The sequence below is a fragment of the Littorina saxatilis genome, linkage group LG12 (assembly GCF_037325665.1).
Source record: "Littorina saxatilis isolate snail1 linkage group LG12, US_GU_Lsax_2.0, whole genome shotgun sequence".
Lineage (NCBI taxonomy): Eukaryota > Metazoa > Mollusca > Gastropoda > Littorinimorpha > Littorinidae > Littorina > Littorina saxatilis.
The window spans coordinates 21,962,051-22,028,990 of NC_090256.1; the positions used below are offsets into that span (position 1 = coordinate 21,962,051).

At 43.5% G+C, this 66,940-nt stretch overlaps 1 protein-coding gene across 2 annotated transcripts; it reads left to right on the plus strand.

Annotated features, from left to right (window-relative positions):
- The first annotated feature begins 34,540 nt into the window (after nucleotides 1-34,540).
- On the plus strand, nucleotides 34,541-59,732 carry LOC138981512 (uncharacterized). Of its 2 annotated transcripts, XM_070354456.1 has the most exons (10): nucleotides 34,541-35,028; nucleotides 37,823-38,083; nucleotides 40,516-40,738; nucleotides 43,341-43,518; nucleotides 43,924-44,217; nucleotides 45,471-45,668; nucleotides 50,372-50,571; nucleotides 52,946-53,224; nucleotides 55,059-55,497; nucleotides 57,856-59,732. In XM_070354456.1, the coding sequence occupies exons 1-10, from the start codon at nucleotides 34,851-34,853 to the stop codon at nucleotides 58,252-58,254; spliced, it is 2,649 nt and encodes an 882-aa protein (XP_070210557.1). In that variant the 5' UTR covers nucleotides 34,541-34,850; the 3' UTR covers nucleotides 58,255-59,732. The 2 variants fall into 2 exon arrangements, with proteins under 2 accessions (XP_070210557.1, XP_070210558.1); XM_070354457.1 differs by lacking the exons at nucleotides 34,541-35,028; nucleotides 37,823-38,083 and adding an exon at nucleotides 39,101-39,173.
- The last annotated feature ends 7,208 nt before the right edge of the window (nucleotides 59,733-66,940 follow it).

Genomic DNA, 66,940 nt, shown 5'->3' on the forward strand with positions numbered 1-66,940 from the left:
ACCAGCCTGCGTATTGCAATTTTTCGCCCGCCATTTTTGGTGGTATTTTCGGAAAATTGTTACAGTTTTCGCAAACAAATCGGCCTTAACCGTGAGTCAAGCCTGATTCTGCCGATTTGTATGCTTGTTTGAGATTGAATGGTATGCAACTACCTTTGATGGTTGATAGAATGCTGTTGTAACACGACCTAAACTGCATGACCCCCTATATAGTGTCACCATTAGCAAAGAATGTGTGATATGCTTTTGCTGCGAGAACCAAACATATTTCCGAGTAGCTACGAACGTAAACAGAAGTTCCGATGTGTTGGGATGCTTATCGATTTGCCGTTCGTGTCTCGCTGACCCAGTACACGGTAGCGCTGGAATGAGTGCAATCCGAGCTACGAACTTTGCCGATTGCAATCTAGAAATGATCGTCTTTTGTTTTGTTTGTTTTGTTTGTTTGCTTAACGCCCAGCCGACCACGAAGGGCCATATCAGGGCGGAGAAATGATCGTCACTGCTGCAGGGTCAATGTGTGAATTAATAGGAAAGAGCAAAAAGAATTGCACTCAGCACTCGCTCAATCCATGCTGAGGCTCATAAACTCCCAGCCTGCAGAACATCATACAGACAGCAGTCTTTCTTTCCTCGCACCATTGGCGAATGGAACGCCCTCCCACCACAGGCAGTATCATCAGCCTCGGTGGAAGCCTTCAAAACCCAGATCTAGACACCATGCACTGCAGCAGAAGACCTCTTGTACACCAGAGTTTCCATTTAATTGCCAGAAACACATTCACAGATACTTCAATATGTTGTTACTGGACTCCGAGTGCCTTTTTAGTTTCTACAAAATAATAGCACTGATGATCTGGGGACACCCCGAAGCGTCCCGGTACCAAAGCGTCCCGGTACCGAAGCGTCCCGGTACCAAAGCGTCCCGGCACCGAAGCGTCCCGGTACCAAAGCGTCCCGGTACCGAAGCGTCCCACTATAACGCGTCACAGGACTTAGACTTTTTTTTTTTAAACCTTGAGTGACCTTGATTTGACCTTGACTTGACTAACCATATTTATTTTTTTAAAATTTAATCTTGACCTTGATTTGACCTTGACTTCACTGATTTTTTTAATTTTGCACAGACCTTGATTTGCTTTCGGTAAAAAAAAATCACTTTTTGTCCAACTTTTCCCAAACTTTACTTTAGATCTGTACTCACAACACACCAATTTGGAAATACTGTACCCGTGTGGACAAGTTCGGGGGAAAAGTCCGTAGGCTTCTGTTCACAAGAGGGATATGTCTGTTATCACACACGCTTTCTGGCTTCACTAAGCGTGAGCGTCGGAAAAAGTCTTTTCAGTTCTGCCTCCGACTTTTAAATTGTATCATTTGGGTTAATTTGGGTTTGTTTGGGTTCATTTGGGTAATAAAAAACGCTCGCGCTGGACCCGAGTACTCTTCAGACTGGCTCGCTCCCCCAGTATGAAAGTTTTTGTCTTGTGCACGTTTAAGACCAAGTGATTGCTCTGTGTGAATTACAGGCATTCCCTTTGCTATATAAATACATTGGCATGCGAGCCGAGGATGTGCGTGGTGACTGGTACCGGGACGCTTCGGCACCGGGACGCTTCGGTACCGGGACGCTTCGTGCCCTACTGCGCGGGAGCGTCCCGAAGCGTCCCGGTACCAAAGCGTCCCGGTACCCCTGTGACGCGTTATAGTGGGACGCTTCGGTACCGGGACGCTTCGGCACCGGGACGCTTCGGTACCGGGACGCTTCGGTACCGGGACGCTTCGTGATGTACCCGATGATCTAACGAGTAACGTGATCATGTTCAGTTAGATCTAAGTTGTAACAGTGTACAGTCAGAATCACCAGCATCAGCGTGTGCCAGTATGCATGCGGTTTGTGGCTCCCATACGCGTGCATACTTTTTAATTAGAGGGTGTATTTTAGTTTTACGACAAGAAAAAGAAGTTCTTTCCTTCAAAACATCCAAAATATCCGTATTAGATGTCGTTGAACACATGTTGCACACAGCAAACATTTTGAAATCTCCGAAGCTGCTTGCAAAGATGACGCAGAGATCTGTACAGAGATATCTGTACAGTATCTCTGGATGACGCAAGGATAGTGTTCGACTCGGCTCTTCGAGTTTGACTTGGTAAACATCGGAACTTCCGATTACGTTCGTAGTTACTCGGAACCAGCCTTCGGGATTGAAAGCCCGCAACTGATGTGTGAAAATTGTTTCGCTGACCGATCTCTCTCTCTCTCTCTCTCTCTCTCTCTCTCTCTCTCTCTCTCTCTCTCTCTCTCTCTCTCTCTCTCTCTCTCTCTCTCTCTCTCTCTCTCTCTCTCTCTCTCTTACACACACACACACACACACACACACACACACACACTCACTCTCTCTCTCTCTCTCTCTCTCTCTCTCTCTCTCTCTCTCTCTCTCTCTCTCTCTCTCTCATCTCATGTAAGCCTATCTATTCACGCAATCGCTCTCTCACTAGAAAACGAAAAAACAAAGCAAACAAAAACCTCAACAACAAAGTCATAATCCACATCCGCCTTTGCTGTAACTACGCCCCCGTTTTAACGACACGTAGGGGAAGGGCCCCTAATATGGACCACTTTTTGACTCACATGCGAAGCAAAAGTGAGTCTATGTACTCACCCGAGTCGTTCGTCCGTCCGTCCGTCCGTCCGGAAAACTTTAACGTTGGATATTTCTTGGACACTATTCAGTCTATCAGTACCAAATTTGGCAAGATGGTGTATGATGACAAGGCCCCAAAAAACATACATAGCATCTTGACCTTGCTTCAAGGTCAAGGTCGCAGGGGCCATAAATGTTGCCTAAAAAACAGCTATTTTTCACATTTTTCACATTTTCTCTGAAGTTTTTGAGATTCAATACCTCACCTATATATGATATATAGGGCAAAGTAAGCCCCATCTTTTGATACCAGTTTGGTTTACCTTGCTTCAAGGTCAAGGTCACAGGAGCTCTTCAAAGTTGGATTGTATACATATTTTGAAGTGACTTTGACCCTGAACTATGGAAGATAACTGTTTCAAACTTAAAAATTATGTGGGGCACATGTTATGCTTTCATCATGAGACACATTTGGTCACATATGATCAAGGTCAAGGTCACTTTGACCCTTATGAAATGTGACCAAAATAAGGTAGTGAACCACTAAAAGTGACCATATCTCATGGTAGAAAGAGCCAAAAAGCACCATTGTACTTCCTATGTCTTGAATTAACAGCTTTGTGTTGCATGACCTTGGATGACCTTGACCTTGAGTCAAGGTCACATGTATTTTGGTAGGAAAAATGTGTAAAGCATGTGAGTCGTATGGGCTTTGCCCTTCTTGTTGTTTATTGCTGATAACTAGCTTGTTTTCTTGCGAAGAAGTTTCATTTTGTGGTTGGTAGTCCTTCTCTCTTAGTTGAACAGTTAAGCCTAATTAGAATGAAATAGCTTTGATAGACCTTCAGCAAAAATTAAATACAGAAAAAAAATCACAAATGGTCCATATTAGGAGCCTGGGCGCCCAATATGGACCAGTGAAGTGGCCTACACTAATCACTGTAAAAAGCCCCCTATACTTCAAAATAACATGATACAACTTAGTGTGCAAGTCAGACTAATTCAAATATGCTTTAGATTTATCTGTTTCGGGTTGATGAGAGCATTATTTGAAGCACACCAGGAAACTGAAGAAGCTTATCAAAAACAGAGTGAAAATAAGTGAAATTATCAACTTCCACACAAAAAATGACTATTTGTCATATTTGTTTTAAATCTCGAGGGCTAGTTATAGGTTATTTATGAATTAATTAAAATTGCCGTTAGTTTTTATTTTCTTCGATTTGTTGAAGGTGGTCCATATTAGGGGACTCACACATACTTTGAGGTTTTGCTTATATTTTTTGTTTGCAGTAGAAACTCGGGGTACACACTGTTAAAATGTAACAAATACTGCCTTAGCTGTCATATATAGCCATTTTTGTGTTATGAAAGCTTTGGCTGTGGACAGAAACGAGTCCGTTTTAGGCGGCACATTTAGAGTGAACGCTGCCAAAAGTGAAAAAAAGCGAAAAAGCCTAACGGTTTTGAGGTTTGTGTTTCTGCAACTGTTTTGACATGTGCAACTCATCCAGAGAGGGTGAATAAAGCGAATGAAATTGTTTTGAGCGCTCTAGCGCCGTTAGTTTGTCAGAACAGGAGGTGGTCCATATTAGGAGCCGGTCCATATTAGGAGCCTTTCCCCTACATTCCATTCCTCAACCTTGCAGGCAGCCAAAACCTTCTCGAGGTCGCTCACCCGGCGCTCAAAGAAAAATCTCAACCTTGAGTGGCAAACCAGTCCGAACCACCGCCATTTCCAAGCCCAAGAGCGACAGACCCCGGGCGCTGTCCTACACGCCAGAGCCCATGTGGTTCTACAAATGCGTCCAATCCTACCAATACCCGAGGGCAAAAGTGGTCGCCAAGGAGTTTCACAGCTTGGCGTTGTGTCTGGACGAAGAGCCAGCTAGCAACAAGGAGAAGATCCTTAAGATGGTCAACATGTCCATCCTGTCTATGTCCAAGCGGTCCTTCTCGTCCCCGATGCGTCACTACAAGGATCTGATGATGCGGGCGGCGCTGTCTCGGCTTTTCGATGACATCAGCTCTGCCGAGCGCAAGCTGCGCTATGACCTCGGCCTTCTCGAGGACCAACGCTTTAAGCAGGTGTGTGTGTGTGTGTGTGTGCGTGTGTGCATGTGTGTTTGTGTGTGTGTGTGTGTGTTTGTGTGTGTGTGTGTGTGTGTGTGTTTGTGTGTGTGTGTGTGTGTTGGTGTTTATGGTGGCCGGAGGTGTATGTGGGGGATGAAGAGGGGGGGGGGGGGGAGAGAGGATGGTTGAATTATTGTTTTGAAGGGTGGTGGGTGGGGTTTTTGGGTGCGTTGATGAAGTGTGTGTATTGGGGGGGGGGGGGGGGAGGCGGGGGTCTTTGACTGTGTGTGCTTATACGCGCTCGAGTGTGTAGTGAAGTGTAAAACGATAATGCATGCCATCAGATGGCGTCGATCGCATGACGTAAATTGATGTGTGAATTTCTCCCGGACAACGTGAGTCAATTCCAAACACTGCTTTTGGGATGGAATGAACATTTAATTGCTTTCCATTGATCACACAAAAAGAAAGAAAAAAAACATACGTGAAGAAAGTAGCAGGAGCAGAGTGATAGGAATGTAAATATTTACGGAAACGCATTTTTGGGGACTTGACCCTTGCAGGTAAGTGAACTGAAAGGAGTATGTGAACAACACGCTATAATTTCTGCCTTGTTGCAATTACATGGAAGCAAGAACAAGTTCTGTGACAGACAGAATTACAATATCATTGACAGGCTTCCATTTGAAAATGCTCGGTGATGATCGTGGATTGAAGACCTCCCAAATCCTAACTGAAGCACCCCGTCGCGCCTCAATATGGCTTTGGTCGGGCGTCAATCCACGATTATCACCTTACAGTTTCAAGTTGTGTGTAAGTGAACAGCGTGGCTGCATGGTTGCGAGTATTGCAATTGGAGTTAAATTCCAGGTCTGCCAAACCCGGCAAATGCAGTAGGCAGCTAAGAGATCCCTAAGTACCTCTCCCAAAGATAGTATACTGTTCAAAAAAAGAAACGCATAGCTTGTAATATTTGGTTAATTTAGTTATATGGCTACAAGGATATCCACCAAACTGCAGAAAATGTTTATCTGGTCGTCGACCTTTCGTCCATTGCCACAAGTGAGCTCTGCACGTGACGCATGCGTTATCAGTGGCTACAATGTCAAAATTGCTCATTTGGCATGACCACTCGTCATGCTTCAGTGTAATCTCGTAAAACTCGGGGAATATTGAGCTCTCACCATGTCTTCCAAAACCCATAAAAGCGGATTGTTCGCCACAAAGAAATCAGACGACAATTCAGCGACGAAAGATGGCCCGATTGAGCAGAGAAGACAGCCAAATTGCATTGGGTCGTTTACAAGCAGGCCAAAGTCAAAGTGCAATCGCCAGGCACTTTCACGTGTCCCAGAGCACCATCAGTAGACTGTGGGTCAGGTTTTAAGCCACTGGCTCCGTTGCTGACTTGCCACGAGCGGGAAGACCAAGGGCGACAACTGCTGCTCACGACCGCTTCATACGGCTCCGCCACCTCCGGAATCGTTTCCTGTCAACCTCATCTTCTGTCCAGGCTCTCCCCGGGCCACACCGATTATCGGACCAGACCGTGCGGAACCGCCTGCATGAAGCTGGTTTGAGAGCTCGCAGACCTCACAGAGGAGCTGTCCTCACCCGCCGCCATCGCCGGAACCGAGTGCAGTGGGGCAACCAGCACCTTCGCTGGACCGTCCGGAATCACTGGAGACACGTGTGGTTCAGCGACGAGTCCTACTTCCTGCTCCAGCGACATGATGGTCGGAGGAGGGTCTACCGGAGAGTAAACGAACGTTACGCGCCCAACTGTGTGGATGAGGCACCCGTTCATGGTGGTGGAGGCGTCATGGTGTGGGGGGCGATCAATACCGCTGGAAGGAGCACCCTGGTGCACGTCCAAGGGCGCATAACTGCCCAGCGATACGTGGAGGAAATTCTGCGCCCACACGCCCTTCCTCTTCTGGCTGACCAGGATGCCATATTCCAGCAGGACAACGCTCGCCCGCACACAGCACGACTCACCACCCAGTTCCTCACCGACCACCATGTCCAGGTGCTTCCCTGGCCATCCATGTCGCCAGACATGAACCCGATAGAACACCTCTGGGATGAATTGGACAGACGTGTGCGCAGGCGAGAAGAAACGCCGGCAAATCACCGCGATCTATTGCAGGCACTTCAGGAGGAGTGGGACACCATCCCACAGCAAGATATCCGGCATCTGATCCAGTCCATGCCCAGAAGGTGCCGGGCAGTTGTTGCTGCTCAAGGCAGTCACACCCCCTACTGACTTGACAGCCTCGGCACCCAATCGTATTGATTGACTGATTGATTTGAAGATGCAAATGAACTGTGTGTGCATTCAACTGTGTCCATACCAAATTTCAAACAAATAATCTAAATATTGGATTTTCTGTTAATTTTTTCGAAAAATAAAACAAATTTGGCAAGTAGCAACTATGCGTTTCTTTTTTTGAACAGTATTGTGAATGCCCCTGCTAAGGAGCCTTCTGTGTATTTAGATTCTTTTTGTTTTGCTTGTGTTTTTTAGTCATGCTTTTAGCTTGACTCGCATGCGACTTTCCGTGGTGGTGGCTTCCCCTTTTTATATTTAGTCAAGTTTTGACTAAATATTTTAACATCGAGGGGGAATCGAAACGAGGGTCGTGGTGTATGTGCGTATGTGTGTGTGTGCGTGCGTGTGTGTGTGTGTGTGTGTGTGTGTAGAGCGATTCAGACTAAACTACAGGACCGATCTTTATGAAATTTGACATGAGAGTTCCTGGGTATGAAATCTCGGAACGTTTTTTTCATTTTTTTGATAAATGTCTTTGATGACGTCATATCCGGCTTTTCGTGAAAGTTGAGGCGGCACTGTCACGCCCTCATTTTTCAACCAAATTGATTGAGATTTTGGTCAAGTACTCTTCGACGAAGCCCGGGGTTCGGTATTGCATTTCAGCTTGGTGGCTTAAAAATTAATTAATGACTTTGGTCATTAAAAATCTGAAAATTGTAAAAAAAAATAAAAATTTATAAAACGATCCAAATTTACGTTTATCTTATTCTCCATCATTTGCTGATTCCAAAAACATATAAATATGTTATATTCGGATTAAAAACAAGCTCTGAAAATTAAATATATAAAAATTATTATCAAATTTTTTTTTTCGAAATCAATTTAAAAACACTTTCATCTTATTCCTTGTCGGTTCCTGATTCCAAAAATATATAGATATGATATGTTTGGATTAAAAACACGCTCAGAAAGTTAAAACGAAGAGAGGTACAGAAAAGCGTGCTATGCAGCATAGCGTAACCACTACCCCGCTCTTCTTGTCAATTTCACTGCCTATGCCGTGAGCGGTGGACCACGAGTATACGGTCTTGCTGCGTTGCATTGCGTTCAGTTTCATTCTGTGAGTTCGACAGCTACTTGACTAAATATTGTATTTTCGCCTTACGCGACTTGTTGTTCTTTCACTTTTATTATCTTATTTCACTTTTGTCCCTATTTGTTCCCATTTTGCAGCCACCTCTGTAGGTTCGCGTGCGGGTCTAGCTCGCTCTTTATCCTCTAGTTTTCTTTATTAAGTATGAGCGTCCTGGTACGAACTTTGTTTTGTTTTAATGACGTTAAATATTGTAACGAACTAATTTATAAACAAGGTAGTGTGGCCGGCGTTTTTCTGATTTTAATTTCATGTGCCTGTATGGCTCACGCTGGACAGCCTATGGAGTTTTTCCCCGGAGAGCACGGGACACATGTTTTGCAACAGTAATATCGTAGTAACGCGCAGTAATTTTTAGTTCACCTCTGTGGTGGATAGCCTGTATTCGTCGTCACTTACTGGGAAGCCGTTCACGGAACAAGATGTTTTAGGATAGATAGATTTTTTTTGCTCTGTTCCGGGGCCCAGTGTTTTCTGCCAGCCTCCAGTTTTGTTTTAAGTTATTTTGTAGTTCAGGTTCAGTTGCTCGCCTTGAGTCTGTTTTAGATTATTGATGCTGTCAAAGGCGAGTATCCATTTCTGACTATGTTTCTTTTATTTACCGAATTCGTGTAATTTTCGTTTCGAATCTTTGTTTGTTATGACTTTCTGTCCGTTTCTTTGTCTTCTTTCCGTCTCTGTGTCTTCTGTCCGTTTCTTTGTCTTCTTTCCGTTTCTGTGTCCTACGTTTATTCTATGTAGGGTTTTTCTAACATATTTTTGTCTTGATGATTTTTTATTGATTTGCCGCCATCTTGTTTCGGCCGCCATTTTGTCGTCCATCTTTGATGTTTATGTTTTTAGGACACCTTTGATGTTTAGTTTGATGTTTCGAATTCTAAGTTTAGTTTTTTCTTTCTATCAGTTTCCACCGCTCCGCGCTTCTCGCTCCGCGCTTCTCGCACCACGCTCCGCGCTTCTCGCTCCGCGCTTCTCGCACCACGCTCCGCGCTTCTCGCTCCATGCTCCACGCTTCACACTCTACTGTTCTGCACTCTCACTCAAGCTAGTCTTTTCTACTTCACATTTTAGCTTTAATTCACTTTCTAAACTTAGATTAGTTTTTCCGCCACGCTCCGATATAGGTTACTTAGCCTCTCCATAGATTTATGTTTAGCCTTTTATATATTGATATTATGAGCTGATTCCGAATTACCATGACATCGACAAGTATTCAATAAACTTTAATTAATTTTCCAATTCTAGTGTTCGTTTTGTTTTGTGAGCGCGTCGGTTCTTTATAGCACCAAAATTACATCCTCCAGAATTTATATAAGCCATCACAGAATCTTACAGCTACTCAAGGGCAAGCACAAGTATACTTTTCGGCTAGATTTACAGTTTCAAGCTGTTATAGATTTATTTGTTCATGTAACTTTTAATTCAAGTACAGTCAAGCAATACGTTTCTGTACATTAGTTGTATTGCGTGGACAACACCGAGTCTTCCGCCTTATGTTTTATTTGATGTAATTGGACGATAAGGAATCTCGCTTATGTCGTGTTCGTGTTGTGTGGACAATTAGCAAATCCTATGTCTTATGTCGTGTTTGTATTGTGTGAACAATTAGCAAATCCTAAGTCTTATGTCGTGTTCGTGTTGTGTGAACAATTAGAAAATCCTATGTCTTATGTCGTGTTTGTATTGTGTGAACAATTAGCAAATCCCAAGTCTTATGTCGTGTTTGTACTGTGTGTAAATAATCTTATGTCTTCTCTGAATTGTAAATTCAGCAGTGGATTGCATGGATAATAAATACTCTTTTGTATTCTTTCGATTGCATGGACAGTAAATAATTATATGTCTTCTTTGAATTGCACGGATGGTAAATAAACTTATGTCTTCTTTGGATTACATGAACGTAAATAATCTTATTTCTTTTTTGGATTACACAGATAATGCGTGGGCAGTAAATACTCTTATAGCTACTGGATTACATGGGCAGTAAATAATCTTATGTGTTTGGATTGCATGGACAGTAAATAATCTTATGTCGTCTTTGGATTGCATAGACAGTAATAACCATATGTCTTCTTTCGATTGCACGGATAATAAATAAACGTATGTCCTCTTTGGATTGCGTGGATAGAGCATGTCTTCTTTGGATTGTATGGAAAGTAAATTGTCTCATGTCTTCTTTGCATTGCATGAACAGTAAATAATCTTATGCCTTCTTTTGATTGCAATGACAGAAAATGTCTTGTTTGGATGGCACAGACAGTAAATTGTCTTATGTCTTCAGTGCATTTCATGAACAATAAAACAAATATCATGTCTTCTTTTGATTGCATGGACAGGAACTGTCTTGTGCATAGACAGTAAATAGTCTGCTTCTTCTTCTTCTTGTCGATCACTCAGATGGAAACGCCGGTTCTCCGCGCAAATGTTGCCGTGCGCTAGTAAATAGTCTTATGTCTTGGTTGTATTGCATAGAACATAAAGCATCTTCCATCTTATGTCTCATGAAGCTGGCCACCTTCGGCAACGAGTCTTCCCAGACGCCCTCCAGCGCTGGCTCGGAGCGAGTCACCAAGGGCGGTGGCACGACCCGATCCACCCCAGGACCAGGCGTAGGCTTCAACATACCCTCCAAGCCCGCCAGCACCAGTAGCTTAGGCAGCTTCACTAACGGCAAAAAGTCCGCCAACGGCTCCAAGGTCCACTTGGAGCCTCTGCTGATTGCAGCGACAGGGGGTGGGGAAGAAGGAGGGAAGGGAGGGGAGGGGGAGCCTGTTGCCCCCATCGACTGGACGGCCACTGCCCCGCGCCAGTGGAAGGAGAAGCTGACCACTCTCGTCTACAGTCACCTCGTGGGCTTGTTGGACTCTGTTCAGCCCGTCCTCAACCACGATGGCTTCTGGCTAAACCCGCTCAAGCCCAGACCAGAAAAATAGCTGCTTCAACTACGATGGTTATGGCCATAACCGCTCAGAACGGCTGTAAGGAGCTCTGGACATAACCTTCTTGACTCACATGCGAAGCAAAAGTGAGTCTATGTACTCACCCGAGTCGTCCGTCCGTCCGTCCCGGCGTCCGTCCGTCCGTCCGGAAAACTTTAACGTTGGATATTTCTTGGACACTATTAAGTCTATCAACACCTGATGTGGCCTGATGGTGTATGGTTACAAGATCTCAAAAAACATGTGCAGCAACTTGACCTCACTTCAAGTTCAAGGTCACAGGGGCCGTAATTGTTGTCTTAAAAACGACCTTTTTCACATTTTCGCATTTTTTTCTGAAGTTATCGAGAATGGCAACCTTAGCTATGTATGCTATACATGGCAATGTAAGCCTTATCTTTGGACACCAGTTTGGTTGACCTTGCTTCAAGGTCTAGGTCGCAAGGGTCCTTTAAAGTTGGATTGTATACATATTTTGAAGTGACCTTGACCCTGAACTATGGAAGATAGGTTGTGGCTATATCCACGGGTCCGTGTCTCTAGTCCCCAGCTAGGCTATATCCACGTCACTGACGTCATCGTCGCACGGGAAGCCTCGCGTTGGCACTCTTATCAAGCGCCATTTTGCTTTTACCACAACACAATCAACTCTTTTGACAGCCTGCAAACTAAACTGGAAGCCTTTACAGGAGTGCACTCATGTGCAACTTTCGTAAAGTTCGTCGAGATCGATAGCAGTCATCAGGAAGTATCGCACAAAATATAGATTCCTATTTTTCCATTAACGGCCATGTTGGCTCCGTAGCTCAGACGGTAGTGAATAGTCAAACAGTCCATGAGACCTCCAGTTCGAGCCTGGCCCCAGTCTTCTTTTTATTTTTGTTAAAATAAATTTTTAGACTTATTTTTTCCCCCTCTTAACTTTCCTTTCTTTTACGTTGCTCTTCTCTTCTTTTCTCCAAAACATTTCGTTGATGATAAGAGCTGAGATAGCAATAAAAATGCACTCCTGCAATTTTCACCGGCAGGACGGCAGCTGGCTTTGTTTACATTGTATCACATAAACTCCCCTCTCCTACCATTCAAAGTGCTGCTGATCGAACTTTGGACCCTGTATTCCACTCATAGAGTCTAACTCGTTATTTAAGAATAAAAGAGAGTTTTTACTTTTAAAATTTGACAGCTGAAGTCAGTGAACTGAAGTGCCCAACCGAAAGCAGCAAAATATAAGGCGAGAGTAGCGTCCCTTGAGTACGATGACGTCAGTGACGTGGATATAGCATCGAGTCTAGAGACACGGACCCGTGGATATAGCCACAGCCTGGAAGATAACTGTTTCAAACTTAAAAATTATGTGGGGCACATGTTATGCTTTCATCATGAGACACATTTGGTCACATATGATCAAGGTCAAGGTCACTTTGACCCTTATGAAATGTGACCAAAATAAGGTAGTGAACCACTAAAAGTGACCATATCTCATGGTAGAAAGAGCCAATAAGTACCATAGGGGGGGGGGGGGGGGGGGCAAGTACTTACATTTCACAACATAGGCATGTTATTATTCATATTGTTATTGTTAGTATTGTTACTCCTCACTGAAACCAAGTAAAGCAGGCTGTTCACCCTCAATAATGCTTTTACTGCATTAGTACTGTCACAGTATGTTTGCATGCATACATGCAAATATTAGTTAGCTTCCATGAAATATTGAATAAATCCCCATTTCACAGCACTAGGATGGAATGTATGTCACTTTGAATCACTAACAGTAGCACTGCCTCTTCAATACCCATCTCCTTTTTGAAACTGAAGAGTATACGTGTGGACCAGTGGCAGTGAATGGTTAATGATCATATGGGTTGCTCTGATTTCATTCATAATCAGGTACATTTGGTTTTTTTTAACCACACAAACACTTAGACAACAATTATTAGAGTATGAGTTTTTCCGCGTTTTGATTTTCATTTAAATCCAAGTCACAGTTTCTGTTTTATGATGAGTGATGTAGTTTGAAACACTTGGACAACAATTATCAGAGTATGAGTTTTTCCGCGTTTTGATTTTCATTTATAAATCCAAGTCACAGCTTCTGTTTTATGATGAGTGATGTAGTTTGAAACACTTGGACAACAATTATCAGAGTATGAGTTTTTCCGCGTTTTGATTTTCATTTAAATCCAAGTCACAGCTTTTGTTCAAGTTATGATGAGTGATGTAGTTTGAAACACTTGGACAGCAATTATCAGAGAATGAGTTTTTCCACTTTTTGATTTTCATTTAAATCCACTCTGGAGTCACAGTTTCTGTTTTATGATGAGTGATGTAGTTTGAAGTGTTGGTATTAAATTTTCACTGACAATCATTCTGTGCTGGTATTCCCATTTTCACCTGCAGGGTTATGAAATATATGTGGAGAAACTTGGTCAGTAAAATCATCTTCACGCGTGAACTGAAAATTGTCTCTGTTTAAAATTACAATGTATTTCGTGAACAGAACACACCTGGAGAATGCCCTTGCATGATTTAAAACTGCCTGCTGTGAATACTGTTGTCATACTATGAATTTTCTTTTGAGAAAAACAAAAGAATGAAAAGCTTTTAACTAGCTTGTGAATGAGCCTCTTACTTCTATGTGGGGCTAGGTGCTTTGAACTATTTTTAATGCCTGAAAAGGATAGTGATGGAAATCACTAGTTTAATGTCAGGTGTGACATATACTATTGATTGAATTATTTTTTTTATTAATCTGCAATTTTGTTACAACCTACTTTGTTTATTTGGTGACAAGCTAGTGGGAGGCACTTTTTAGTGCTTGAATAGTACTGTGATGCACATTATTTATCATTTCAGTCTTGTCATACTCATGATTACAACCAATAGTTCTTGTGAGCTTGTACAGTTATGTGATGTCTCTCAAGTCTTTTTCCTTGAGGCAAACCATTTTTCCTTTGAACGACACATAGTTCAGTTTGACAATTTTTTTTTCATTTTTGTGTTCTTGTTGTATGCAACTGCAAGCACCGAGCTCATGCTTTTTGTCTGATTTCAGACTATATTCTTTGGGCCATTTGTATGCTGAAGTAGTTTTGTTTTTCTGCCACTTCTGTCAGATTGTGTTTTTGCAGTGAGATTCATGTTCAAAATTTTAGACAGGATTAAAAGAATGATCCTGTTTCTTAAATGCCTTTGTGTTCATTGGTTTGTAGACTATGTGTCACTTGCTGTCTAGTTTTTCAATGAAATTGTTTGGCTAATTGGCTGCAGTATCACACTTTGGTTTATGGGGATATGAAAAAGCTACATTAAAACCATTTCTTCCTCTCTCAGCACATAAAGTCAAAGCATGGTACAATCTTGTTTTGTTCCATTTATACTTATGAAGAAAAGCAGCATGTCATTTTCAAGTGCCCCCCGACGAAGTGTTTTGTGCAAATGTAGGTGTCTTTGTTGACTTTTTCGATGTTGAACCTCTCGATCGTTCTTCCACATAGTTTAATCCATTTTCGGCACTTTTCTAAATCTCTAGAGGGTTTGGAAAACGGTACCCATCCAACACCGACCATGTGTGATCTCTCACGGTGTCTTAAATCACTTCCACACACGCCATAACAGCAATGTTTATGCACCATCGTACAGCTCCACCATTCAAACAACGCGCAAAAGTGGCTGACGTTGCCCGAGGCACAGCGGGCCAAGGTCAAGGTCGCCTAGAATAGCCTTGGTGTAAAAGGCCCTATTGTACTTCCTTTGTCTTGAATTAACAGCTTTGTGTTGCATGACCTTGGATGACCTTGGCCTTGGGTCAAGGTCACATGTATTTTGGTAGGAATAATGTGTAAAGCAGTTCTTAGTGTATGATGTCATTGTTAGGTTTAGTTATTTGACCTTGACCCTGAAGGTCAAGGTCATGTAAAGGTCAAGGTCAAGCATTTGAGTCGTATGGGCTTTGCCCTTCTTGTTTTTTTGGTTTTTTTGTTTGCTTGACAGCAAAGTTGATTTTGATAATAAAGATTGTAGGAAACAAAATATAAAGGTGATAAGATAACTTGAAAGATGCGCTTATTCCATATAAAAGCCTGGATTAGTCCGTGGTTCTTTGCTTAATCGTTCACACAAGAAGGCAAGGGACTTTAAGAAGTAATGAAGCAAAACACACACATTGGAGATAATCTGATTGAACAGCAAGTCGCGTAAGGCGAAATTACTACATTTAGTAAAGCTGTGGAACTCACAGAATGAAACTGAACGCACTGCATTTTTCACAATGACCGTAGTCCGCCGCTTGTGCATAACGGAATGAAACTGACGAGCCTGTTCAGCGCGGTAGTGGTTTCTCTGTGCTGCATAGCACGCTTTTCTGTACCTCTCTTCGTTTTAACTTTCTGAGCGTGTTTTTAATCCAAACATATCATATCTATATGTTTTTGGAATCAGGAACCGACAAGAAATAAGATGAAATTGTTTTTAAATCGATTTCGGAAATTTAATTTTGATCATAATTTTTATATTTTTAATTTTCAGAGCTTGTTTTTAATCCAAATAGAACATATTTATATGTTTTTGGAATCAGGAAATGATGTAGAATAAGATAAACGTAAATTTGGATTGTTTTATATAAAAAAAATTTCAATTTTCAGATTTTTAATGACCAAAGTCATTAATTAATTTTTAAGACACCAAGCTGACATGCAATACCGAAGCCCGGCCTTCGTCGAAGATTGCTTTACAAAAATGTCAATCAATTTGATTGAAAAATGAGGGTGTGAAAGTGCCGCCTCAACTTTTACAAAAAGCCGGATATGACGTCATCAAAAGTATTTATCGAAAAAAAGAAAAAAACATCCGAGGATATCATTCCCATGAACTCTCATGTAAAATTTCATAAAGATCGGTTCAGTAGTTTGGTCTGAATCGCTCTACACACACACACGCACAGACACACACACACATACACCACGACCCCTCGTCTCGATTCCCCCTCTATGTTAAAACATTTATAATAACAATAACAATTATTCAAAACTTGACTAAATGTAACAAGTCGCGTAAGGCGAAATTACTACATTTAGTCAATGTGGAACTCACAGAATGAAACTGAACGCACTGCATTTTTTCACAATGACCGTAGACCGCCGCTAGTGCAAAAGGCAGTGAAAGTGACGAGCCTGTTCAGCGCGGTAGCGGTTGCGCTGTGCTGCATAGCACACTTTACTGCACCTCTTTTCGTTTTAACTTTCTGAGCGTGTTTTTAAACCAAACATATCTATACGACTTGTGTTTGTGTGTGTGTGTGTGTGTGTCTGTGTGTTCGCGATGCACGCCCAAGGTTCTCGATGGATCTGTTTCAAATTTGGTGGCCATATTCAGGTACACCCCGGACACAACCTGGTCGATGAGATATTTCAACACGTGCTCTCAGCGCGCAGCGCTGAACCGATTTTGGTTTTTCTGTTCATCTTCCCAGATCCATTCCCACTAACTCTTCCTTATCTTCTCCAGTGTTTAGCGTTTATCTCCCTTCCTTGGTGTAGCGTCAATCCATATTCCCGTTTCTATTTTTAGAAGGTCACTGTCGACAACGCTCAATCCATAATCCCGTTATACTATTTTTAGAAGGTCACTGTCCCGGCGAAGCCGGGTATTACTCTTCCTTATCTTCTCCAGTGTTTTGCGCGTTTATCTCCCTTCCTTCGTGCGGTGCGCCGGCAAAGCACAACGGAGTGAAACTGACGAGCCTGTTCAGCGCGGTAGTGGTTTCTCTGTGCTGCATAGCACGCTTTTCTGTACCTCTCTTCGTTTTAACTTTCTGAGCGTGTTTTTAATCCAAACATATCATATCTATATGTTTTTGGAATCAGGAACCGACAGGGAATAAGATGAAAGTGTTTTTAAATCGATTTCGGAAATTTAATTTTGATCAATTTTTATATTTTTAATTTTAAGAGCTTGTTTTTAAAACATATTTATATGTTTTTGGAATCAGGAAATGATGAAGAATAAGATGAACGTAAATTTGGATCGTTTAAAAAAAAAATTGTTTACAATTAAGATTTTTAATGACCAAAGTCATCAATTAATTTTTAAGCCACCATGCTGAAATGCAATACCGAAGTCCGGTCTTCGTCGAAGATTGCTTGGCCAAAATTTCAATCAATTTGATTGAAAAATGAGGGTGTGACAGTGCCGCCTCAACTTTTACAAAAAGCCGGATATGACGTCATCAAAGACATTTATCGAAAAAAGAAAAACACATCCGGGGATATCATTCCCAGGAACTCTCATGTAAAATTTCATAAAGATAGGTCCAGTAGTTTAGTCTGAATCGCTCTACACACACACGCACAGACAGGCACAGACACACACACACACACACACACACACACACACACACACACGTACACCACGACCCTCGTCTCGATTCCCCCTCTATCAGTGTTAAAACATTTAGTCAAAACTTGACTAAATGTAAAAATGAAGTTACAATGTCGACCATACGATTTGTTTCCTTTCGTCAAAACATACCATCTCGCATCGTAGGTTTAACACGTAGATTTCTTGTATGAAAGTTCAAGAGGTTTGTTTGTGTGCTTGATAGTGAGTGGGGCATTTCATGTTTTATATAGTTTTACCTGGGACCAACATCGTTTGGGCCATAATGTCATATTCCGGGTTTTCACTGAAATTATGAAAAAAGTATTATCTGTTAGGTTGAACTTTTGCAATATGTGTCAAATAAAATTTAAATAAAATAAAAACAAAACAGTGTTCTATTCTCATTCATGCTTTACAAACCCGTATAATCAAAATTTAGTACACAGCAAAGAAGCACAACAAGTTAAACTTATAGATGTGCTCTTAGAGACAACATAGTAAAAATAAAAGAAATACGTTTGGAGCTTTGTTGACAGAGGCCTTTCGTGCACAAGTGTAGGCTACTTCGGTTAAACGCAGCACCCAGTGTTCATAAGATTCGAGCAAAAGATATACATACCAACTGAATTCAGATCAGATGAAGACACTTTTCACAAACAGGTTGCCATTCTGGCTGCAGTCAATGGAACGTCTTTGGTAGGAGTTTACTCTCATTTGGAAAGAGAAGACGGAACGTCTAGAATGTGACAGAATAACTGTTTTCATAAAATCCGCTGTATCTTTCTTTTTTTTGTGTGCAAAACCGCTATGCGTAGTTTGTCGCCTGACCTATATATATATATATATATATATATATCAGTACCACCTGACCACTGATGAGACACATTAGTGTCGAAACACGTGTCTGGTCTAGGTACAAATACAATGGTCCTCCTCAGGACTAGATTACCTTGCGATACCTCCCCCACAAAGGGACTTTGCTCTGTAAATCTCGGTCCCCCTTGAGGAGGGTCTGATGCTCCCAATAGGCTGTCTGTGAAGGGATACTTATTTCTCTCTCTATCTCTGCTAAGAGATTATAACAAATCTCGGAAGAAAGTCTCTGCTGACTTTCAATTGTTTCTTTCACAATTTCTGATGTTTTATAATGTGGTCACCGTGAAAGTTGCATCGCCTTTAAAGCGATCCAATTGAATAAAGCAGAAAACTTCTTCTTTACCAAGTCCTGTGTTGAACAGCAGTGAAAAGTTGACCGCTTTTCCTGTTTAACCTTTTCAAAATTAGATCTAACTTGTTCGAGTATCCATTTCTGGATCTACAGAGTTACCTCCCTTTAGGCTTTTTCAAATTTCCCTTGTTTTAACCTAATTTCTTGGTAAAAACTTGTCTAAATTTCTAAATTCTTTCTTAATAAATATCAATTCTACACTTTGGCCTTAAATCAAAGTGTTTCCCTTCACAGATATCCTCTTGGGGTTGTCAGATGAGGGTAGTCTCCCATGCCAACAGAAGCTACCATTCAGAGAATGGTTTGCTTCTTAGTTGGATACCATGGGTTGACAACTCTCGCCATCAGTACCACCTGACCACTGATGAGACACAATAGTGTCGAAACACGTGTCTGGTCTAGGTACAAATACAATGGTCCTCCTCAGGACTAGATTACCTTGCGATACGTCCCCCACAAAGGGACTTTGCTCTGTAAATCTCGGTCCCCCTTGAGGAGGGTCTGATGCTCCCAGTAGGCTGTCTGTGAAGGGATATTTATTTCTCTCTCTATCTCTGCTAAGAGATTTAAACAAATCTCGGAAGAAAGTCTCTGCTGACTTTCAATTGTTTCTTTCACAATTTCTGATGTTTTATAATATATATATATATATACTGAAAGGCATAAATTCTGCAAATAGTGCATTGAACGATGCTAGGATTCCATTCTTACGGCTGCGCTGCGGCTCCGGCAACGGCATCCGGCTCTGGCGAGAAAAACGCATCGTCGTGAACCGTATATAACGGCGACGTCGTCCGGATATGTTCTCTTCCCGCCAATGCCGCCATGGCTCCACATTGGTCTCGTCTCATGCAAACTGTCATTCATAATGAAGAACAAGTTATGTTAATATTATTAGCGTACCGCCAAATGAAAAAACGCCAAAAGAGACGACATCGCTGGTGGGTGCATGCCATTTTGGAGAAAAGACGGCAGTATGGAACCTATCACCATCTTGTTCAAGAACTGCAACTCGATGGCGAAAGGTTTCAGCAGTATTTTCGTCTCTTTGTGCTCGGAAAGGCTCTGAGAAAAACGCGGGAAAAGAGACACGCCCACAAAATACCAGACGGCGTCCGGCGACGGCAGTCCAGAAAGCCACATGGAGCTTTCTTGAAAAAACGCACGCACGCCGGGCCGTCGCCGTCGCCGTCGCCGTACCGCACCCGTGTGAATGGGGTCATCCCTTCTTTCATCAATGTTTTTCAAATTGCCGTCGCCGCTGCCGTCGCCGGAGCCGCACCGCAGCCGTAAAGCTAGGATTCCATTCTTACGGCTGCGGTGCGGCTCCGGCTCCGGCGACGGCAACGGCATCCGGCTCTGGCGAGAAAAACGCATCGTCGTGAACCGTATATAACGGCGACGTCGTCCGGATATGTTCTCTTCCCGCCAATGCCGCCATGGCTCCACATTGGTCTCGTCTCATGCAAACTGTCATTCATAATGAAGAACAAGTTATGTTAATATTATTAGCGTACCGCCAAATGAAAAAACGCCAAAAGAGACGACATCGCTGGTGGGTGCATGCCATTTTGGAGAAAAGACGGCAGTATGGAACCTATCACCATCTTGTTCAAGAACTGCAACTCGATGGCGAAAGGTTTCAGCAGTATTTTCGTCTCTTTGTGCTCGGAAAGGCTCTGAGAAAAACGCGGGAAAAGAGACACGCCCACAAAATACCAGACGGCGTCCGGCGACGGCAGTCCAGAAAGCCACATGGAGCTTTCTTGAAAAAACGCACGCACGCCGGGCCGTCGCCGTCGCCGTCGCCGTACCGCACCCGTGTGAATGGGGTCATCCCTTCTTTCATCAATGTTTTTCAAATTGCCGTCGCCGCTGCCGTCGCCGGAGCCGCACCGCAGCCGTAAGAATGGAATCCTAGCTTAAGAATGGAATCCTAGCTTTATGCTCTCAAACGAAAATCAGATTGAACCTGTAATTTGTAGTTGACATCTTGAGTGTCGGAGCAAATGTTTGACGCTGTCAGCGTGTGCTTTGCAGTATTGCTGATCCAGCCACAGCTCACTGTGCTAATAAAGACAATGGGCTGAACGGGAGACAATGACGTAAAACAGATAGTGTATGGCCCTATACAATGCAACTGGCTGTTTGACTGTATCAGATATCGCAATCATGCCACGACTTGATGAAGGAGAGAGACAGCAAGCGATTGGGATGCTTAGAGCTGGCCAAAGCATTGACCGTGATGAACACTGAACGTTTTCCGAAATCATTGCGCTTGGACTCAGTCACTTTTTTTGAAAAATTGTCATTTCATGATGTTCTATTCAAAATCAATAAAGCGAAGGTTTATAAACACTAAAATGGCCAATAAATAAAATATTCAAACATTGAAAACATTCACCACTGAGTTGATTTTTTGTGATTTTTTAAAGTTCAGTTTGCGGAATTTATGCCTCTCGGTATATATATATGTGTGTGTGTCGCGTGCATGCATGCTTGCATGTTTAGTTTTCAATTAAAACTTTGGCCACACTCCACAGCACACACACAAAACACTGATGTAAAATAATGAAAATATTTAATAAGTCCCACTTAGGGTGCAAGATGGGGGTGACGATGGATGGAGTAATGGATGGTTAGTATGAATACATGACGATGGACATGATGAGCATGAGAAACCAATCACAACAGACCAATATTGTCAACACAAGAAACTAAGTCCATCGCACGATGAACACGAGCCGAAATCATATGCACTCGACTTATGAAATAGAAAGAAATCAAATACGACGAAGAGAAGAAAAAGTTTGAAAGTACCATTGAACTTCCATGTCGGTGTGGCTGAGCTTAAAATAGGAATGTTGTTGCAATCTGTTTTTGTTGAAAATTGTGGTAGTTGTTATGGATTATTTTAAGAGCAAAGGAATGATGGGAAAGAAGAAAAAAAAACACAAAACAGGAATAAATGTGAAAATAATGTTATTTCGAAATGTCTCTTACAACAAAGTCATAAAGGACAAACAGTATTGTGGAAAAAAATGTACGCATTAAATGTACAAGAAAAAACTTCTACACAAATAATGTAGCACCCGTGCACACCGTTGTATTGAGATCAATGGTTAAAATAGTAAACGAAGTAATTGCTGTCGAGGAATAACAAAAAGATATTTAACAAAAGATTGATTGTTCAGTCATATAATTAATGACACACTTTTTGGGTAACCATCTTGGCTTAACCACTTGCACCAGAGAAAGTGAAATGTCACACAATGTCTTGAAAAGTTCAATATGAAGTGAACACAATGTGTTATATATCTATTGATAATAAAAACAATTGCATTTAATAAGTGGAAAATAGTGCAAAACATGACATGACAACTATACATTTTAATATGAAAAAAACATCATAATGCAACATGTACATGAAGAACCAAACTGGTATACAGTGAAAAATCATCAAGATGAGAATGTGAATGGACACCAACAATATGAAGTCTTGAATGGGTTCCAAGTTATTTTGAAACTAAAAAAGTATTACCACAATGACAAAAAGATAACTTTATAACATACTGCATAGATTCATGGCAAGAAAGGCAATGCAAAAAAGAAATGAAATCATTTTGTGACATTACAAGTAAACATAATCAAGATGTGAAATCCAACAATCAAAATAAAGTGAAGGTAGTCAAAAACATGCAGCAAATACTTTGTATAAGGTCAACATAATGGCCATTTCCTGTGTACGTTTCTCAATGTGATCCTGACAATCCATAATGAAAACTCCATGGACATAGCATTGACAATTGCCTGAGGAGTTCATAAAAGATATGAAGTCAAACGCCTTACATGTTTTCTTCCAAATAAAGGACATTGTGATAACACAGAGACAATTAACAAAATGCTGATGCTAAAGTACAGGCACTTAAAAGTATGTAACAGATTGTGTAAGATTAACATGAATACTGGGGTCTTCTGTAGTGTTCCAAAATAATCCTTGCAATCACTTTAACACCATGGAGAAAAAAAACCACTGTTGACTGCAACACAATTTAGATGTGTGATTTTTCATGGACACCAACAATATGAAGTCTTCAATGTTCTTTCTTTCTTTATTTGGTGTTTAACGTCGTTTTCAACCACGAAGGTTATATCGCGACGAGGGAAAGGGGGAGATGGAATAGGGGAAAGGGGGGAGATGGGATAGAGCCACTTGTTAAGTGTTTCTTGTTCACAAAAGCACTGATCAAAAAATTGCTCCAGGGGCTTGCAACGTAGTACAATATATGACCTTACTGGGAGAATGCAAGTTTCCAGTACAAAGGACTAAACATTTCTTACATACTGCTTGACTAAAATCTTTACAAACATTGAAGTCTTCAATGTGCTCCAAGTTATTTTAAAATAAAAAAAAGTATTACCACAACAACAAAAAGATAACTTTATAACATACTGCATACATTGATGGCAACGAAGGCAATGCAAAAAAGAAATGAAATTATTTTGTGACATTACAAGTAAACATAAACAAGATGTGAAATCCAACAATCAAAATAAAGTGAAGGTAGTCAAAAACATGCAGCAAATACTTTGTATAAGGTCAACATAATGGCCATTCCCTGTGTACGTTTCTCAATGTGATCGCATGCGCAGGTATTCATCGTCTGCTGTTCGAGTCAAAAGTTGAAAGCAAAATAATTCCTGTAAGCCTGCCACTTATTTATAAAAAGAAACGTTTGATACTTTTACCAAACAGTTAGTATACTGCACGTTCTACCTGTATTCGTCTTTAAATTCTGCAAGACTGAAGCGAAAGAGGTCTGTCTCAGTTTTGTGGTCAGTTTGTTGTGTACATTTACACACGCACAACGAACAACACATGCACAGGCCCGGGGGAAGCTCTCCTTTCTTATGTCCGACCATAGACGTATACATGTAGTTTACATGTTTATTAGTCATCTATGTGATTGATTACGTGTATGATATGACGGAGAGTCGCATCGGTTTGATGCCGTGAACCCAACCGTGGCTGTGGCTGTCGTTTGAAGTAGCCTACTTCTTTATAAAGATTCATTTACATTCTACTTCTGACCAAGGCATGTTTGGTACCTACTGAATCCTTGTTGCGTGTAGTTTTACGTGGCACGTTGCCCAGAGTTGTATTCTTGAGGAGCATTAAATAAAACGTGTTACAAAGTTATCTCAAAACTCTGCAGTGACTGTGGAGACTTACTTTTTGCACACAATTAAAGAAAGATCTTTCATGGTTTCAGAAATGTACTTTGTATTTGTCAAAAGGCTTGTTGTGTTTGTGTGGTATGCTATTGAAAATGTCAATAAATAGCCTGCTGACAACCAAAATTGGGAAATTTTGAAAAAAATATTGTATTTTGAAAAAAATATTGTAAAAAAACTAGTACATGTGGAGACTTACTTTTTGCACACAATTAAAGAAAGATCTTTCATTGTTTCAGAAATGTACTTTGTATTTGTCAAAAGGCTTGTTGTGTTTGTGTGGTATGCTATTGAAAATGTCAACAATTTAAATTAAAAAAAGTCCAGAGGCACCACATAAATACTACAGACATGTTTGAAAATATGCACAAAATGTTGCTAGTGAATACTCAAAAAAGAATTTACTAACCTGAATGAGACAATGAGATGACTGGGTGATGACTATGATGAATATATCCATGTAGAAGAAAAGAAACACTTGCTGTCACAGTATTTACAGTGCCACACTTGGAAGCACAGCTCAACGCAAAACGCCTCACCACATTCCAGGCACCAGAACTGAAGCCGGAGGTTGACGTCGGTCTCATGGTTGACTGATCTCACGCAGACCAGGACCACTTCCGCAGCTGGTGTAGGGTACCAGAATGGCGGAGAATTCAGGGGGGGGGGGGGGTTGTGCGCCTCAGGCTGACACCGCGTCTCTTTCGCTGGGGTGAGAGATACTGAGATGCAAAGGGGATAGAGTGCCGTCACGCTGTGTAGCTGCCAGTGGATGCTGCAGCGACGACGACGATCAGGAGTTGCTGCTCAGTCAACAGCAGGGTGAAGTTGATGTCCGCACACCAGGTCAGTTCCGTCCTTGACAGAAGACCATGGAGGCCTACAAGGCCAAGGTCAGTAATCACACAAAACCCCAAGACACGTGACTTCCTCCTCCAATAGAAATCATCTTATGGATGAGGAGGAAGCACAATGACACTAACCTTGGTTCCCTTCTACAATAATCAACCAAATGATTAAACTCACAATAATTCACAACTGTTACTTTTCACTACAACACAACTATGATAATGAAACTTTAAACAGGATGATGAACTATTTACAGAAACACAAAGACGAGACAAAACAGTACAACTAGTAGCTATTGTAGGTTCCCTGCCCCCTGCCACCGGCCGCCAACTCACCTTCAGCAAACTGACAAAAGTCTTTATCCAAATTTAGAACAAGAAATATGGCTTACCTCACACAGGCCTATGAATAACATCGCGTACATACCTTATATACGCATCCGACTTTCACAAAGTCACCCAGTAGAATTACGTTACTACTGGGAAATAAAACTCGAACACAAGCGACAATTCATAACGCGAATTTCGAAGCTGTTCGACACATCTTATCTCGGCCGAGACAGAATAAAGTCTGCCTATGAATTTTAGCTGTCAGCTACAAGGTCCCGGGTGAACTCCACAATAGCGCGCAGCCTACCGTAACGTCCCGTGCAATGCGTGCATCCCGTGCAATGCGTGGGATAACTCAGCTACGCTCAACTACGGGTCTTCTAACATTGACAAAGGTACCTGATACAAACACTCAACTGTCCACGACAATGCCCCCCAAGTTAAGCATAGACATCGGTCTACACAGCAAAAGATCCCTCCTCGACGCATGCCCGGCTGAGGTAGTCGGCTCCCACGTTACGACTACCGGGAATCACACAAACGGTGAAACTGTAGGCTTGCAACAACAAACTCCAGCGCATGAGCCTGCTGTTCACCACCTTCGCTGTCTGCAGGTAGCGCAGTGGTTGGTGATCGGTCTCCAGCACAAACGTCTGTCCGTACAGAAATGGCTGGAACTTCTGGGTAGCCCACACAAAATAAAAGCGAACTTTTTCATCTTTCTTGCGAACGAGCACAACAGGGGCGTTGTAGGGAGAAGCGGCTGGTTCGATGACACCCAACTTCTTCATGGCCTGCACCTCTTCCTTGACGGTCTCGACCTTGGCATAAGTTAAAGGGTACTGCTTAACCCGAACTGGTTTCGCTGATTCTACTGTCATGTCGAAAACGGCCAAGGGTGTCTGAAGGGGAACATCAGTAAGAACTTTCTCGTGCTTCTCCGCAATCGCCAACACCTGAAGTCATTGCTCTACAGTCATTGTAGAAGCAAGGTTAATGTCCTCAACAGTTTCTTCGCCTTCCAAGCAGGGCAGGGGCAGCTCACGATCAGGGGAAACCATCTCCTCAGTTTCCTCAACCAAGGCAACCGCTACGGTGGGTATCACATCTACGGCGTCCGTTGCGTTTTGTCTGTCTCTGTACAGCTTGAGAAGATTGGCGTGGTACAGCTTCTCACGCCCGTAGATCCGAATCCTGTAGTCTGACTTGACCTTCTTCTCCAGACCGTCGAACGGTCCCTGCCAACACAACTGCAGCTTGTTATTCTTCTGCGGCAGTAGCAACAAGACCTTGTCTCCAGGCTGGAGCTGTCTTCGAACTGTCTTCCGGTTGAACACCTCCGCGTGTTTCTGTGCAGCAGCTGACAAATTCTGACGCGCCAATTTGCAGGTTTCCTCAATCCGGTTCCTCAAATCAACCACATACTCAGAAGTCGTGCGAACTTGCTCATCAGCTCGCTCTTCCGTCCAGAGGTTGCGAAGAACAGACATGGGTCCTCGCACTGTCCTGCCGTAGAGAAGCTCAAAGAGAGAGAATCCAAGACTCTCCTGTGGAACTTCACGATAAGCGAAGAGGAGTGCAGGAATGTAGCAATCCTACTGCTTCGGTTTCTCTTGAGCAAGCTTGCGTAGCATGGTCTTGAGAGTTCCGTTGTATCGCTCCACCAATCCGTTCCCTTGCGCATGATACGGAGTAGTCACTAAACCCTTGATAGCCAGCAAACGCTCCACCTCTTGCATCACCTCAGACATGAACTGAGTACCACGGTCTGTCAAAATCTCTAAGGGGATTCCTACCCGGGTCCAGACTGCCCACATCGCTTCAGCAACCTTCACAGCCTCGATCGACTTCAATGGAATGGCCTCCGGGTACCGAGTAGCGTAATCCACAAACACCAAGATGTACCGGTTACCAGACTCAAAAGCAGGGATGATGGGACCCACCAGATCGATCGCCACACGCTCAAACGGCGTATCGATGAGAGGCATCTTACCCAACGGCACCTTCTGCGGCTTACGAGAAACCTTCTGACACTGATCACAAGACAACACAAAGCGGCGTATGTCTGCGCACATACCTGGCCAAAAGAACTGCTGCCAAACTCGATCACGTGTCCTCTGAACACCCATGTGACCCCCCATCCCCATAGGCGGTTCATGGGCCAACTTGATAAACACCTAGCCTCAACTGCTGGGGAACAACAACCTGAGTATAGACGCTACCACCACCACGATACTCACGGTACAGAATCTTCTTCTTCCAGACAAACCCAACTTCACCGGAGTGACCAGACGTTCTGACGTCCTGGCGATCTGCTGCCTCACGACAACTCTTCAAAGTCGGATCATCCCGCTGAAGGTCATGCAACTGCACGGGGGTGACTGCTTCTAGACCTGGAGCAGCAACATGCAACAAAGTCGACTTCTTCCCTTCAGCGGCAGCCTGAGCACGAGTGACAACTGAAACAACATTGGAAACAGCGTACACTGGTAGAACATTCGAATCACCCAGGCGGGCGTAATTACTCACGATGAAGTCAGCAACAGGTGCATCCATGACGATAGCCTCAACCTCACCAGTGTAGAAAGGGCAATCAACCTGAACCTCGATCACTGGATATCGCCTCTTGATGTCTTTCTCAGCCATAGAAACCACAAGATTCTGTCCTGTGAACTGAGACCTTGAAACTAGTGAACTCTTCACGACACAAACCTAAGATCCAGTATCACGCAAACCCTCCACTGCAACACCATCTACTACAACCAGGCATCTCGGGTCGTAGTCTTGCTGGCTACAGGGAGTACACAAAGTAGGCACACTGACGGGCGGTAAGGACTTCTCAGGACCACTATTCACCGCTACAGTCGACTTGCTCTTCTTGGGACAATCTCTAGCCAAGTGTTTGGGGGATTCACAAATGTAACACTTCCTACCGAATGTACCAGATGAGTTATCTCCACATTTCTTCTTTTCACCAGCATCAGCCTTTCCGCCCTGATCACGATCATGCTGAAGAAACTTCTTGCTATCACGGTGTGCTTCAAAGTGAATTTCAGCAGACCTAACTGCTTCGGCTAGCGTCTGAGGTTTTCTCTCCTTAATGTATGCGGCCATGTCCGCGCTCAGGGTCTGTAAGAACTGCTCAAGCAAAAACAACTGTTTCAGTTCGGTGATTTCGGAAAGCTCATGCCACTTAGTCAAATTCTCTTCAATGCGAGCACCGAACTGTCTGAACGTTTCATTTTCCTTTCTCTTGCTGGTCCTGAGACGACGGCAGTAAGTTTCTGCTGTGAGCTGATAGCGGCCTAACAACGCGACCTTCAAACCATCATAGTCGTCTGCGCTATCATCGTCAAGAGTGTTGTACACTTCTGCAGCCCTACCCGACAACCTAGTCGAGACCCTAGTTGCCCATGTATCTTTCTTCCACTTGTACAAGGTAGCGACCCTCTCAAACCTTTTCAACCAAGTAACTATGTCTTCTTTGTTCTCATCAAACTTCGGTATGGAAGGACGAAAACCACGAAGGTCACCAGACTCTTCTTCACCTGAGGAATCTCCATCATTATCAGCCCTATCCCTACCTTCTTTCTTCACCTTCTTACTTTCAGACTCTTTCTGCAGGAGTTGCATACGAAGGTCATGCTCTTCTCTTTCTTGATTTTGCTTACGGTCATGGTCCTCTTTCTCCTGCCTTTGTTTTTCTTCAAACATCTGAGTACGTTCAAGTGCGGCTTTCTCATCAGTCTCTCGCTGAGCTTGAACATACTTAATTCTCTCATCAGTCTCTCGACGCGCTACTTCTAGCTTGTCCTGATAAGCTTTCCTTTCCAGTTCTAGTTTCTTTCTTTTTTTCTTTCTTTCTTTATTTATTTGGTGTTTAACGTCGTTTTCAACCATTCAAGGTTATATCGCGACGGTTCTAGTTTCTCCTGTTTCTCATCTTCACGGGTCATCCGCTCGGCAATAAACTCAGGAATACTGGTAGATTTAACACCTAGCTCCTCAGCAAGTGAACGACACCTAGCAATCCTATCCGAACTACTTTCCATCCTTGATGCCATGATAGCACTATCGTCCAGAAACCGACCCGAACGAAGTTCCATAAACAAGAACAGAACTAACAAAACATGAAAAATCAAAACAAGGCACGGCTGACTGGCAACAAGGACAGGAAACCCACAAGGCCTAATGATAACCCTCGGGCCCCTCCAACCACCCACAGCTACCAGACAACAACAAAAAGCTAACTAAAGTACATCAGTGCCCAAGGTATGGGAAGTGTGGCCAACGACAAAAAATGAAGTGAATTCCTTGAATTCAAGAAGATTGATCCTGGCAAGCTCGCCATTGTCGCGTGCATGCGTGCTTGCATGTTTAGTTTTCAATTAAAACTTTGGCCACACTCCACAACACACAAAAAACACTGATGTAAATTAATGAAAATATGTAATAAGTCCCACTTAGGGTGCAAGATGGGGGTGACGATGGATGGGGTAATGGATGATTAGTATGAATACATGACGATGGACACGATGAGCATGAGAAATCAATCACAACAGACAAATAATGTCAACAAAGGCTCACTAGAAAGTCAAGGTCAAAGACCCGCGCCGCTACTCTAGGCGCAAAAAGGGCCCATCTCAAAAGATGTCAAAACAAATATCATACACGGGACGATAAGGGGTCGTCTCAAAAGTCAATATGAAGAATGTACTTTCACTGATGATAGGGGATCATCTCAAGAGTCTATTTCCTCCCCATACCATACATGCCTTCTATTATAGAGAAAGTACTTAGCTATGTTGTCGCTGAATTGCCGCCATGACAGCCACGCCGACGGAACCGCTGAAGCCGGAGGTTGACGTCGGTCTCATGGTTGCCTGATCTCACGCAGACCAGGACCACTTCCGCTGCTGGTGTAGGGTAGGCCTACCAGCAAGGCGGAGAATTCAGGGGGGGAGGGGGGGGGGGGTTGGTGCGCCCTCATGCCGACACCGCGTTTCTTTCGCTGGGGTGAGAGATACTGAGATGCAAAGGGGATAGAGTGCCGTCACGCTGTGTAGCTGCCAGTGGATGCTGCAGCGACGACGACGATCAGGAGTTGCTGCTCAGTCAACAGCAGGGTGAAGTTGATGTCCGCACATCAGGTCAGTTCCGTCCTTGACAGAAGACAATGGAGGCCTAGAAGGCCAAGGTCAGTAATCACACCAAAAACCCAAGACACGTGACGTCCTCCTCCAATAGAAATCATCTTATGGATGAGGAGGAAGCACGGCAATGACACTAACCTTGGTTCCCTTCTACAATAAACAACCAAATGATTAAACTCACAATAATTCACAACTGTTACTTTTCACTACAACACAATTTACTATGCTAATGAAACTTTAAACAGGATGATGAACTATTTACAAAAACACAAAGACGAGACAAAACAGTACAACCGGTAACCATTGTAGGTTCCCTGTCCCCTGCCACCGGCCGCCAACTCACCTTCAGCAAACGGACAAGTCTTTATCCAAATTTAGAACAAGAAATATGGCTTACCTCACACAGGCCTATGAATAACATCGCGTACATACTTTATATACGCAACCGACTTTCACAAAGTCACCCAATAGTATTACGTTAGGGGAAGGGCCCCTAATATGGACCACTTTTTGTTTATTGCTGATAACTAGCTTGTTTTCTTGCGAAGAAGTTTCATTTTGTGGTTGGTAGTCCTTCTCTCTTAGTTTAACAGTTAGGCCTAATTAGAGTGAAATAGCTTTGATAGACCTTCAGCAAAAATTAAATACAGAAAAAATCACAAGTGGTCCATATTAGGAGCCTGGGCGCCCAATATGGACCAGTGAAGCGACCTTCACGAATCACTGTAAAAAGCCCCCTATAATTCAAAATAACATGATACAACTTAGTATGCAAGTCAGACTTATTCAAATATGCTTTAGATTTAGCTGTTTCGAGTTGATGAGAGCATTATTTGAAGCACACCAAGAAACTGAAGAAGCTTATCAAAAACAGAGTGAAAATAAGTGAAATTATCAACTTCCACAAAAAAAAGACTATTTGTTATATTTTTTTGAAATCTCGAGGACTAGTTATAGGTTAATTTCAGCAAGCTTCTTAATGAATTAATTAAAATTGCCTTTAGTTTTTATTTTTTTCGATTTGTTGAAGGTGGTCCATATTAGGGGACTCGCACATACTTTGAGATTTTGCTATTATTATTTTTTTGCAGTAGAAACTCGGGGTACTCACTGTTAAAACGTAACAAATACTGTCTTAGCTGTCAGATATATAGCTACTACTGGGAAACAAAACTCGAACACAAGCGACAATTCATAACGCGAATTTCGAAGCTTTGAACTTCGGATAAGGCGCTATATAAATAAAGAGAATACATGTTCGACACATCTTATCTCGGCCGAGACAGAATAAAGTCTGCTTATGAATTTTAGCTGTCAGCTACAAGGTCCCGGCGGGTGAACTCCACAATAGCGGGCAGCCTACCGTAACGTCCCGTGCAATGCGTGCATCCCGTGCAATGCGTGGGATAACTCAGCCTACGCTCAACTACGGGTCTTCTAACATTGACAAAGGTACCTGATACAAACACTCAACTGTCCGTGACAGTGTGTGTGTGTGTGTGTGTGTGTGTGTGTGTGTGTGTGTGTGTGTGTGTGTGCGTGCGTGCGTGCGTGCTCCATGCACCACATCAGAAGTGCATATTTGTTTCCAATTATTGTCAGCAGTTGATATATTTATTTGAGAGAGAGAGAGAGAGAGAGATCCACTCACGTACACACACACAAACACACATACACACACACACACACACATACCCACACACACACTCACACACACACACACACCACACACACACTCACACACACACACGCACACACAAACACACACACCCACACACACACTCACTCACACACACACTCACTCACACACACACACACACATACACACACACTGACACACTCACACACACACACACACACAAACACACACACCCTCACACACACTCTCACACACACACAAACACACACAGGCAGGCATACAGAGAAAGAGTTGGGTGCGTGCTTGCCTGTGCGTGTGTTATTTCTTTAAAGTATTAAACACGATAATGTCTATATGAAATAAAAAGAATCTCTCTTCCGGCAACAATCAAACATGTTCAACATGATGCTGACAGCACAGAATGCTAGAGTTTTTCAACCGGATCGCGAGCCATTTCCACTTCTTTGAACCAGTGAAGGACAAAAGGGAGACAACCTGGTAGTATCGACTGTACTTCAATTGAAATCCGATCTTCTCCCTTCTCGTCACAATGCCGGGGGGGGGGGGGGGGGGGGGGGGGGGGGGGGGTAGCTGAGGTGGTAGAGAACTGGACTTGTGATCGTAACCTGGTCGCGGGCTCTAATCCGGGCCGGGACGGACACTGGTCAACTTTATGTGCAGACCCAGATTCGACGAAGCCCGGACTATGGGTTTTTGCATTTCTGCTTGGAAGCTTAAAAGTTAATTATTAAAGTTTGGTCAATACAAGTCCATATCAAATTTCAGTAATTAATCCCACGATGAGTACATCTTATTCTTTATGATTTTCTGAATCCAAAAATATAATAGATAAGCCACGTTTACTCTCACATTATTAACACTATATATATGTACTGCTGTTGTTTGTAAAATATGTTTTCACGTTTACTCTCACATTATTAACACTATATATATGTACTGCTGTTGTTTGTAAAATATGTTTTAAACGCTTACTTAATTCTTTTTATGTATTTAAATATTTGTTGAATTTATTGTGTGTGTGTGTGTGTGTGTGTGCGTGTGTGTGCGTGTGTGTGTGTGTGTGTGTGTGTGTGTGTAAATGTGTATGTGTGCTTGTGTGAGGTTGCGTGTGTGTCAAAATGTGTTGTGCAATATGGCATGAAAATATTTTTAGATTTGTTGTTAAAAATTACAGCTTTGTATTCCATGTTTATTATCTTTTTCGAAGTAATTATAGTTAAATAGTCTTTTCTGTTTTTTATTTGTTCGACCTTCTTAGGATTCGGGAGTTTTATGCACTGCCTTTTATAGTAAACTAAATTTTTGTATTTGAAATAGTCCATTGTAGTCGGTGTAGGCCTTAAGCTTATTTTGATCGTTTGTCCAATATTTAATTTAATTCTCTATTTGTGTATGAACTCAAATGTTTAGTGTTCTTAGTACTGTCTTGTTAGCCTAAGTTCTATTTAATCAGAGTATGTTTGCGTGTGCTTATACCTAGTGATATTGTAAAGCGCATAGTGCTTTTAGTTATGCGCTATAGAAATCTCCTAATAAATAAATAAATAAATAAAATTGTACTCATAATTAAAGAAAATAGGTTAATTAGGCATTACGTTCGCGTACTTCGCGGAGACGAGCTTGACCCGTCTCAGTCTTTGGGTCTAGGCTAGCGAAGCCTTAATTAGTAGCCTATCTGTAGTCTAGGTGCTGTCTGCGTTTGGTTATTTTTTTTAGTGTTACTCTATTAGTTTAAGGCCGACCGATTGACAAAATATTTTAATATCGCTTCACGCGACTTGTTCCTTATTACTGTAGAATATTAATGATTGAGTAGAATCCTTCGAACGACCCGCGCTTTGATACAAGCTCCTGTGGCAATGACCTTGCACTACATACATGTTTCAACTGACACGAACGGCAACACAGTAATAAACACGACAAAAGCACAACGGTCAACCAGTCAACCAACCACACCAATCAAGCCACCAACCATCCAAACCACTTAAACTAACTAGTATCCTTGGCATTCGATGTCATTTATCCAACAAATAAGCCCCCCAAAAAGTGAGGCACATTTCGCGTTTGTGGGGCACAAAAATAAACCCACAAAAAGTGGGATTAATGACATCAAATGCCAAGGATAAACTAGCCACTAACTAACTAACCAAACAACACACCAACCAACACAGTCATGTAGGTTTTTGTTGTTGTTGTTGTTGTTGTTGTTGTTGTTGTTTTTGCACAAAAGTTGAAGTGGTCAAAGTCAGCATACTTCAAACTGTAAAAAAAAAAAAAAAAAAAGAAGCAGAATCAGGAATAGCAAAGAGCTGAAAAATGCTTGAGCCGATTTTCATTCTGGTTTGAAAAAGTGACTTGCAAACGGTCGTACAAGCCTTGTATTCGCTTCATAACATGGACCGCACGCTGTCACTAACTCATGACACATCGACGATCGTAGGCACAGGCACTCGTCACGAGCGGGTCGGGATCAAAGTGGGCGGGGCCTGTGCGCTCTCAAGACTACTACTCTGTTGTCCATAAGTATGTTCCATGTGTTCTGGACTGAAACCTCGAGTGTGACGACATTTCAACCAAACGTCATAGCTAAGAAGAAATATGACGTGCAATGTGTAAATGATACAGGAACAATGGCTGACAGACTCACATTAGCGACGAAACGTGACGCATCCTCTTTCTCGCAAAGCAAAGTGCCTTCAAAGACGATATCATCTGTAACTTCACTTTCTGACTCCGCTTCTTCGTTTGGCAAAAAGGAGGACTAACACTATTTTTTTCTCTCCATCTTCCAAAAAACCCAAATTACTTTCTGTTTCTCTTTTCCGAGAAAATCCTGTGAAGTCGATCTGCCACACAACAGTATAGGCAACAGTCCGTACCTTACTTTTTATTGACGCGGAAAACGTTCTCGCACGTTTAGTTTGAAAAGCAGAATGCCAATGAAGATGAGGGAGAAAACCTTATCCAAACAGAGCCTGGAAAGCAAGAAAGCGGAGGCGAAAAAGAAGAAAAAGAGAGGCTCCATGGCCCATTTCATGAATCCGCACAATCAAGAATCTTTCGACGAGCTCCATGACGAACTCAGTTTGGAGGAAGTCGACGTCTACAGCGGTGAGCACACCCCCTTCAGTCGACTGAACGCCCTCAACCCACAAACTGCCCACGCCCCCTCTGCCAGTGCCTTCTCCTCCAGGGTATTGTTGCCCGTTTGCCTTACGCCTGAGACCAGGTTTTTCGAAAATATCTCGCCAGCTACAAACATTTTTATAAATGAAGAAGAAGAAAATATGTTCCCATAAAGTATACATAACAGGAGTTTACGTTTGTAGACTATGGGCACATTGGTGTTAATTAAGTCTTCATAATTTCCTGTACCAGATGATAAAAAAAATTAAAATGTGGATCAGTTTTGCAAAATAGAGGTCAAACTCGTGCATTTCATGGCGTAATGTTTGTGTCATCCAGGTAGGACTGTGTCGGGGTTTGCCTGCATCGAACAATTGTTGTCAAAGGCGTTGTCTGATACAACGAATAATGTAACAAAAACGAATAATGTAACAATTGTTACATTATTCGGGGGCGGCCCACGAATAATGTAACAATTGTTACATTATTCGGGGGCAGCCCTTTTTTCAACTTAGAAAAAGTTAGACTTAGAGTTAGAGTTAGAAAAATTGTAAAATAGCTCATAATACAGTCTCGGGTTAGGGTTAGCATCCACTCACAAAAATTACACGTCACTCACATGGCATGCACGCCTTTTGCAGAATCAGTGACGCCACTTGCACACATTCACAAACAGACAGACACACGCCGTTATACTCTGATTCTCCCGATAAGAAAAACCTCGAATATAAGAAAACAAAAATAGTTTCTCTTGGACTTTCTTATAAGCCATTTGTTCTTGTCCTCACTGGGTGAAGGGTCATTCGCATCATCACGCACGAATTTGTGTGCATCACAATAATTATCAGTCTAGTGTTTGGTAGTAAATTATAATATTTATCGAGAAAATCTCGAAAGCTACATCCGCCACGAATAATGTAACGATTGTCACATTATTCGGGGGCAGCCCACGAATAAGGCAACAATGTGGGCCGGGCAGCCCCCGAATAATGTAACAATTGTGACATTATTCGTTTTTGTTACATTATTCGTTGTATCAGTTGTCTGAAATGCTGAAAGCTTTCCTGCCTCATAAATACTGTGTTCTATCTATGTTGCTCCAGCGTGTGTGAGAAAGAAAGAGAGAGAGAGAGAGAAAGAGAGAGAGAGAGAGAGAGAGAGAGAGAGAGAGAGAGAGAGGGAGAGAGAGAAAGAGAAAGAGAGAGATTGTGTGTGTATGTGTGTGTGTGTGGTTCTTGTGGTGGTGGTGTATGTGTGTGTGTGTGTGTGTGTGTGTGTGTGTGTGTGTGTGTGTGTACATCTACATGTATGCGTTCAGAAGTACATGCAAATAGACGCAGAAAGTCAAATACATATACTGGCTGACTGTTATCAAAACTGAGAACACCCACACACACACACACACCCACACACAAAACACAAACCGAGTCAACCCGCATGGATGTTTTACTGGCCCCTCGATGCTCCTTGTTCGACGGCAATTATTCATTACTTTTCTTGTCAACGGCCAGTGCTCTGAATAATGTGCAAACCCTTAGAAAGCTTTGGTGTTAGTGTGACATGTATCATGTCAGCACGAGATACACGAGTATGCAAATACGTACGGCACAGATAAAAAAAAAATGACCTGCATGTTTGTAGAGGCCTGGTAAGGGGGAAGTCATTTTATGAAGTAGTCTTTATGAAGAAATAATTAACCAGAGGAAAGTAATGATTGAAGTAAATGTAAATAAAATTAGGTATACTTTTGACGTACTTATCATGTTCTTATCCACATTGCAAAGTATGTGTAGATCGCGAGATATTTTCGAAAAACCTGGTCTCATGCGTAAGGCAATAGCACACAACCCTCCACCGTAAACTTCTCCCTCTCACACGCACACGCATAAACACACATACACACACACACACACACACACACACACACACACACACACTCTCTCTCTCTCTCTCTCTCTAGCTCTTTCTCTCTCTCTCTCTCTCTCTCTCTCTCTCTCTCTCTCTCTCTCTCTCTCTCTCTCTCTCTCTCTCTCTCTCTCTAACTTGTTTGTTAGTCATGTGTGCGTGTTTTTTGGGGGTGTATTTTTCGTGTTGTTTTCTTCTTTCTTGTGGTCTTTCTAACTTTCTCCGCATTAATTTTGTTTCCGGAATTCCATTTAATATTCTGGTTGCATTTAGCACTTTTCATTTATCAATTCGTTTCATTTGTATGCTTTTTGTGTGTGTGAATATGATATGTTTAGTATTTGTCTAAGGACAGGTTGTTAGACAAGGCAATGTGCCTTAAACCTTTATCCAAGTTGTAAAATAAAGTTCGTTCGTTCGTTAAACGCTGTTGAGGTTCCCCGTGCTGTCAATTTACCCCTGACGGCGAGGTATCACCTCCAGTTTAGCTTCCAGCGAGAACTTAGTCTTCAAATTAAAAGAAACCCATTTCGCGTTATTTTGGGGGTTCAAACAAAAGTTTCATTTCATTGCAAGATCGCGAGTCAAGCACACATGCTTTACTTGGATCCGTTCTCGGGGATATGCTTATACAGTGGAACCCTCTTTTTACCCCCCCACCCCCCACCCCGACTCCCCATCCCCCCCCCAAAAAAAAAAAATAAGACCTTGATTTATCACATTTTCTATTCATAACCTCGATAAATGTACCTCTAGTTTTAGACTCCCTCCTTTTTTAAAGACCCGATTTTCCTACATGTTTTTTAAGTCTTAAAAGGGAGGGGTGGGGGGGGGGTCCTCTGTATACCTGATCCATACTTCTTTCCCACTCCAGATCTACGCTACACTCCAATCACACGACACCACCAAGAAGAGCTCCTGCTGTGGCCAATGGGCGAGGTGAGCGTGAAAAGGCCGCGGCCGTTGCCTGTGGTGAGGAAAGTGCGCACTCCTAGCCCACCACGCAGGCGCTTCCTCTTGCCTCTGGGAGAGGTCGAAGGCATGGAGGTGTTCAGCCGTGAGACCAGCATGATGGAGAGACGCTGCAAGGCATTGGAGATGAAGACAGATATGATGATCAACAAGTGTGTGACGGGTAAGAGTTATATGTTGATTCTTCAGACCTGAGACCAGCATGATGGAGAGACGCTGCAAGGCATTGGAGATGGAGACAGATATGATGATCAACAACAAGTGTGTGACGGGTAAGAGTTCTATGTTGATTCTTCAGACCTGAGACCAGCATGATGGAGAGACGCTGCAAGGCATTGGAGATGGAGACAGATATGATGATCAACAACAAGTGTGTGACGGGTAACAGTTCTATGTTGATTCTTCAGACCTGAGACCAGCATGATGGAGAGACGCTGCAAGGCATTGGAGATGGAGACAGATATGATGATCAACAACAAGTGTGTGACGGGTAAGAGTTCTATGTTGATTCTTCAGACCTGAGACCAGCATGATGGAGAGACGCTGCAAGGCATTGGAGATGGAGACAGATATGATGATCAACAACAAGTGTGTGACGGGTAACAGTTCTATGTTGATTCTTCAGACCTGAGACCAGCATGATGGAGAGACGCTGCAAGGCATTGGAGATGGAGACAGATATGATGATCAACAACAAGTGTGTGACGGGTAACAGTTCTATGTTGATTCTTCAGACCTGAGACCAGCATGATGGAGAGACGCTGCAAGGCATTGGAGATGGAGACAGATATGATGATCAACAACAAGTGTGTGACGGGTAATAGTTCTATGTTGATTCTTCAGACCTGAGACCAGCATGATGGAGAGACGCTGCAAGGCATTGGAGATGGAGACAGATATGATGATCAACAACAAGTGTGTGACGGGTAAGAGTTCTATGTTGATTCTTCAGACCTGAGACCAGCATGATGGAGAGACGCTGCAAGGCATTGGAGATGGAGACAGATATGATGATCAACAACAAGTGTGTGACGGGTAACAGTTCTATGTTCATTCTTCAGACCTGAGACCAGCATGATGGAGAGACGCTGCAAGGCATTGGAGATGGAGACAGATATGATGATCAACAACAAGTGTGTGACGGGTAACAGTTCTATGTTCATTCTTCAGACCTGAGACCAGCATGATGGAGAGACGCTGCAAGGCATTGGAGATGGAGACAGATATGATGATCAGCAACAAGTGTGTGACGGGTAAGATTTCTAGTTTGATTCTTCAGTCCTGAAACAAGCGCGCTGACGAAATTGGAGTCCTGAGATAAATAAGCATGATGGAGATTGAGACGCTGCAAAGCATTGGAGAAAGATATGATGAGGACTTAGAAATGTACTATGCTGCAGATACGCTGCATAACCTTGAAGAAAGATGTTACCAGCTACAAGTGATTAAGGGGGGGGGGGGTGTTTGTTTGTCGCTAAGAAAAAAAGAGAGGGGGGGGGGGATCATTAGACGACGTTCGGAAATAACTCTGTCGTGGGTTACACTTTCACATGTATCTAGCCTCAGTGTTTCTATGGAAAAGAAAGGAAAAATAAAGGAAAGCATATCTTAGTGGAACATATTTTGATAAAAGAGGCTCGGGGTTCAGGGCTTTATTTATGCTGCGAGGTCGTGTAGCCATGTGGCAAGCCTTCCTAGATCCTGTAAGGTATGTCACTCAGATGGGAAGGTGTGCAACAGATACTCTCCTTAGACCAACATATATTCTACTTAGACAAACATATACTCTGCTTAGACCAACAGATATTCTGCTTAAACCAACAGATATTCTGCTAAGACCAACAGATATTTTGCTCAGACCAACAGATATTCTCCTTAGACCAAAAGATACTCTCCTTAAAGCCTGTCATTAATTGGGCGAAGACGACTACGCGAAGTATGCTTCGCGAAGCTGGCCGCGCGAAGTCGACTTCGGGCTGAATTTAGGACCGCCTTTAACCAACAGATACTCTCCTTAGACCAACAGATACTCTCCTTAGACCAACAGATACTCTCCTTGGACCAACAGATACTCTCCTTAGACCAACAGATACTCTCCTTAGACCAACAGATACTCTCCTTAGACCAACAGATACTCTCCTTAGACCAACAGATACTCTCCTTAGACCAACAGATACTCTCCTTAGACGAATACTTCATCAGTTCCAGATTCTCAAACGTTAAAGTTGCGGGGTCAGTTACTGAGACAATTAATCATGCTTGATAGACGATGCCAGGACTTGCAGAGGGCTCGATCCTAAAAGCAGTCATGAAGCCTTTGGGGCATGTTCAATGGGCCAGCAACACAGTAACACATTCGGTCGACTGTCGTTGGACAAGTGAAATGCATTATTCCGACGAAATCGGGCTTTATGGAAAAGATTTTAGTCGGCCGACGGCTCTGCCTCTTCGCACTGGGAGTTGCTCGATTATAGTGTTGCCCTTCCCCTAGCACCGCGTTCGGACAACCGCAGTCGGGTGACGAAACGGTGGTCCGACTGTCAGTGCACTGTGCCCACCGCCAGTCCATGAAACCGGCTCCTGGTGGTGTTTCAGACCTGAGGATGAAGACCCTGAAGACCCAAGAACGCACGCTGCGGAACTGGGAGACGGAGTGTCAGCAGAGGAACGCTCTGTGCAGGACCATGGCCTGCAAGTCCGGCGTTGCCCCAGAGAACCTGGTCTCCACCCGACTCTGCACCCTCCCGCCCTTGCAGAACCACAGTGGGCCATCTTACGGACCCGAGTCCGACTTCCCCCAGCGGACCCAGAGTGCGAGGTTTGTTACCTCATTCCCTTCCCCCCCCCCCCCCCCCCTCCCGCTTTGTTTTACTACATCGCTTCGCAGAAGTAGTTTTTGCTTTGACTAATAGGCAAAAAGTGTACGCGTCTCGTTACATTTGACGTCGTCGACTGTACGATTTGGTTGCTGTTAGTCAAATCGTAGTAGAATAGTAGAATGTGTGCGATGCGTAAAGGGTACATACTTCAGACCTTTGTTGACTCAAAAGTTTTAGGTTTTTAGAAACTGAACAATACTTTCCCAAAGAAGATGAAGAATAGAAGATGAAGAATGAACGATGCCAACATGTTACCTAGTGTACAAACACTTCCGTAGTTGGGAGCACAGGTATATGATCTTAAAAGTTCCTATTACCCTTCATTGGCTCTGTCGACGTCCGTTTTTAAAGACTTGCTTCACTTTATATAATAAACCAACCCTAGAGCGTCATCGTCTTGAACGAAATCTGCAAAATCTCCAAATTTGAACTCTGGGTGGAGAAATCCTTTTGTGAAATGACGTCAGCACCTTTTGGCTGTTGGTCAATGCATTTCGGAGCTGGGGTGCCAACATAATGTCTGACACACTTGAAAACTAATGCTACTTTGTTTTGTTTTGGAAACTGATACGAAATGAACGAGATCATTAGGCATTAGTTCATTAGTTATAATCTAAACTTACCTCAAAAAGTGAGATCGAAAGAACGAACAGTACACAAATACGAACGGAGCGACTCGGAAGCCGACGAGCTGATACTGAACTCAATGTTCGAGAACTCACGTGTACTACTCGAAGTTAAAAATTCGCTTTTTACCCCTAGGCCCTGAAGATAGTGAGCTCGGTTGGCTGGTCTCGGGTTCGAATTTCTAAACAGGCAAAATTAAGAGTAATTTTCAAAACAAATTCATTTTTTCTAATTTTCCTTTATTTTCTAACCTCTTACGCCTTTTGTTCTGTTCCTTTTTACATTTAGTCAAGTTTTGACTAAATGTTTTAACATAGAGGGGGAATCCAGACGAGGGTCGTGGTGTATGTGTGTATGTGTGTGTGTGTGTGAGTGTGTGTGTGTGTGTGTGTGTGTGTGTGTGTGTGTCTGTCTGTGCGTGTGTGTGTGTAGAGCGATTCAGACTAAACTACTGGACCGATCTTTATGAAATTTGACATGAGAGTTCCTGGGTATGATATCCCCAGACGTTTTTTTCATTTTTTCGAAAAATGTCTCTGATGACGTCATATTCGGCATTTTGTAAAAGTTGAGGCGGCACTGTCACACCCTCATTTTTCAATCAAATTGATTGAAATTTTGGCCAAGCAATCTTCGACAAAAGCCGGACTTTGGTATTGCATTTCAGCTTGGAGGCTTAAAAATTAATTAATGACTTTGGTCATTAAAAATCTGAAAATTGTAATTAAAATTATTTTTTTATAAAACGATGCAATATTACGTTTATCTTATTTTTCATCATTTTCTGATTCCAAAAACATATAAATATGTTATATTCAGATTAAAAACAAGCTCTGAAAATTAAAAATATAAAAATTATGATTAAAATCAAATTTCCGAAATCGATTTAAAAACAATTTCACCTTATTCCTTGTCCCTTCCTGATTCCAAAAACATATAGATATGATATGTCTGGATTAAAAACACGTTCAGAAAGTTAAAAAGAATAGAGATATAGAAAAGCGTGCTATCCTCCTCAGCGCAACCGCTACCGCGCTTTTCTGGATTGTTAATTTCACTGCCTTTGCCACGAGCGGTGGACAGACGATGCTACGAGTGTACGGTCTTGCGCAAAAAAATGCAATGCGTTCAGTTTTATTCTGTGAGTTCGACTGAGCTTGACCAAATGTATTTTCGCCTTACGCGACTTGTTTTCATTCTCAAGGTTTTGAGTGATGAATTGAAGATCGAATCAATCAAAGTGCTGCGTAATTATTGAGTACTTCCAGTGAACGATTTCCCAGAACTACTCATCCTATTTTTAGTAATATGTGACCCTCCACCACGAAATGAGTCGCATGTCACCTTGCGCGGTTCTGCGCTAGGCTTAATATAAGTCTGGGGAGTGTCTAGTATACAGTGTGAGGGTCACCTTAGTCACAGGCTTATAACTCAAACAGTGTTCGCTCTTTTCTAAAACGGTTTTCACCACTGGATAGAGCATAAAAACTCTTTCGGAAAATGTAAAAATATGAAAATCATGCAAAGGTGACATGCGACTCATTCCGTGGTGGAGGGTCACATATCGGCTTTTGGGAAATGCCCAATAGGCGATTGTATCACGCTCGTCGACTCAGTGTAGGCTTAGATAATGGTCGTTAACCGCTTCTCTCCTTCTTCTTCTGCTTTCCCGTTAACTACTTCTAATCAATGTACTTCTGGTTGGGAGGCATATTAGTTAAAGCAAGGGGAACTACGCCAATAAAACTAAGTGTCCTTAAAAAGCACATGTTTTAAAGTCTTTTGTTTCATCATCTACCTATTCCAAACATGAAAAAAATACCCCTATCCTTGTGCTCCCAAAGGAAAGTTCGAGATTGATTGTACATGCATACATTCTCTCCTTCCACCACACAACGGGTCTATTTACAACAGGTACTACCCTGGCACCGCTTTCTTCCTGCTGCCCGAGTACATAGGCCCTGAGGATGACTGCCTCATGGTCTGTCTCAAGTGGTCGGAGAGACAGTTCTACAAGCCCCCGATCAGCATCGTCAAGCCGGATCTGGACGAGGAGATTCTCTTCAACGACTACCGTGGAAATCGCCCTGAGGTCAGACTAGTGTTATGCCTTCATTGACGAATAAGAAGTTAAATAAAATATAAAATAAAAAAGGTTTATTGGTGAAACCTTTAATACAATACGATACGATACGGCACTACTACCAGACAATTCGTAACATGGACGAGTACCTCAAAATGTTTTTGTCAACGAACTCTTGTTTCATTGGAGAAAATTTCTTCTTCTTCTTCTTCTTCTTCTTCTTCTTCTTCTTCTTCTTCTTCTTCTTCTTCTTCTTCTTCTTCATCATTAGTTTTTGATATTATTTTTGAGGGGCAGAAAGGGGTGGGGGTAGGGGTGATCTCCTTCCACAACTGAGGGCATAACTAAGGAACTTGGTTCGGAGAGGGAGGGAGAGGATTTACCCACCTGAGGAATTGTATTTTTTCAATCCAGACAACAAGCGAGCAAGACACATTGAAGCAACTGTGTATTCGAGGCGTGGGCCTCCTCCCCGAGCCCGTGTCCGAGTCAGCCCGCAACACATCCCTGACAGCGGAAACGTCGTGGTCGAGCGAGTTGAGAGACTTCTGCTTCAGGAGAACCTCTTCACAGAGTCAGCGCAGCCTCAGCAGGTTTGAACCCTACCCTTGTGGCCCGCGTTTGGAGTCGCCCTACTTCGTCAGAAACATCGTTCCGGCCTTCAAGTTGGATAGGTTCACGTTCATGTGGGGTCAATATTGGTTCCATGTAAGTATATACATGTCCTGTACAGTCTGTACTGGACGCACAGTCAACTCATGGCAGTATGATTGCAAGAAGCATTCAATATCTTGATCCAGTATGCGTTTTAGTTCCCATCCCCTCATAATGTGATGACTAGCCTCTCATGAATTCGTTTCCTGAAGTCCCATGAGACTTGGTAAGGCCTTCTCATAACCACAGCTAATTATACTAAAGCAATCTGTACATTTGTATAACCATAAACAAATATTAAGAATGAATATGTGTTCGTTTGCCAGACTGAGCACCAGACCTAAACATAATCAATATGTTTTATGCAAGGCAGTAGCAAAGGTTGCAACAACAACAAACAAATCTACATTTAGTCAATCTTCCGAACTCACAGAATAAAACTCAACGCACTGGAATTTTTCACCAAGATAATGGCTTTGCCGATACCACGCGACCAAGAAAGCGCTTACACATTCACAGGAAAAGCGTACTGGCCCACTAATTGCTTGAAGTGACAAACCAGTATAGCGCAGTATAGCGCTTCACAGGAAAGCACGCTTTTCTTTATTCTTTTTAATTTTCTGAGCTCTTTTGAAAATCCAAACATAACATAAAATTATTATTTATGTTTTTTGATTCAGGAAATGATACAGAATAAGATGCAATCATTTATATATCAATAACTGACAATTTAATTTTAATAATTATTTTGAAATTTTCAATGACCAAACTCATTATTAAATTTTCAAGCTTCCAAGCTGAAATGCAATCCCATAGTCGGGGCTTCGTCGAAGATTACTTGACCAAAATTTCAATCACTTTGATTGAAAGATGAGGGCTCAACTTTCACTAAAAGCCGGATATGACGTCATCAAAGACATTTATCCAAAAAAGACAAACTTGTCGATGGATACCATCAGGCAGAATTTGAATGTACAATTTCGTGAAGATCAGTCCAGTAGTTTTCTCGGAATCGTTCAAAACGCACACATACAGAGCACAATCCTCGTTTCTATTCCCAGTCTAAGTCAAAACATTTAGTCAAAACTTTACTAAATGTAAGCACAGTCACTAGTTCATATTTAGGGCAAGATAATCAATATTTCTTATGCGAGGCAGCAGCAAAAGATGCAACAGCATAAAAATGAAGAGCCACGGATTCATCTTCTGGGTAGACTTTAGAGAATTTAGTCCGGGATAAGCTGCATGTAGGGTACAGTTAATCCCGGACTAAAGTCTCTAACCTCGACTCTTGCATACCGACCCAGGGCATAGTGGAGATCGGCATCGTAAGCAACGCTGGGGAGAAAGGCTCGACCCAAATCCTGCTGGCCAACCCAGGGTGCTGTGTCATGCGCTACTCGTGGAGACGGGTGCCACGTGTAGATCATTTCAACACAGGCCGCTACAGAACGTCGCCCTTCATCTTCGACTTTTCCGACGGAATCATTCTGCCTGAACAAAAGGTGAGGAAATATAAGAGCAGATCGACTGTTGCAGTGCAAATCTTGCTTGACTTTTTTGTTTTAAAGTGTTCTATTAATGCTCCATATAAGTGCACCTGTGCGGGAAAATAGCTCAGTCGGTAGCGGCGCTTGCTTCAAAACCAGTTGTTGGTATCGGCGTGGGTTCGATCCCCACTTTCGCCTGTCAAAATGGTTGTGTGATGTGTCTAGTGTGTTGGCGAAGTGTTTTGTGCTTGTCACCTCTCGCTTTCAGCCCTCACCGCTGGCTAGCACCGTCCTTTTCAGGACAACGCGAAAAGAGAGCAGCTTGCGTCAGTCTCTCCTGCCAGTACATAACCTCTCCACAGCAAGCCCTTTGTAGTGCCTCCATCGTGGCGACAGGCGTGAACTGGGTACTGAAAGGCCCCAGGCTGAACTACAAGGACTCGGAGGAGGTTGGCCCCTAGACTTGTGGCATGCAGGCCCACCGGCGTGTGGATACGCCCTGGTGCCCACGAACCAACCCCCAACTATGGGTTAAATAGCCGGGCAGGACAGGCTCGTCAACCCTGGAAGGCAGCTGTCCTAGGAGAAGATCACTCCAAAATTAAAACGAGGGCAGAGGAGGCTCACTATCCCTGCAAGGAAACTCCTCTAGGAGAAGGACCACTCCAAATTTAAACCCACGTAGTCCCCCGAAGACGGAAGACATCGGCCATTAGGCGGGGAGCAGACCGGATGTCTACGCTTACTACGACAAATGATTGTGTCTAGGTCGAATGTTCGTGATCCCCACTTTCGGCGAGGGATTTATTTCCCAGAGTCAACTTAGTGCAGACTCTCCTCGGTGGCCGAACACCCCCGTGTGCACGCATGCGCACGATAAAGAACCCAAGCTCACAGCGAAAGTCTCACGGCTTGGAAGCATGAATACACGCATGCAGGAAAAAATGGGGAGCGCCGCATACTGTATGGCAGCTCGCTTTCTCTAGGGAAAAAGCACCCTAAATGTCCATGAGGGTAACCTCACAGGACTATATGAAATCTTATCCTTATCTTATCATTATCTTATCCGTATCTTATCCTCTTCCTGTGTCTTTGGGGCGCGCTCTTTGCTGCGACCAGTCGTGTGGAAATGTCTCTCAGTGTTTAAGCGTTTTTCGTCAGTTTTCGTGTATTTTTTGTGCTGAAAGTTCGCAGAGAGGTGTGTAAGACTGTGTAGAAGCAGAATGTGAACTTATTTGTACGATTGTGGTACGGTTTGAGAGCTATTGAAGTGTTTAGCAAGAAACTGTTGTGATTTTTTCGGGTAGCCATCTTGGCCGGTTCGTAGCGTCAGTAGGTCAACCCCTCAGCGTGGGTCCACTGTCTAGTGTGTATTTTAGGGTAGCGTGAGCGTGACTCAGTGTGTCCGAGTGTTTTCGAGACTGTACCCCATCCTGTGTGATTCTGGTGTATGTGTGCGTATAGAACGATTCCGAGAAAACTACTGGACTGATCTTTATGAAATTTTACATTCAAATTCTGCCTGATGGTATTCATACCAAGGCAGATGCGAAGGTGGCCTGCTCCAAGGTGGCGGAGGTTGTGCACAGGTTGGCTTCGCAGTCTCCCGACGCCCCTTGCCTTGTGTTCGGGGACTTCAACCACTGCAAGCTGAACCGAGCGCTCCCCCACTTCAAGCAGTATGTCACGTGTCTGACTCACAAGACCAAGACCATCGACCTGTGCTACGGCAACATCCGCGGCGCCTACAGCTCCAAGCCACTCCCTGGCCTCGGCAGGAGCTCCCACAACATGGTGCAGCTGGTGCCTACGTACCGACAGCGTCTGAAGCGGGAGAAGCCCATCGTGAGAGAGGTGAAGAAGTGGACCAGTGACTCGTCAGAGGCTCTTAGCGGCTGCTTTGAGTCTACAGACTGGAGCATCTTCTCTGATCCCAGCCTTGATGCGACAGCCGACGCCACCTCGGCGTACATCGCCTTCTGCGCAGACACTGTTCTTGAGACCAAGTCCTGCACAGTCTACCCCAACACCAAGCCTTGGGTAACACCGGGTTTGAAGAGGCTGCTCTACAGGAAGGGGGAGGCGTTCAAGAGCGGTGACCGCGACGAGGTGAAGGCTGTCCAGCGGCAACTTACCAGGCAGATTAGAGAGGACAAACGTCGTTTCGCGACCAAGCTGGAGAATAACTTTAGAGAGGGCAACTTCAGGCAGTACTGGCAGGACGTCCAGACCATCACCGGCTACAAGCCGAAGAAAGTCCCACTCAAGACGACGGATGAGGCGAAGCTGGCAGGAGAGCTGAACACTTTCTACGCCCGGTTCGATCAGCGTGACTTCAGCGAAGAACAATGGAAAGTCATGGAGGAGGTGCTCAGCCGCCCGTCCACGCCCATCACCATCACCACCGACGAAGTCCGGTCGACCTTCAAGAAGGTAAAAGCACGCAGTGCTGCAGGCCCAGACAACATCACTGGCAGGCTTCTACGGGAATGCGGAGACTCCCTCGCCCCTGTCTACCGCGAGCTCTTCCAGAGGTCCCTCAACGAACATTCCATCCCTGCAATCTGGAAGAGCTCCATCATTGTTCCTGTGCCCAAGAAGCCCAATCGACACTGAACGACTACAGGCCCGTAGCGCTCACCTCCATCCCCTTCAAGTGCGCTGAGAAGTTGGTCCTTCGGAGGCTGAGGTTGGAGACAGAGGACCATCAGGGTCCTCTTCAGTTTGCATACACCCGCAACCGGAGTACTGAAGATGCGATCCTGACCCTCGTCCACAACGTCTCCGCCCACCTGGAGAAATCCTCCTCTTACGCCAGGGTCCTGTTCATCGACTTCAGCAGCCCCTTCAACACCATCCAGCCTCATCTCATGATGAGGAAGCTGCGGGAGTTCGACGTCAATCCAGTGCTGATCAGTTGGATCTTCAGCTTCCTTACGAAACGAACCCAGCGGGTCCGTATTGGACAAGTCTTGTCCGAGGCTGTCGCCACCAATACAGGCGCCCCTCAAGGCTGCGTGCTGTCTCCCACGCTCTTCACGCTGTACACCGCCGACTGTCGCCTCAGGGATCTTGTCAACCTGCTGCTGAAGTTTGCAGACGACACATCCCTGTCAGGTCTCATCCTGAAGAACGACGAATCGGCGTACAGACACGCCGTGGAGGAGCTGGTGCAGTGGTGCGACGACAACTTCCTGGAGCTCAACGTGAGCAAGACGAAGGAACTCATCATGGACTTCCGACGAACCAAGTCCGCCGTCGACCCTATCATCATCAAGGGCGAACCAGTCGAGATGGTGGATACCAACAAGTATCTGGGCACCATCATCGACAACCAGCTCGACTGGTCGCCAAACGTGGACGCCGTGTGCAAGCGGGCGAACCAGAGGCTCTTCTTCCTGAGGAAGCTGCGGCAGTTCCACGTCGACCCACAGATCCTCCACCTCTTCTACCAGGCGACTATTCAGAGTGTCGTCTCCTTCAACCAGCTCTGCTACCACAGCAGTGCAAAGAAGGGCGACATGGAAAGGTTGGAGAAGATCGTGAAGAGAGCAGGCTCCATCATTGGCTCTGAGCTTCAGCCTCTCAGCACTCGATTTCCGAGTGTGGCGCTGAAGAAGCTGAGCATGATCCGCTCTGACGACCGCCACCCTCTGCACCAGGCGCTCGCATCGTGCGAGCCCACGCGTGAGTCATCACGCCGTTTGAGGTGCTGGCGGGCCAGGACAAACCGGATGAGGGACTCGTTCCTCCCGATGGCTGTACGACTCTACAACCAGTCCCTGTGAATGTGATAGCATACTAGATAGACTTGAGTGCTGTGAAATTTGACTGTGAGGACTATGGGTGATGTGAACTGTGCTGTGAGGACTATGGGTGATGCGAACTGTGACTGCGGAAGGACAATGAGTGCTGTGAACTGTGGTACGTAATAGGGGGGTGGGGTATGATGTAATGTAATTTGTGATAATGTATGGGGGTTATGATGTAATGTATATATGTATAATGATGTATTCTGTGCCGATTGTGAATGTATGGTGGGGGGGGGGGGGTGGGGTGGGGGGGGGTATGATGTAATTTAATGTACGATGATGTACTTGGTGTTTGATAGTGTATGATTGTTGTTAGTTGTAGATTATAGTACGATGTTTGATGTTGTAATGTTTGTGCGTGTGTTATAATGCAATATGTTATGATGTAATGTATGATGATGTATTCTGGTGCATGATAGTGGATGTATGCTTGTTAGTTGTAGATCTAGTACGATGTTTGAGGTTGTAATGTTTGTGCGGGTGTTATTAATGCAATATGTAGCCGTATGAGGGTTCCAGTGTGTGAGTTGTACATGACCGGGTGCTAGAGTGCTGCATGAATGAGTAAGTGCATGTGGAGCTGTATGGCTGGGTGAATTGTGGGTTGCGTACGTCCGAGGGGCACATGTAGCCTGTGTGTCTGAAGTAGTGGGTATGTTGCGTAAGGGTGTGCTGATATTGAACTTCAGTTGTGTTTTGTAAATGTCTATGTATCAGTGTTTATGTCTTGCCACACACATGCCACATTTCCTTGTATTGATGAGGACAATAAAACTTCTTGTATCTTGTATCTTGGTATTGTTGCATCTTCCGTTCCATTGCTTATCAATGATGCTTCAATACGGAATGGTTGTATCTTCTGTCTAAGTCGCGATGCTTATTGCTGATTTTCTTTGTCAATGACAGGTGTCCCTCCGCGTTGAGTTTTTCTCGAAGATTCCAGGTCGCTGGACAGAGCGATGGTACGTGAAGACGACGCCGTCGGTGGGCGTCCGGAAAACTGGGGAGATCCCTGTCAACGTGTGGGGTCAGGCCATGGACATTGACGCCAACGCCAAGAAAAGGAACCTCATGGACGATGAGCTGGAGATGAGTGCTGTGCAGAGGTACGGGGGCGGGGTCAGGGAGGGGGGGGGGGGTCGGGGGGTGTTAGTCGGGGCTCGGGAGCGTTTGTCTTCAACTTCTTCCCCCAACAGATAAGAAATGCAACTTCAGTGAAATTTGTCAAGAGACAGTCACGTTCACACATCATTCGTGAATGAAATGTCTTGTTCGATTGTTATTTTTGAGAACATTTTGGATTATTATTAACGAATGTGTAGCTGATCTGAGCAACTTTATTCCCAAATGAAAAGTATAACGTGACTGTGTCAATGTAATTTTGTAGGTTTTGAGTTACTCCTTATATAATCCCTTAAATGCACATTGTGTAGCATTCCATACAATGTATTTCTGTATTTTATATGATTGATGGGTTTTTTATGTGCGTCTGTCTTTATGTGCTGTATAAAGGACAAGTTGGAAGAATAGGCTTTGCCTAAAACCTTTATCCTTTTGTAATAAAGTTCTGAGTCTGAGTCTTGTATCTCTATATATACTGCTCAAAATAATCTAAGGGCCACTCTTAATTTTTGCGTTTATTCTTCAAACGTTCAGAGTTTAGTGAAACCCAAACACAGGCTTCAATTTACTAACAAGACTTGTTGCTTTAGACATTTCTTTACCTTTTTTTAATGGTTTGAAGTTCCCAGGCAGAATTGAAAGCGTACACTTCAAGTCAAAAGAAACGCAAAATTCACGCAGTTTTCTAAAAAGTTTATGCTTGGTGTGCTGACCAGGCAAGTAAGGGGGACACTTCAAACATAGTGCACGTGCAAGGCGTGACTGTTGTGAGCACTGCTCACCTGCAGTTTTACTTGCTTGGCTATTTAAAGGACAGTTACACGGGCATGAGTAACCATGCCCCGACGACGAAGAATGAGTGGGGTAAACAGAGGAAGGGCCCTGGCATGGATCCATGACGGCGTATCCATGCGAGAAGTGACCAGAAGACTTGCTGTAAGCCATTCCGTCATCCACAGGCTGAGAGATCGCTTCGAGACCACTAAACGGGGTGAAGAACGACCACGACCTTGACGTCCACGAATCACATCCAGACAAGACGATAGATTCGTCTGTTTGGCTGCCCTGCGTAACCGAAGACTCACCTCAAATGACCTGAGAGGACAACTGAGGATGGCAGCGAATGTCAGAGTCAGTGACCAGACGATAAGGAACCGTCTGCATGAAGCTTGTCTCCACTCCAGGCGCCCAGCAGTGAGAAATCCTCTGACACAAGCTCATCGCCGGGCCCGAGTGGAGTGGTGTCGACGCCATCTTCGCTGGACCAGGCAGCAGTGGTCCAGAGTTCTCTTCACGGATGAGTCCTGCTTCACTGTATCCCATCCGGATGGACGAGTTCGTGTGTGGAGGCGTCAGGGGGAGCGATTCATCGACGGCACTGTTCAAGAGCGGAACCGTTATGGTGGAGGCTCTGTGATGGTGTGGGGCGGTTTCCACCTCCAAGGCAGGACCCCATCCCACCTCGCACACGGCATTTTGACCGGGGTCCGCTACTGTGACGAAATCCTTCAGCCCATTGCCATCCCCGCGCTTCGAGCCGTGGGTGAAGGATCCACATTGCAGGATGACAATGCAACCCCGCATCGAGCTTGCATCGTCAACAACTTCCTTGGACAGCATTGCGTTCAGCGCATGCAGTGGCCAGCCAACGCCCCTGATCTGGCACCAATAGAACATCTCTGGGACGTCCTGGGCCGACGCGTGAGAGAAAACCACCCCTTTCCCGGAAACGTGGCTCAGCTTGGTGAGCGACTCCTGCAGGAATGGGAAATAATCCTTCAGAGGACCCTGGGGACTTTGGCGACGATGCATGGAGAGCCTTGCCTCAAACGGAGGTCACACGCGGTACTGAACATGTTGTGATTCCAAATGATTGAGCTGCCTCCCTTTGCCAGCAGATTTCATGTACACAAAGACGTCTGTGTGAATTCGAATATTTCGAACGTTTGGGGGAAAGATTGAAATAAAATCTTTAAAAAGCATGATCTATTTTGAATTATTTGCTTGTTTGCAGTGGACAGTTCTCGGAGTGGCCCTTAAAATATTTTGAGTGGTATCCCTGTCCCTTGTCTCTCTGTGTCTGTTTCACTCCCCCCCCCCCCCCCACCCCCCTCTCTCTCTCTCTCTCTCTCTCTCTCTCATTCATTCTGCCACCCCCCCTCACTCTCTCTCTGCCACCACTCTCTCTCTTTTTCTCCCCCCCCCCTCTCTCTCTCTCTCCTTCCTCCCCACAGCATCCGTTCTCACCACGACAATGTCTGAATCAACTATTCCACACAAGTCCGCAGTGTTTTCCTCACTTCCTTACCGGCAGACCCTAAGTCTATCCCACGCCTTCGTCTGTCTTGATTCAACCAGGCTGTCGGAACGCAGCGTGTGGGACCTCATCACGTTCCTGCCGATCCGTAGCCGCCACTCGCTCATGAAAGAGGTCTTCCCGCCCGTCGAGGAGGGGCGTCATCCGGACGATATCGCCGCCTTCCACGAGAAGAACCCCGGGCTGTATTACCACAGCAAGCCCATGAACTCCTTGCTCGCGGCACACGTGCTTCTAGACAAAGTGCTCAACCCGATAGGGGATCATGTGGAAAAGAGCTTTCGGAGACCGAGTAGCGCTAGCGTCACTTTTAGGCAAGGGTACGTGGGTTCGAATCCTGGCCGGGACGGACACGGGTCTACTTTCTATGCAGAATCAGAGACGGTATCTATGTCCCGCCCCCGTATCATCTCAGTGACACGTAAAAGACCTCCGCTATTCTGCCATAAGTGCAGGTGGCTGATTTCACGTAAACACTCGGACACTTCTGGGTAGCGCAACTGTTGTTGCTGCTAGCTTTCCACTGGGAGGAAGCGAACCGAATTTCCCAGCAATGGGATATAAAAATAAAGTCATGGAAACGGAAATGAAATGCAAAGGCACAGTCTTTCCTTTGAAAACAGTCCCACTCAATATCCCGGATCTGTCCAAGCTTGACTGCTTCCTGTGTAGATTGGGAATCTTTTTATGAATTGATTTCGTAGTCGCTTTTTTTTAAAACTGTGCACTGTTAGCTGTAATTTGACTTTTCTGAAAGAGCAAAGTAAACAGAATTCAATTCAAAAGAGAGTAAATCAGTCCCTCTATCTGCTGTAAAGATAAAAGATTTTGTTTTAATAGTTTGTAGATCTCGAAGTGTCACTTTTGTTTCAGTGTGACATTATAACAACACTGCAAAATCAGATTGAAAATGTCAAGTTTATAACAGTTGTTCTCGAACATAATTATTATCATATTGTTGTATAAGTCTTTGAACACACAAAAATTACCAGGTTTTACTCCCAGGCTGAACAATCACATGAATTCGTTTGTTGCGTTTCATGCGGTGAAACGGGTGACATGTCATACGTTTTGGTACGTCACGTTGTACAAAGACCAAACTTTGTATGTAAAACATCATCAGTAATCACTGTGTAGCACAAGCAATCAGTGTGTACATTATCACTCACTACAAATCATTTGAAATTGAATGGCGTGCTTTTAAAAATCCAGCGTCGTTTGCGTTTCGGATGTGACAACACAGAACCATATATAAGCTCCAAAAATACAGGGAATACGAAAAATGAGCTTCTTTTGTGTTTTAGAAAAAAATAAACACCGTGTATCTTTACTTAAAGCAAAACAGTTCTTTGATGCAATCAACTCGCAAAGAAAGAGAGTGGTCGCATTTTAGATAGGAAACGTGACAACGATTGAAACGCAAACGACGCTCTTTTTGCACGGGAGCTATTCACACACAAAACATGACAAAGGTGTTTTGAGTGGATCATATCCTTTATTGACACAAGTACAATACAGAAAATACATAATTATAAACAGTTATCATATCACTAAATATTTTTTTAAAAAAAGGTATATTACTTGTGCCTGCGTATTGCAATTTTTCGCCCGCCATTTTTGGTGGTATTTTCGGAAAATTGTTCCAGTTTTCGCAAACAAATCGGCCTTAACCGTGAGTCAAGCCTGATTCTGCCGATTTGTATGCTTGTTTGAGATTGAATGGTATGAAACTACCTTTGATGGTTGGATAGAATGCTGTTGTAACACGACCTAAACTGCATGACCCCCTATATATAGTGTCACCATTAGCAAAGAATGTGTGATATGCTTTTGCTGCGAGAACCAAACATCTTGACCGATCTCTCTCTCTCTCTCTCTCTCTCTCTCTCTCTCTCTCTCTCTCTCTCTCTCTCTCTCTCTCTCTCTCTCTCTCTCTCTCTCTCTCTCACACACACACACACACACACACTCACGCTCTCTCTTATCTCTCTCTCTCTCATCTCATGTATCTATTCACGCACTCGCTCTCTCACTAGAAGACAAAAAAACAAAGCAAACAAAAACCTCAACAACAAAGTCATAATCCACATCCGCCTTTGCTGTAACTACGCCCCCTTTTTAACGACACGTACATTCCATTCCTCAACCTTGCAGGAAGCCAAAACCTTCTCGAGGTCGCTCACCCGGCGCTCAAAGAAAAATCTCAACCTTGAGTGGCAAAGCAGTCCGAACCACCCCCATTTCCAAGCCCAAGAGCGACAGACCCCGGGCGCTGTCCTACACGCCAGAGGCCATGTGGTTCCACAAATGCGTCCAATCCTACCAATACCCGAGGGCAGAAGTGGTCGCCAAGGAGTTTCACAGCTTGGCGTTGTGTCTGGACGAAGAGCCAGCTAGCAACAAGGAGAAGATCCTTAAGATGGTCAACATGTCCATCCTGTCTATGTCCAAGCGGTCCTTCTCGTCCCCGATGCGTCACTACAAGGATCTGATGATGCGGGCGGCGCTGTCTCGGCTTTTCGATGACATCAGCTCTGCCGAGCGCAAGCTGCGCTATGACCTCGGCCTTCTCGAGGACCAACGCTTTAAGCAGGTGTGTATGTGTGTGTGTGTGTGTGTGTGTGTGTGTGTGTGTGTGTGTGTGTGTGTGTGTGTGTGTGTGTGTGTGTTTATGGTGGCCGGGGGTGTATGTGGGGGATGAAGAGGGGGGGGGGGGGGAGAGAGGATGGTTGAATTATTGTTTTGAAGGGTGGTGGGTGGGGTTTTTGGGTGCGTTGATGAAGTGTGTGTATTGGGGGGGGAGGCGGGGGTCTTTGACTGTGTGTGCTTATACGCGCTCGAGTGTGTAGTGAAGTGTAAAACGATAATGCATGCCATCAGATGGCGTCGATCGCATGACGTAAATTGATGTGTGAATTTCTCCCGGACAACGTGAGTCAATTCCAAACACTGCTTTTTGGGATGGAATGAACATTTAATTGCTTTATATTGATCACACAAAAAGAAAGAAAAAAAACCATACGTGAAGAATGTAGCAGGAGCAGAGTGATAGGAATGTAAATATTTAAATGCAGTAGGCAGCCCAGAGATCCCTAAGTACCTCTCCCAAGATAGTACTTTTAGGCTAGATTTACAGTTTCAAGCTGTTATAGATTTATTTGTTCATATAACTTTTAATTCAGGTACAGTCAAGCAATACGTTTCTGTTCATTAGTTGTATTGCGTGGACAACACCGAGTCTTCCGCCTTATGTTTTATTTGATGTAATTGGACGATAAGGAATCTCGCTTATGTCGTGTTCGTGTTGTGTGGACAATTAGCAAATCCTATGTCTTATGTCGTGTTTGTATTGTGTGAACAATTAGCAAATCCTAAGTATTATGTCGTGTTCGTGTTGTGTGAACAATTAGCAAATCCTATGTCTTATGTCGTGTTTGTATTGTGTGAACAATTAGCAAATCCCAAGTCGTATGTCGTGTTTGTATTGTGTGAACAATTAGCAAATCATAAGTCTTATGTCGTGTTTGTATTGTGTGAACAATTCAATTAGCAAATCCTAAGTTTAATGTCGTGTTTGCATTGTGTGAACAATTAGCAAATCTTAAGTCTTATGTCGTGTTCGTGTTGTGTGAACAATTAGCAAATCCTAAGTCTTATGTCGTGTTCGTGTTGTGTGAACAATTAGCAAATCCTAAGTCTTATGTCGTGTTTGTATTGTGTGGACAATTAGCAAATCCTATGTCTTATGTCGTGTTCGTGTTGTGTGAACAATTAGCAAATCCTATGTTTTATGTCGTGTTCGTGTTGTGTGGACAATTAGCAAATCCTATGTCTTATGTCGTGTTCGTGTTGTGTGAACAATTAGCAAATCCTATGTTTTATGTCGTGTTCGTGTTGTGTGGACAATTAGCAATTCCTATGTCTTATGTCGTGTTCGTGTTCTGTGAACAATTAGCAAATCTTATGTCTTATGTCGTGTTCGTGTTCTGTGAACAATTAGCAAATCTTATGTCTTATGTCGTGTTCGTGTTGTGTGAACAATTAGCAAATCCGAAGTCTTATGTCGTGTTTATATTGTGTGAACAAGATATAGTGCTTCTCTGGATTGCATGGGCAGTAAATAATCTTATGTCTTCCTTGGTTAGCACGGACAGTAAATAATCTTATGTCATCTCTGAATTGTAAATTCAGCAGTAAATGAGCAGTAAATAATCATGTTTTTGGATTGCATGGATAATAAATACTCTTTTGTATTCTTTGGATTGCATGGACAGTAAATAATTATATGTCTTCTTTGAATTGCACGGATGGTAAATAAACTTATGTCTTCTTTGGATTACATGAACGTAAATAATCTTATTTCTTTTTTGGATTACACAGATAATGCGTGGGCAGTAAATACTCTTATAGCTACTCGATTACATGGGCAGTAAATAATCTTGTGTTTGGATTGCATAGACAGTAAAGAATCTTATGTCGTCTTTGGATTGCATAGACAGTAATAACCATATGTCTTCTTTCGATTGCACGGATAGTAAATAAACGTATGTCCTCTTTGGAATGCGTGGATAGAACATGTCTTCTTTGGATTGTATGGAAAGTAAATTGTCTCATGTCTTCTTTGCATTGCATGAACAGTAAATAATCTTATGTCTTCTTTTGATTGCAAGGACAGAAAATGTCTTGTTTGGATGGCACAGACAGTAAATTGTCTTATGTCTTCAGTGCATTTCATGAACAATAAAACAAATATCATGTCTTCTTTTGATTGCATGGACAGGAACTGTCTTGTGCATAGACAGTAAATAGTCTTCTTCTTCTTCTTCTTGTCGATCACTCAGATGGAAACGCCGGTTCTCCGCGCAAATGTTGCCGTGCGCTAGTAAATAGTCTTATGTCTTGGTTGTATTGCATAGAACATAAAGCATCTTCCATCTTATGTCTCATGAAGCTGGCAACCTTCGGCAACGAGTCTTCCCAGACGTCCTCCAGCGCTGGCTCGGAGCGAGTCACCAAGGGCGGTGGCACGACCCGATCCACCCGAGGATCCGGCGTAGGCTTCAACATACCCTCCAAGCTCGCCAGCACCAGTAGCTTAGACAACGGCTCCAAGGTCAACTTGGAGTCTCTGCTGATTGCAGCGACAGGGGGTGGGGAAGAAGGAGGGAAGGGAGGGGAGGGGGAGCCTGTTGCCCCCATCGACTGGACGGCCACTGCCCCGCGCCAGTGGAAGGAGAAGCTGACCACTCTCGTCTACAGTCACCTCGTGGGCTTGTTGGACTCTGTTCAGCCCGTCCTCAACCACGATGGCTTCTGGCTAAACCCGCTCAAGCCCAGACCAGAAAAATAGCTGCTTCAACTACGATGGTTATGGCCATAACCACTCAGAACGGCTGTAAGGAGCTCTGGCCATAACCTGCTACAATCACGACGTTTATTGGCTCAAACCCACTCAAACCCAAACCAGAATTATTCCGCTCAAACTTCAGATGAACAGCTCTGGTCACAGATATAACGGCTGCAACTATGATGTTATTGGCACAAACCCGCTCAGAAATAAAGTCACTCCAACTATGACGGAAATAAGCTCAACCACATCAAGCCAAAATCTGACATATACTATTAGCTAGCTGCTCGAACCACGACGGCTATTGCCTGAAATGATCAGCTCAAGCCACAATCAGAAACAAAGCTAGCTGCTCTACCCACGACTACGAATGGTATTAGGTCTACCACATCAAGGTCAAGCTAAAAGTATTATGCAGCCGCCCCGACCACGATTGCTATTGCCTCAAACGAACAGTCCGAGTTCACAGCAGAAATATAGCCGCTCCGACAATCATGGTTATTGCCTCACATGAACAAAATAAATATCTGGTGCGACCAAGATGTTTACTTGACAGCAAAGTTGATTTTGAAAATAAAGATTGTAGGAAACAAAATATAAAGGTGATAAGATAACTTGAAAGATGCGCATATTCCATATAAAAGCCTGGATTAGTCCGTGGTTCTTTGCTTAATCGTTCACACAAGAAGGCAAGGGACTTTAAGAAGTAATGAAGCAAAACACACACATTGGAGATAATCTGATTGAACAAAAATGAAGTTACAATGTCGACCATACGATTTGTTTCCTTTCGTCAAAACCATACCATCTCGCATCGTAGGTTTAACACGTAGATTTCTTGAATGAAAGTTCAAGAAGTTTGTTTGTTTGCTTGATAGTGAGTGGGGCATTTCATGTTTTATATAGTTTTACCTGGGACCAACATCGTTTGAGCCATAATGTCATTTTCCGGGTTTTCACAGAAATTATGAAAAAAGTATTATCTGTTAGGTTAATTTTGCAATATGTGTCAAATAAAATTTAAATAAAATAAAAACAAAACAGTGTTCTATTCTTATTCATGCTTTACAAAGCCGTGTAATCAAAATTTAGTACACAGCAAAGAAGCACAACAAGTTAAACTTATAGATGTGCTCTTTAGAGACAACATAGTAAACATTAAAGAAATACGTTCGGAGCTTTGTTGACAGAGGCCTTTCGTGCAACAGTGTAGGCTACTTCGGTTAAACGCAACACCCAGTGTTAATAAGATTCGAGCAAAAGATTACATACCAACTGAATTCAGATCAGATGAAGACACTTTTCACCAACAGGTTGCCATTCTGGCTGCAGTCAATGGAACGTCTTTGGTAGGAGTTTACTCTCATTTGGAAAGCTTAAAAGAGAAGACGGAACGTCTAGAATGTGACAGAATAACTGTTTTCATAAAATCCGCTGTATCTTTCTTTCTTTTTTTTTGCAAAACCGCTATGCGTAGTTTGTCGCCTGACCTATATATATAAAAATTTAAAAAAAAAGGTATGTGTGCAGCCCTTAATCAAGTTCTCAAGGTCATTTTATCTTGCCTTTCCAACTGAGTGGTCTCTGTATGTGTGCTGTCTGTGTGTGTTAACAAGCACTCATGAAATTCAGATTTAGCCTAACATCCTCCGTGGTGGTAGTAGCTAATAGACGATCTGTTCGGAAATACCTCTTACGGGACACCGTTTGTATGGGTTGTGAAAGAGTGAATGCTCTTGCTTTTATAGAGTCAAACTTTCTCACAATAGGCCCTACATCATAAGCCAGTCACTAGCGAGGGGTGTGTTTAAAACACGTGAACAATGAACACGTGTGGAAAGCTTAATGCCTCTCTCATGGCAAGAGTACAGTCAAACACGCTCAGTTAAGCCGAACTCGCCCGGGGAATGAAAAATCGTTTCGCTTATCCGAGTTTGTGCATATCCGAGTTCGGATAAGCCAAACCTTTCCCGAGAAATTGCCCTGCAGTTCGGCTTGAGCGAGTTTTTTTTCAGGATAAGTTGTAAAATCACTTGGAATGTCTCTCTCTCTCTCTCTCTCTCTCTCTCTCTCTCTCTCTCTCTCTCTCTCTCTCTCTCTCTCTCTCTCTCTGCGTGGTGTGTGTGCGCGCGCGCGCGTGTGTGTGTGTGTGTGTGAGTGTGTGTGTGTGTGTGTGAGTGTGTGTGTGTGTGTGTGTGTGTGTGTTTAGATGAATAAGATCAAAACAGTGACAAGTTACACGTGCTTTCTTCAGTGGGGCTTTATTAATACCTCAAAGCCAACTGTAAAAATAAATGGTGAAAACAGTGACACATCACAGAAACAAAACCAAAGATTCCACAAGCAACTACGTTTTTGTTAAAAGGATTCCAAGTAAATCATAATACATGTAATGTTTAATGAAACCCTCTCCATTAAAAAAAGAAAAGAAACAAAATTAGACAATTTGTCTCTGTGGTCATAAATCAAGATCAAATCTCCGTAAACATAGATTGTCGGCAAATGTTTTGTTTCGCTGCATGTTTATTGTGGTTTGATCTTCACCACTCGCTCAAAATGAGCACATACATTCCTCAGGTAGATTTGCTCTTCACAAAGATCTCTTCCTTCTAAATCTACACGTCATCAGTTTCCCCGCATACTCAAAAACAGGTGACGTGTTCGTTTCCGTAGGATAATTGGTAGCCGTGACGAAATATGTTTATCTTCCTGACGTGTTTTTCAAGCAGAAAAAAGTCTCTCCGACAGTGTTTAGAGTTTGGCTTATCTGTCAAAATCACGTTTGAGATGTCCGTGTTTGAGTTAGCTATTTTATGACAGAGTTTGGCTTATCCAAATTAGAAATAGTCTTACAAAGAGGGGGGTCTGGTGGGGAATTGGATTTGGTTTCAGATATCCGAGTTTTTTGGTTTAGGCGAGTGCGGCTGTATTCACTTTTTCAAAACCCATACAAACACGACAGAGTTATTTCCAGAGTTCGTCTATTAGGGACACGTTTAGTTCGTGTTATAGCCGTATGCAATATCTGTTTTCATAATGTTCATGTCGCTAATTGGACGCAACATGTAATTGTTTGGAGTGCAAACAAGCGAGAGACAGGCAGCGTAGTGAAACGTCGCTGGTAATCGTATTGCGGATCGATGTTGCATAATGTCAGCGAGCAGGAAAAGATAAAGTCGATCCTTTATCTGTTCATTTCCCCAAAGGTGTGCATGAGGGTGTCAGACAGAGAGAGAGAGAGAGAGAGAGAGAGAGAGAGAGAGAGAGAGAGAGAGAGAGAGAGAGAGAGAGAGGAGCACACACACACACACACACACACACACACACACACACACACACACACACACACATAGTACATACACATATGGCACCGATGACTTTATTCATGGCAAAGAAAGGTTTCAATGACAAAACATTACACTGTTAGGTTTGTTAAGAATAGCTGAACAAGCGAAAAAAAGGCTCGTTGTATTCCCAAAATACTCATGTCCAAAAAGGCGATGACAAATTAAGAAAATAATTCGAACGGGCAATCTTCCGAAAAAAAGCCCTATGGAAGTTTGTCAACAAGCTTAAAGCCCCAGTATGTCTCAAATGGTTTACAAAACGATTTAAATCTTCTTATGAAAAAAGCAGTTCTAACCTTATGGAACACACTTGCAATAGTATTTAATAGCATTAAATGAAACAGTTCGTTTGAATTGCTATTTAGCTCGCGTAAACCACACACCAGATTTCGTGGTTTATCTAACCCCTGAGCCATCGTGAACCTGTGTGATCCACTTTCCTTTTTTTTCAAAATTTAGTCGTCAGTTTGTGATTTCAATTTGCTTGTTTGTTCGTTTGCTTAACGCCCAGCCGACCACGAAGGGCCATATCAGGGCGGTGCTGCTTTGACATATATAACGTGCGCCACACACAAGACAGAAGTCGCAGCACAGGCTTCATGTCTCACCCAGTCACATTATTCTGACACCGGACCAACCAGTCCTAGCACTAACCCCATAATGCCAGACGCCAGGCGGAGCAGCCACTAGATTGCCAATTTGAAAGTCAGCTTAGGTATGACCCGGCCGGGGTTCGAACCCACGACCTCCCGATCACGGGGCGGACGCCTTACCACTAGGCCAACCGTGCCGGTGTGTGATTTCAATGCGACTGGCTGTATCTGCAATAGCACGTTATTGTGTACCTCTGATTCTAAAACGCAACAAACGGCTGCGAGTCACACGAACTTGTCGTCAGTCGGCGGCAGGCTTCAAAGAAAGCGAGCGCTATGCAGAAAAATCGTCTGCTTTGAGACACGACCTTTCGTGACCCTGCTTCCGGGCTATCTTTTTACATTTAGTCAAGTTTTGACTAAATGTTTTAACATAGAGGGGGAATCGAGACGAGGGTCGTGGTGTATGTGTGTCTGTGTGTGTGTGTGTGTGTGTGTGTGTGTGTGTGTGCGTGTGTGTGTGTGTGTGTGTGTGTCTGTCTGTGCGTGTGTGTGTGTGTAGAGCGATTCAGACCAAACTACTGGACCGATCTTTATGAAATTTGACATGAGAGTTCCTGGGAATGATATCCCCGGACGTGTTTTCTTTTTTTCGATAAATATCTTTGATGACGTCATATCCAGCTTTTTGTAAAAGTTGAGGCGGCACTGTCACACCCTCATTTTTCAATCAAATTGATTCAAATTTTGGCCAAGCAATCTTCGACGAAGGCCGGACATCGGTATTGCATTTAAGCTTGGTGGCTTAAAAATCAATTAATGACTTTGGTCATTAAAAATCTGAAAATTGTAAAAAAAACATTTTTTTTTATAAAACGATCCAAATTTACGTTCATCTTATTCTTCATCATTTTCTGATTCCAAAAACATAAAAAATATGTTATATTTGGATTAAAAACAAGCTCTGAAAATTGAAAATATAAAAATTATGATCAAAATTAAATTTTTGAAATAAATTTAAAAACACTTTCACTTTCATCTTATATCCCCGGGCGGGGATATAGCTCAGTTGGTAGTGCGCTGGATTTGTATTCAGTTGGCCGCTTTCAGCGTGAGTTCGATCCCAGGTTCGGCGGAAATTTATTTCACAGAGTCAACTTTGTGTGCAGACTCTCTTCGGTGTCCGAACCTCCCCCCGTGTACACTACATTGGGTGTGCACGTTAAAGATCCCACGATTGACAAAAGGGTCTTTCCTGGCAAAATTGCTTAGGCACAGTTAATAATTGTCTACCTATACCCGTGTGACTTGGAATAATAGGCCGTGAAAGGTAAATATGCGCCGAAATGGCTGCAATCTACTGGCCGTATAAAATTTCATCTCACACGGCATCACTGCAGAGCGCCTAGAACTGTACCCACGGAATATGCGCGATATAAGACTCATTGATTGATTGATTGATTATTCCTTGTCGGTTCCTGATTCCAAAAACATATAGATATGATATGTTTGGAATAAAAACACGCTCAGAAAGTTAAAACGAAGAGAGGTACAGAAAAGCGTGCTATCCTTCTCATGCGCAACTACTACCCCGCTCTTCTTGTCAATTTCACTGCCTTTGCCACGAGCGGTGGACTGACGATGCTACGAGTATACGGTCTTGCTGAAAAATTGCATTGCGTTCAATTTCATTCTGTGAGTTCGACAGCTTGACTAAATGTTGTATTTTCGCCTTACGCGACTTGTTTAAAACTTTCAAAACTTCGAATTGTACTGATCTTATCTTGATGAAAAAATAAATCTTTTATGATTTAAGAATGTTTGTGTTACAAGCTGTCAATTTATTATTTAGATTTTAAAAGTTAGTTCTAGCGCCAAAACGAGGCGCCTGATTGTAGAACAGACGGTCCACAAAAATAAATTCTTTGAAAATGTCTAACTCTCGACGGAAAGCAGCCACGATGTTCCCGTTCGGTGAGCGTTCAAATGGCGGAAGGGTGTTTGTACTGGGTATAAAAGCCTGACAGTATCTGTGATAGTTTACGGGAGGCTTACTGTGCCTTTAAAGACTGTTAACTTAAACAGTCACAGCATCGTGTGCTTCGTCGCAGGATTACGTCATAGCCACGTGTATGAGTGTCATCCTTTCAATCATTGCTGAACTTCAGAATTAGTTTCAAAACGGAGTGATATTCATTTCTTATGTCATTATAAAGCTTGTGAGAGGCGGAGATCAGCGTAAAAAGATAGCAAATTAAGACTAAAGTTCAAGGTACGTGTCACCATGAACCGCCAAAATTTCTACATGGTACTCGTGAAAATGATGACAAAGACCTTTGTCATCATTTTCACGAGTTTTCATTCACAAACACCTGGTAAATAAATCTCATGTTCCCCATGCAATAACTCGAGGTGGTGAATGGGTTTGAGCTTTCATGTGAAACGTGGATTGTCAAAGTAAAAGCCAATCAGGCTGATTGTTTGATGTGTGGAACCATCGTGGCTTTGGATTTGTTTTTCCGAGGACAACGATTGTAAGCATTCACTCTCAAAGACCCAATCAATGTTGATAATTACCGCGGCGACTCATGGTCAATTTGCAACTTAAGTTATCTCTGTAATCGCAAAATCCACAACGAAAAGTCATAAACACCCAAAAGAAAAGAAATATGCTCAACACTTACAGTTACTGAATTCACAGGTATGATCGCAGCTCTGTACATTTTCAGACTGGAAGAAAAGCGTCCTTTGTTGTTGCCAATGTTGGTCCTCGGGGAGCATATCGCCTTTTGTCTCATATTTATCAACCGCGGCCTTCGGCCTTGGTCGATAAAGATGAAACAAAAGACGATAATTATGGTCCCCTTGGACCAACAAAAAAGCTGGTCTGTCAACAAGCCACCAAACACGACTAGTGTCTGTCTGTCTGTCTGTTCGCGATGCACGGCCAAAGTTCTCGGTGGATCTTTTTCAAATTTGGACACCGTATTCAGCTACACCCCGGACACAACCTCATCGATGAGATATTTCAACACGTGCTCTCAGTGCGCAGCGCTGTGCGCGCTGAACCGATTTTGTTATTTTTTGTCTGGATCCACTACCAGTAACTCTTCCTTATCTTCTCCAGTGTTTTCAGCCGCGATTATCTCCCTTCCTCCGTGTGGCGTCAATCCATATTCCCTTTACTACGTTACTATTTTTAGAAGGTCACTGCACGTTACTATTTTTAGAAGTTCTCCAGTGTTTTGCGCGTTTATCTCCTTTCCTTCGTGCGCCGGCAAAGCCGGCGTACACCCGGCTAAGCCGGGTCCCAGGCGCAGCCTGGTATTTGGCTCTACTTCTTCCCGGCGAAGCCGGTACCCGGCGAAGCGGGTAATCATCTAGTATATCTATATATATGTACGACTTGTGTCTGTGTGTGTGTCTGTTCGCGATGCGCGGCCAAGGTTCTCGATGGATCTGTTTCAAATTTGGTGGCCATATTCAGGTACACCCGGGACACAACCTGGTCGATGAGATATTTCAACACGTGCTCTCAGCGCGCAGCGCTGAACCGATTTTGGTTTTTTTTGTCTGGATCCACTACCAGTAACTCTTCCTTATCTTCTCCAGTGTTTTCAGCGTTTACCTCCCTTCCTTCGTGTGGCGTCAATCCATATTCCCGTTTCTATTTTTAGGTCACTGTCGACAACGCTCAATCCATATTCCCGTTATACTATTTTTAGAAGGTCACTGTCCCGGCGAAGCCGGGTATTACTCTTCTCCAGTGTTTTGCGCGTTTATCTCCCTTCCGTCGTGCGGTGCGCCGGCAAAGCCGGCGTACACCCGACAGAGCCGGGTTCCCGGCGCAGCCGGGTATACGGTTTGACTTCTTCCCGGCGAAGCCGTACCCGGCGAAGCGGGTATTCGCAGGCTTATACAAAAATGTGCAGAAACAAGGAATATACAGCTCCTCAGTCGTGGTCAGTTTTCCTATGTGTATAAGAGGCTTTGCTTTTACAAACTTAACGCTAATGACTAAATACAAGTGTTTAAACCCTTCAGTTTTGAATGACCAATCCGTGAAAGAGCAGGCGTACAAGGCCTTTGTCAGGCCTATCCTGGAGTACGCCTCGTCAGTATGGGACCCGCACACCCAGAAGAACATCGACAAGCTTGAGGCCGTCCAGAGACGAGCTGCCCGATTCGTCTGCAACCGCTACCACAACACGTCAAGTGTCAGCCGGATGCAGGACTCCCTTGGGTGGCAGTCTCTGGAGTCCTGAGCGCAGGAAGCTTGCCCGCCTATCGATGCTCTACAAGATAATAATAATAATAATAATGCAAACTTTTATAGCGCTATTCTAGAAAAATGTCTACTCTTAGCGCTTTACAATACATACATCGACCAAGCATACTATACACGCACAGGCAAAGAAACCGACCAAACATAACCAACAAACTATACATGCACAGGCAAAGAAAACGACCAAGCATACAATACACGCACAGGCAAAGATAACGACCAAACATAAGCAAACATACTATGACCAAACATAACCAACATACTATACGCGCGCAGACAAAGAGAACAATCAGCACATGTAATAATTACTGACAACTAATAATGCAGGCATACAGTGACAGTCCAATACACAGCCTAAGCACAAGAACCACAGTAGGCTTCTAAATAAAAACGTGTCAACAGTACTATTTACACACACACAAACAGTGCTGACACAAAGCGCAGAAAAAATATATACACGTTAT

Excerpts from the sequence above, each read along its gene's own strand:
- LOC138981512 (XM_070354456.1), top strand. The coding sequence starts at position 34,851 with ATGCCAATGAAGATGAGGGAGAAAACCTTATCCAAACAGAGCCTGGAA. Across the intron at positions 40,739-43,340 it reads CAGCGGACCCAGAGTGCGAG|GTACTACCCTGGCACCGCTT; the intron begins GTTTGTTACCTC and ends TATTTACAACAG. Across the intron at positions 43,519-43,923 it reads ACCGTGGAAATCGCCCTGAG|ACAACAAGCGAGCAAGACAC; the intron begins GTCAGACTAGTG and ends TTTTCAATCCAG.